The 72089-nt window shown below is 33.3% G+C and overlaps 1 protein-coding gene, 1 long non-coding RNA gene and 1 pseudogene across 2 annotated transcripts; 2 read left to right on the top strand and 1 right to left on the bottom strand.

Moving 5' to 3' along the window:
• Window positions 1–28248: 28248 nt before the first annotated feature.
• Window positions 28249–29616, top strand: LOC132915921 (locomotion-related protein Hikaru genki-like). Its single transcript, XM_060975687.1, has 2 exons — window positions 28249–28298; window positions 29205–29616. The coding sequence occupies exons 1-2, from the start codon at window positions 28292–28294 to the stop codon at window positions 29495–29497; spliced, it is 300 nt and encodes a 99-aa protein (XP_060831670.1). The 5' UTR covers window positions 28249–28291; the 3' UTR covers window positions 29498–29616.
• A 3305-nt stretch (window positions 29617–32921) lies between these two features.
• Window positions 32922–39794, top strand: LOC132915923 (uncharacterized). The gene is made up of 2 exons (XR_009659985.1): window positions 32922–33773; window positions 37359–39794. It is a non-coding gene; the product is annotated as an uncharacterized LOC132915923 (long non-coding RNA).
• On the bottom strand, window positions 39764–42519 carry LOC132915922 (putative serine protease K12H4.7; annotated as a pseudogene).
• Window positions 42520–72089: the final 29570 nt, after the last annotated feature.

The following is a 72089-nucleotide window of genomic DNA, read 5'->3' as shown; positions in this document are numbered from 1 at the left end:
GGCCAGATACACAATTTTATACGTTCTTGTACATGCTAAGTTTCAAAATAGAACAAAACCCTAATTTCGTAGGTTCATGCATATGCTAAGCTTCAACCAAATAGGACAATCCTTAATTGTAATGATTCTTGTATATACTAAATTCAACCAAATAGAACAGATCCATAATTTTTAGTTTCTTGTACATGCTGAGTTTCAAAATAGAACAGGACCCTAATTTCGTATGTTCTTGTACACGCTAAGCTTCAACCAAATACTACAATCCTTAACTTTAGTGGTTCTTGTGTATACTAAATTCAACCAATTAGAACAGATCCATAATTTTATAGATTTCCTATATGCTAAGTTTCAACCAAATAGGAGTATTCTTAACTTTACTGGTCCTTGTATATAATGAATTTCAACCAAATGGAACACATAAACAAATTTATAGGCTCTTGTACATGCCAAGTTTCAATATAGAACAGAACACAAATTTCGTAGGTTCTTATATATGCTAAGCTTCAACCAAATAGGAGAATTCTTAATTTTATTGGTTCGTGCATAGAATGAGTTTCCACCCAATAGGCCAGATCCACAATTTTATAGGTTCTTGTACATGCTAAGTTTCAGAATAGAACAATACCCTAATTTCGTATGTTCTTGTATATGCTAAGCTTCAACCAAATACTACAATTCTAAACTTTAGTGGTTCTTGTTTATACTAAATTCAACCAATTAGAACAGATCCATAATTTTATAGATTTTTCTATATGCTAAGTTTCAACCAAATAGGAGAATTCTTAATTTTATTGGTTCGTGCATAAAATGATTTTCCACCAAATAGGCCAGATCCACAACTTTATAGGTTCTTGTACATGCCAAGTTTCACTATAGAACAGAACACAAATTTCGTAGGTTTTTATATATGCGAAGCTTCAACCAAATAGGACAATCCTTAATTGTAGTGATTCTTGTATATACTAAATGCAGCCAAAGAGAACAGATACATAATTTTTAGGTTCTTGTACATGCTAAGTTTCAAAAACGAACAGAACCCTAATTTTGTATGATCTTGTACATGCTAAGTTTCAAAATAGTATAGGACCCTAATTTCGTAGGTACTTGTACATGCTAAGTTTCAAAGTAGAACAGAACCCTAAATTCGTAATTTCTTGTATATGCTAAGCTTCAACCAAATAGGACAATCCTTAATTGTAATGATTCTTGTATATAATAAATTCAACCAAATAAAACAGATACATAATTTTTAGGTTCTTGTACATGCTGAGTTTCAAAATAGAACAGAACCCTAATTTCGTATGTTCTTGTACACGCTAAGCTTCAACCAAATACTACAATCCTTAACTTTAGTGGTTCTTGTGTATACTAAATTCAACCAATTACAACAGATCCATAATTTTATAGATTTTTCTATATGCAAAGTTTCAACCAAATAGCTGTATTCTTAATTTTACTGGTCCTTGTATATAATGAATTTCAACCAAATGGAACACATAAACAAATTTATAGGCTCTTGTACATGCTAAGTTTTAAAATAGAACAGAACCCTAATTTCGTAGGTTCTTGTACATGCTAAGTTTCAAAATAGAACAGAACCCTAATTTCGTATGTTCTTGTATATGCTAAGCTTCAACCAAATACTACAATCCTTAACTTTAGTGGTTCTTGTGTATACTAAATTCAACCAATTAGAACAGATCCATAATTTTATAGATTTTTCTATATGCTAAGTTTCAACCAAATAGGAGAATTCTTAATTGTAGTGATTCTTGTATATACTAAATCCAACCAAATAGAACAGGTCCAAAATTATATAAGTTCTTGTACATGCTAAGTTTCAAAATAGAACGAAACCCTAATTTCGTAGGTTCTTGTATATGCTAAGTTTCAACCAAATAGGACAATCCTTAATTGTAGTGATTCTTGTATATACTAAATGCAACCAGATAGAACAGATCCATAATTTTATAGATTTTCCTATATGTTAAGTTTCAACCAAACAGGACAATCCTTAATTGTAGTCATTCTTGTATATACTAAATGCAACAAAAAAGAACAGATCCATAAATTTTAGGTTCTTGTACATACTAAGTTTCAAAGTAGAACAGAACCCTAATTTCGTAGGTTCTTGTACATGCTAAGTTTCAAAATAGTTCAACACCTTAATTCGTAGGTTCTTGTATATCCTAAGCGTCAACCAAATACTACAATACTTACCTTTAGTGGTTCTTGCGTATACTAAATTCAACCAATTAGAACAGATCCACAATTTTATTGATTTTTCTATATGCTAAGTTTCAACCAAATAGGAGAATTCTTACTTTTACTGGTCCTTGTATATAATGAGATTCCACCAAAAAGGACAGATCCACAATTTTATAGGTTCTTGTACATGCAATGTTTCAAAATAGAACAGAACATAAATTTCGTAGGTTCATGCATATGCTAAGCTTCATCCAAATAGGACAATCCTTAATTGTAGTGATTCTTGTATATACTAAATGCAAGCAAATAGAACGGATCCACAATTTTATAGGACCTTGTACTGGCAATGTGTCAAAATAGAACAGAACCCTAATTTCGTATGTTCTTGTATATGCTAAGCTTCAACCAAATACTACAACCCTTAACTTTAGTGGTTCTTGTGTATACTAAATTCAACCAATTAGAACAGATCCATAATTTTATAGATTTTTCTATATGCTAAGTTTCAACCAAATAGGAGCATTCTTAATTTTATTGGTTCGTGCATAAAATGAGTTTCCACCAAATAGGCCAGATCCACAACTTTTCAGGTTCTTGTACATGCTAAGTTTCAAAAAAAGAACAGAACTCTAATTTCGTAGGTTCTTGTATATGCTAAGCTTCAACCAAAAGGACAATCCTTAATTGTAGTGATTCTTGTATATACTAAATGCAACAAAATAGAACAGAACCATAATTTTACAGATTTTCCTATATGTAAAGTTTCAACCAAATAGGACAATCATTAATTGTAGTGATTCCTGTATACACTAAACGCAAGCAAATAGAACGAATCCACAATTTTATCGGATCTTGTACAGGCAATGTGTCAAAATAGAACAGAACCCTAATTTCGTATGTTCTTGTATATGTTAAGCTTCAACCAAATACTACAATCCTTAACTTTAGTGGTTCTTGTGTATACTAAATTCAACCAATTAGAACGGATCCATAATTTTATAGATTTTTCTATATGCTAAGTTTCAACCAAATAGGAGCATTCTTAATTTTATTGGTTCGTGTATAGAATGAGTTTCCACCCAATAGGCCAGATCCACAATTTTATAGGTTCTTGTACATGCTAAGTTTCAGAATAGAACAATACCCTAATTTCGTATGTTCTTGTATATGCTAAGTTTCAACCAAATACTACAATCCTTAACTTTAGTGGTTCTTGTGTATACTAAATTCAACCAATTAGAACAGATCCACAATTTTATTGAATTTTCTATATGCTATGTTTCAACCAAATAGGAGAATTCTTAATTTTACTGGTCCTTGCATATAATGAGATTCCACCAAAAAGGACAGATCCACAATTTTATAGGTTCTTGTACATGCAATGTTTCTAAATAGAACAGAACATAAATTTCGTAGGTTCATGCATATGCTAAGCTTCATCCAAATAGGACAATCCTTAATTGTAGTGATTCTTGTATATACTAAACGCAACCAAATAGAACAGATCCATAATTTTATAGATTTTTCTATATGCTAAGTTTCAACCAAATAGGAGCATTCTTAATTTTATTGGTTCGTGCATAAAATGAGTTTCCACCAAATAGGCCAGATACACAACTTTATAGGGTCTTGTACATGCTAAGTTTCAAAATAGCACAAAACCCTAATTTCGTAGGTTCATGCATATGCTAAGCTTCAACCAAATAGGACAATCCTTAATTGTAATGATTCTTGTATATACTAAATTCAACCAAATAGAACAGATACATAATTTTTAGTTTCTTGTACATGCTGAGTTTCAAAATAGAGCAGAACCCTAATTTCGTATGTTCTTGTACACGCTAAGCTTCAACCAAATACTACAATCCTTAACTTTAGTGGTTCTTGTGTATACTAAATTCAACCAATTAGAACAGATCCATAATTTTATAGATTACCTATATGCTAAGTTTCAACCAAATAGGAGTATTCTTAATTTTACTGGTCCTTGTATATAATGAATTTCAACCAAATGGAACACATAAACAAATTTATAGGCTCTTGTACATGCCAAGTTTCAATATAGAACAGAACACAAATTTCGTAGGTTCTTATATAGGCTAAGCTTCAACCAAACAGGACAATCCTTAGTTGTAGTGATTCTTGTATATACTAAATGCAGCCAAATAGAACAGATACATAATTTTTAGGTTCTTGTACATGCTATGTTTCAAAAACGAACAGAACCCTAATTTTGTATGATCTTGTACATGCTAAGTTTCAAAATAGAATAGGACCCTAATTTCGTAGGTACTTGTACATGCTAAGTTTCAAAGTAGAACAGAATCCTAAATTCGTAGTTTCTTGTATATGCTAAGCTTCAACCAAATAGGACAATCCTTAATTGTAATGATTCTTCTATATACTAAATTCAACCAAATAGAACAGATACATAATTTTTAGGTTCTTGTACATGCTGAGTTTCAAAATAGAACAGAACCCTAATTTTGTATGTTCTTGTACACGCTAAGCTTCAACCAAATACTACAATCCTTAATTTTAGTGGTTCTTGTGTATATTAAATTCAAACAATTAGAACAGATCCATAATTTTATAGATTTTCGTATATGCTAAGTTTCAACCAAATAGGAGAATTCTTAATTTTACTGGTCCTTGTATATAATGAATTTCAACCAAATAGAACACATAAACAACTTTATAGGCTCTTGTACATGCCAAGTTTCAATATAGAACAGAACACAAATTTCGTAGGTTCTTGTATATGCTAAGCTTCAACCAAATAGGACAATCCTTAATTTTTGTGGTTATTGTGTATACTAAATTCACCCAAATAGAACAGATCCATAATTACATAGGTTCTTGTACATGCTAAGTTTTGAAATAGAACAGAACCCTAATTTCGTAGGTTCTTGCACATGCTAAATTTCAAAATAGAACAGAACCCTAATTTCGTATGTTCTTGTACACGCTAAGCTTCAACCAAATACTACAATCCTTAACTTTAGTGGTTCTTGTGTATACTAAAAACAACCAATTGGAACAGATCCATAATTTTATAGATTTTTCTATATGCTAAGTTTCAACCAAATAGGAGAATTCTTAATTTTATTGGTTCGTGCATAAAATGAGTTTCCACCAAATAGGCCAGATCCACAACTTTATAGGTTCTTGTACATTCCAAGTTTCACAAAAAGAACAGAACTCTAATTTCGTAGGTTCTTGAACATGCTAAGTTTCAAACAAATAGGACAATCCTTAATTGTAGTGATTCATATATATACTATATGCAACCAAATAGAACAGATCCATAATTTTACAGATCTTCCTATATGTAAAGTTTCAACCAAATAGGACAATCATTAATTGTAGTGATTCCTGTATACACTAAATGCAAGCAAATAGAACGAATCCACAATTTTATCGGATCTTGTACAGGCAATGTGTCAAAATAGAACAGAACCCTAATTTCGTATGTTCTTGTATATGTTAAGATTCAACCAAATACTACAATCCTTAACTTTAGTGGTTCTTGTGTATACTAAATTCAACCAATTAGAACGGATCCATAATTTTATAGATTTTTCTATATGCTAAGTTTCAACCAAATAGGAGCATTCTTAATTTTATTGGTTCGTGTATAGAATGAGTTTCCACCCAATAGGCCAGATCCACAATTTTATAGGTTCTTGTACATGCAATGTTTCTAAATAGAACAGAACATAAATTTCGTAGGTTCATGCATATGCTAAGCTTCATCCAAATAGGACAATCCTTAATTGTAGTGATTCTTGTATATACTAAATGCAACCAAATAGAACAGATCCATAATTTTATAGATTTTTCTATATGCTAAGCTTCAACCAAATACTACAATCCTTAATTTTAGTGGTTCTTGTGTATATTAAATTCAAACAATTAGAACAGATCCATAATTTTATAGATTTTCGTATATGCTAAGTTTCAACCAAATAGGAGAATTCTTAATTTTACTGGTCCTTGTATATAATGAATTTCAACCAAATAGAACACATAAACAACTTTATAGGCTCTTGTACATGCCAAGTTTCAATATAGAACAGAACACAAATTTCGTAGGTTCTTGTATATGCTAAGCTTCAACCAAATAGGACAATCCTTAATTTTTGTGGTTATTGTGTATACTAAATTCACCCAAATAGAACAGCTCCATAATTACATAGGTTCTTGTACATGCTAAGTTTTGAAATAGAACAGAACCCTAATTTCGTAGGTTCTTGCACATGCTAAGTTTCAAAATAGAACAGAACCCTAATTTCGTATGTTCTTGTACACGCTAAGCTTCAACCAGATACTACAATCCTTAACTTTAGTGGTTCTTGTGTATACTAAATTCAACCAATTAGAACAGATCCATAATTTTATAGATTTTTCTATATGCTAAGTTTCAACCAAATAGGAGAATTCTTAATTTTATTGGTTCGTGTATAGAATGAGTTTCCACCCAATAGGCCAGATCCACAATTTTATAGGTTCTTGCACATGCTAAGTTTCAAAATAGAACAGAAAACTAATTTCGTAGATTCTTGTACATGCTAAGGATCAACCAAATAGGACAATCCTTAATTGTAGTGATTCTTGTATATACTAAATGCAACCAAATAGAACAGATCCATAATTTTATAGATTTTGCTATATGTTACGTTTCAACCAAATAGGAGAATTCTTAATTTTAATGGTTCGTGTATAGAATGAGTTTCCACCCAGTAGGCCAGATCCACAATTTTATAGGTTCTTGTACATGCTAAGTTTCAAAATAGAACAAAACCCTAATTTCGTTGGTTCTTGAACATGCTAACTTTCAAACAAATAGGACAATCCTTAATTGTAGTGATTCTTGTATATACTAAATGCAACCAAATAGAACAGATCCATAATTTTATAGATTTTTCTATATGCTAAGGTTCAACCAAATAGGGGGATTCTTAATATTATTGGATCGTGTATAGAATGAGTTTCCACCCAATAGGCCAGATTCACAATTTTATAGGTTCTTGTACATGCTAAGTTTCAAAATAGAACAATACCCTAATTTCGTATGTTCTTGTATATGCTAAGATTCAACCAAATACTCCATTCCTTCACTTTAGTGGTTCTTGTGTATACTAAATTCAACCAATTAGAACAGATCCATAATTTTATAGATTTTTCTATATGCTAAGTTTCAACCAAATAGGAGCATTCTTAATTTTATTGGTTCGTGTATTGAATGAGTTTCCACCCAATAGGACAGATCCACAATTTTATAGGTTCTTGTACATGCTAAGTTTCGCAAAAAGAACAGACCATAAATTTCGTAGGTTCATGCATATGCTAAGCTTCATCCAAATAGGACAATCCTTAATTGTAATGATTCTTGTATATACTAAATGCAACCAAATAGAACAGATCCATAATTTTATAGATTTTTCTATATGTTAAGTTTCAACCAAATAGGACAATCCTTAATTGTAGTGATTCTTGTATATACTAAATGCAAGCAAATAGAACGGATCCACAATTTTATAGGATCTTGTACAGGCTATGTTTCAAAATAGAACAGAACCCTAATTTCGTATGTTCCTGTATATGCTAAGCTTCAACCAAATAATACAATCCTTAACTTTAGTGATTCTTGTGTATACTAAATTGAACCAATTAGAGCAGTTCCATAATTTTATAGATTTTTCTATATGCTAAGTTTCAACCAAATAGGAGAATTCTTAACTTTACTGGTTCTGGTATGTAATGAATTTCAACGAAATAGGACAATCGTTAATTTCACTGGATACTGTATAAGTTAAATTTCAAACTAATAGGGTATTCCTTAATTTTACTGTTTCTTGTACATACTAAATTTCAACCAAATTGAACAGATTCATAATTATATGGGTTCTTTTGCATGCTAAGTTTCAAAATAGAACAAAATCCTAATTTCGTAGGTCCTTGCATATGCTAAGCTTCAACCAAATAGGACAATCCTTAATTGTAGTGATTCTTGTATATACTAAATGCAACCAAATAGAACAGATCCATAATTTTATAGATTTTTCTATATGCTAAGTTTCAACCAAATAGGAGAATTCTTAATTTTATTGGTTCGTGTATAGAATGAGTTTCCACCCAATAGGCCAGATCCACAATTTTATAGGTTCTTGTACATGCTAAGTTTCAAAATAGAACAATACCCTAATTTCGTATGTTCTTGTATATGCTAAGATTCAACCAAATACTACATTCCTTAACTTTAATGGTTCTTGTGTATACTAAATTCAACCAATTAGAACAGATCCATAATTTTATAGATTTTTCTATATGCTAAGTTTCAACCAAATAGGAGAATTCTTAATTTTATTGGTTCGTGTATAGAATGAGTTTCCACCCAATAGGCCAGATCCACAATTTTATAGGTTCTTGCACATGCTAAGTTTCAAAATAGAACAGAAAACTAATTTCGTAGATTCTTGTACATGCTAAGGTTCAACCAAATAGGACAATCCTTAATTGTAGTGATTCTTGTATATACTAAATGCAACCAAATAGAACAGATCCATAATTTTATAGATTTTTCTATATGCTAAGTTTCAACCAAATAGGAGCATTCTTAATTTTATTGGTTCGTGTATTGAATGAGTTTCCACCCAATAGGACAGATCTACAATTTTATAGGTTCTTGTACATGCTAAGTTTCGCAAAAAGAACAGAACTCTAATTTCGTTGGTTCTTGAACATGCTAAGTTTCAAACAAATAGGACAATCCTTAATTGTAGTGATTCTTGTATATACTAAATGCAACCAAATAGAACAGATCCATAATTTTATAGATTTTGCTATATGTTACGTTTCAACCAAATAGGAGAATTCTTAATTTTAATGGTTCGTGTATAGAATGAGTTTCCACCCAGTAGGCCAGATCCACAATTTTATAGGTTCTTGTACATGCTAAGTTTCAAAATAGAACAAAACCCTAATTTCGTTGGTTCTTGAACATGCTAAGTTTCAAACAAATAGGACAATCCTTAATTGTAGTGATTCTTGTATATACTAAATGCAACCAAATAGAACAGATCCATAATTTTATAGATTTTTCTATATGCTAAGGTTCAACCAAATAGGAGAATTCTTAATTTTTTTAGTTCGTGTATAGAATGAGTTTCCACCCAATAATTCCACCCAGAACCCTAATTTCATAGATTCTTGTACATGCTAAGTTTCAAAATAGTTCAACACCTTAATTCGTAGGTTCTTGTATATCCTAAGCGTCAACCAAATACTACAATCCTTACCTTTAGTGGTTCTTGTGTATACTAAATTTAACCAATTAGAACAGATCCATAATTTTATAGATTTTTCTATATGCTAAGTTTCAACCAAATAGGAGAGTTCATAATTTTATTGGTTCGTGCATAGTATCAGTTTCCACCCAATAGGCCAGATCCACAATTTTATAGGTTCTTGTACATGCTAAGCTTCAACCAAATAGGACAATCCTTAATTGTAGTGATTCTTGTATATACTAAATGAAACCAAAAAGAACAGGTCCATAATTATATAGGTTCTTGTACATGCTAAGTTTCAAAATAGATCGAAACCCTAATTTCGTAGGTTCTTGTATATGCTAAGCTTCAACCAAATAGGACAACCCTTAATTGTAGTGATTATTGTATATACTATTTGGAACCAAATAGAACAGATCCTTAATTTTTAGGTTCCTGTACATGCTAAGTTTCAAAATAGAACGAAACCCTAATATCGTAGGTTCATGCATATGCTAAGCTTCATCCAAATAGTACAATCCTCAACTTTAGTGGTTCTTGTGTATACTAAATTCAACCAATTAGAACAGTTCCATAATTTTATAGATTTTTCTATATGCTAAGTTTCAACCAAATAGGAGAATTCTTAATTTTATTAGTTCGTGCATAGAATGAGTTTCCACCAAATAGGCCAGATCCACAATTTTATAGGTTCTTGTACATGCTATGTTTCAAAATAGACCAGAACATAAATTTCGTAGGTTCTTGTATATGCTAAGATTCAAAATAGAACAAAATCCTAATTCCGTAGGTTCCTGTATATTCTAAGCTTCAACCAAATAGTATAATCCTTAACTTTAGCGGTTCTTGTGTATACTAAATTCAACCAATTAGAACAGATCCATAATTTTGTAGATTTTTCTATATGCTAAGTATCAACCAAATAGGCGAATTCTTAATTTTACTGGTCCTAGGATATAATGAATTTCAACCAAATAGAACTGATCCACAATTTAATAGGTTCTTGTACATGCTAAGTTTCAAAATAAAACAAAACCCTAATTTCGTAGGTCCTTGCATATGCTAAGCTTCAACCAAATAGGACAATCTTTAATTGTAGTGATTCTTGTATATACTAAATGCAACCAAATCGAAAATGTCCATAATTGTATACGTTCTTGTACATGCTAAGTTTCAAAATAGAACGAAACCCTAATTTCTTAGGTTCTTGCATATGCTAAGCTTCAACCAAATAGGACAATCCTTAATTGTAGTCATTCTTGTATATACTAAATGCAACAAAATAGAACAGATCCATCAATTTTAGGTTCTTGTACATGCTAAGTTTCAAAATAGAACGAAACCCTAATTTAGTAGGTTCTTGTATGTGCTAAGCTTCAACCAAATAGGACAATCCTTAATTTTAGTGGTTCTTGTGTATACTAAATTCAACCAATTAGAACAGATCCATAACTTTGTAGATTTTTCTATATGCTAAGTTTCAACCAAATAGGAGAATTCTTAATTTTACTGGTTCTTGTATATAATGAGTTTCCACCAAATTGGACAGATCCACAATTTTATAGGTTCTTGTATATGCTATGTTTCGACCAAGTAGTACTATCCTTTATTTTACTGGTTCTTGTATAAGTTAAGTTAGAATCAAATAGGATATTTCTTAATTTGACTGATTCTTGTACATACTAAATTTCAACCAAATTAAACAGATTCTAATTCTATTGGTTCTTGTATATGCAAAATCTCTAACTACCGTCTATTAGGTTACTGTCAATTCTGGAAACAAATATCGAATTTCTTTTCTCTCATAATGCTTCTCGAATTCCCAAACATTAATGAATCGTGAGTGTAACGTCGGCCGACTCTCTACCTGAGCCGGACCTCACCTCGCGGACGTATGGCAGCCAGATGCCCGCACATCTTTATTGCGTACCCCTGAAGACACTCGCGGGCTAACCATAAATCTCAGAAAACTCTGGCGAAAGTCTTTCATCTCAAACAAGGGTTTTTTCACGAAAGCGTTTTCTAAGGTTTCTGGTTCGCGTCTGGAAAACACGTGAACGCTAAGTGTGCACACGTGCGATGCTTCCTACTCACAACTCTCTATCGAGGGTGGCTAATACCCTTCCTAGTCCATCGATGGTCTTGCTAACCAATAGAAACAATTTCTATTACCCTCACTTCTCCAGCCAAAAACAGTCATCAACAAATCAGATGATTCCGTGCGTTAGACACACCCTTCCTTAGCTCACCTCCGACACAGCATCGTCACGATCAAGTTAGTTCGTCTTCGTCTTCAAATCAGTCAACACGTCTACAACGATCGCTCAGTCCAGCGAACTCACTGAGAAGCATCGAAAAGTCGCAATCTAACATTCTAACCGATCAGTCGCAGTCGAAAACTCTCTGTACGGTCGCGTCCAAATCAGTCACATTGTACAAGATTTAACTCGAACATTCTAGTGGTAACTTCCGATACTATTTAAACCAACACCTTATATAAACTGTAAGTGTTACTCTGATACGAATATACATATTTATTCTACAACCGTAGAATAAGTTGCATTCATTGAATCACCCCGGTTATCCTAAACGAAACGCGGGGAGCGTCCATTTCGCGGCGTCGATTAGCCGAATCGTAGCGAGAATTTACGACTCTCGCTGACGCGTTTCCTCGCGACCGCGTCTCTCCGCGAACGGTCGCAACAGTGAGAATTCACGTTATTCATACTTTAGTCGAATCGAAGAAATTATAGGTGTTAAAAATGTGTATCAGATGTTTTTGTAAAATACTTTTTAACATCTTAGGTACGATGCGCCACTATAGTGGCTTCCGCAAATGTCATCTTATATTACAACGCGCCATTATAGTGGCGTACTCTACTGAATCATTCGCTCACCGTTCCAACTAAATGATCTTAATTTCTAAATAATAAAATAGATTCTAAATAATATAGTCTTCGATTTTGATACGCCAGTGTTAGGTATCAATTACTGATTTTCGTTAAAATAAATATATCATTATTAGATATTCCTTTTAACATGCCGATCCATATCCTTATAATTTTTTAGAATCTTCAACCTCAAAATATCGCTTCAAAATAGAATACTAAGAGCAATTTGACAATCACTATCGCGCTATAAATGTGAAAATTGTGACGTGGGTCTATATATCGTATCGTGCTTTAAAATATATCACACTTAATTGTATTATTAATTATTAAAGTTAAAGTATAAGCATCGTATTTTTAGGAAAAATTATACTTCAGTTATCATAAACTTCATTTCAATGTGCTTGCATAGAGATCAGCATTATGTTTGGTATTGTATTTCATGTACTTCCATCTTTTCGGTTACGATACCATGATATGATTTATATTATATATATATGTCGGGTTGGCGTTAGGGGCGTTTAATGAATCTTCACCAGTGTTGTTCATGGTTGTCGCACAGATGTTTATTACACAAGTATGGCTGATACAAGATTGACAAGCGGACGCGGTAACTGGACGCTAATGACAATGGCCCTAGGTTCGATATAGCGAATCCACGGTCCACGGGATAACGAATATACTTTGCTTCAAAGTCTAAGTCGGACTCGACTTACTACTCGTGATACAAGGATCGTTTGATTGACTCTTAGCTAATGAGATTGCCAGAAAGGGAATGACTTTCCGTCACGACGACGCTGCAGAGGAAAACTATGATGGGGTGTGCCTAAGGGCACGAGATCATCGGATTCGTCAAAGAAAGCCTCCACTCGGAGGGTGAGGGAAATAGACGCTGCTGTTAATTGGTCAATTTCTATGTTGGCGGTTAGAAAAGGATGCTAGCCGCCCTAGAGAGAGAGTTCCTAGCAGGCAACGTCGTACGTGACCAAATCAGGTTTTCCCATAACTTCCCGCAATAGGTGACAGATTTACAGGCTAATAGAATAAAGACTGTTTGTCAGTCTGAAGGACTTTAGTTAACTAAGTCCTAAGATTTGTAACGGTTCCTCAGGCTATCTGAACATAAACTGTAAACGATGCATCGGCATCTGGCGATCATCTTGCCCAAAGAATGGGGTCTGTGTGTGGCGAGCTGCGGGGCTGTTGGAATGTCTTATTGTCAAGTGTCTGTACTGCCAATTCTTTAAAGGAAAGCTATGTTACTTTATATCTCTGTTAGGTGGAACGTTCATCCCGTGACCGTGGCTACGCTCGGCGACCGGTTGTCGCCTCGAGCCTAAACTCATTGTCTCAAGTTTCGAATGACTGTGTCTGGATTATTTTGTAAATGCTACAGTATTGAGGTTTTTCCAAATAATTCCAGCGTGGAGGGGCCCGGTGTCCTTTCATCTCCGACATATATATATTGTGGCATGCTTGTAAAATCTGGACATGATTCTTTTGTTAGGTTTTTATAATTATATCTCAATTTTAAGATTAATTAAACGAATATTTAATGATGATTTTAATATCGAAAATAACGATTATTATACTACGAATTTTTATATGAATACAATATGTTAGAATATGTGAAACATAAGGTCCGTTCAAATAACATCAACAAATGAAAAACTGTTTTGTACGAAGAAAAACAAGAAAGATATAAAGAATACTAGGCTTTGTTTTCGAGAAAATTGATCTTGGAAATCTGTTTCAAACATGTAAATTTGGTTAGTTACCAACTAAGCAGACGGAAGTTATTCTACGTGGAAAAATAAGAGAGAAATGTGAAATAAAATCTTTTCGTATAAAGCTTAATTTTCAAGAAAATCGAATTTCTTCGTGCTCGGTTCATAACACTCTTCGACATGTATCTAATTTTGCAACCTTCAATAAGCGATTCTTGTAGACATTTGCGAGCTACATTCGAATTTGCAAACCGTCTTTTTCCTATAACTCACAATTTTTTAAAATATCAATTTTGAAGAGAATTGCATATTTTCAACTTTAGAAATATTTTGTGTTCTTATAATAGCAGCTATTGAGTTGCGATAGAGACGAAAAAATTCTGTGGACTCTCCCGAATAAAATGATATGTATCATTATTGCATTATGAACATTTAAACATATCTAAATAATGATTAGAGCGAAAAAGCATCTCAAACGCAACATTCCTTCTTACATTTCTCAGTTTATTGAAAAAACTAAAGGTCTAGAAGAAAACCTAACTACAATACGCGATACAACAAACATTTCTGCTAAAGCAATCATCATCTATCGTATTTCATTTGAAATATAGAAGCACAACTCGCGATGTTTTTTCCGCCATTTGGTAGAACGGAACCGATAAACACACGCAGTTTTACTTACATCGAAAGTATTAGCATTACCGAGATTTTTAGATTTCTTATATCGCTGCTTGGCATTGATAGTGGCACAAGTAAAAAGAATTTCGAATTTGCTTTTATTGAACATCAAATCTACATTATGCTTTTCTTTCTATCATATAAAACGGTAAATTTAAAATTCCGTCAGTTTTGCGCCACAGGACAAAATTATTACGTATCGCTCTGACCTTATTTTTACAACAATATTTTCATATCTTCTGTTGTTTGCGACACTATAAGTAGAAGGTCATACTGCTTTCGAGAATAATGGTATATCTTGTGTTTAGTCAGTTTTATAATGTTATTGAAATGACCCGTTCAAAATCTCTTCGTAAATTTTAAAAAACCTCTCCTCTAAAATTTATCTGTTTGCGAATTGTACCACTATCAACGACAAGCAGCAATATACGGTTTGAATACCTTTCTGTTTCTGCTTTATCGATTCAAAAGTATTTACTAAAAAATATTCCATCAATTTCGGAAGTTTACTTTCAATCTCTTTTTTCTCATTAATTTAAAAATTCCCTTTTTCGAGCTCTGCATTCAAATTTCTCCGACGCTCTCCGAAATTTCTCAAATAATAATTTTTGAATCATACACTTGTAAATAATAATTCATCACGATATTCGTAGTTTTCTGACCGTTCTGAGGTATGTACGGAGGATCATAATCCTTTTACCAGAAGGTTCATCGTCTTCTTTGCTTTGTGGCTTTAAGCCAATTTGAGGTGACATTTGCTCTCGACAGTGCTCTGAAATTGTCTATCTATTTGAGAGTTTAGGTTAGAAAAATTTACCAAATGTCCTGCTGCATAAATTGTAAAGTACAAATTAAATCATAAAAAAAAATTTGAGAGCAGTTTGAAAGTTTGCTATCACACAGCACTCTCAGAACTGTCCATTTGAGATTCGCTCGTGCGTTTGTTCGTCTGTTCTGCAGTTTGTTTCAAAATACAAGTGAGGTGAAATAGCGAGTGAACGAAAGGCTTTGTGCTCTTATTGTTGCGTACAATTGCATACAATTGAGTGTAGAGATAAAGTAAGGATAAAGTTTTTTTTTTTTTTTTTTTTTATTTTATTTTGGTTATTTTACAATTTGTCCTTGCGGACATTTGGTAAAGTGTTATATCTTGTTGGTGAAGAAAAAAAATATAAATAAAAAATAATATAGCATGTGGGCGATTACCCCCAGCGGGGTACCAGCTTCGTTTTTTTTTCTAAGTTATATCTTTTATGAGGTCTATGGGTGTTTCCTTTTTAGTCTTCTTGCGATGTTTGTTGTGTTGCACGTTTCAACTGCCAGCTGGTTCGGGTGCGTTTCTATTCTTGTTCTGTATCTTGTTGCGAATCTGGTAATCTCCTCCTTGACCGTTGGTATTCCGAGGTCTTTCCTTATGTCCTCGTTTCTAACGTACCACGGTGCGTTTACCATTGTTCTAAGGATTTTGGCTTGGATTGTTTCTATTTTGTTTATGTGGCTCATTGCTGCTGTTCCCCATAGTGGAATTCCGTATGTCCAGATTGGCTTTATGATTATTTTGTATATTTTCAGTTTGTTTTCTGTGCTTAGTTTGGATTTTCGGCTTGTTAGCCAGTGCATTTGTCTCCTTGCTATCTGTATCTTGTCTATTATTGATTTGATGTGCTGTTTCCATGTGAAGTGTGTATCTATGTGAAGTCCAAGGTATTTGACTTGCCTTGTTTGTGTTATTTGCGTGCCGTTCAGGAAGATGTTTGGTGTTATCTGTTTTCTCAATGTGAATGTGATGTGGTTGCATTTGTTAGGGTTAGCTTTGATTTGTTTGTCCTGTAGCCACTTTTCTATTTTTGTGATGTGTTCTTGTAGTATTGTGGCTGCTGTTACAGGGTCAGTGTGCCTGACTAGCACGGCTGTGTCGTCCGCGAATGTCAGTATTTTGCTATTGGTAGTTGTTGGAATGTTGGCCGTGTATAGTGTGTATAGTATGGGTCCTAGGACGCTTCCTTGTGAAACACCTGCTTTGATGTCTTTGGCTTCGGAGTGTGCGTCCTTGATTTTTACTGTGAAGGTTCTGTTGCTTATGTATGATTTTATTATTTGGTATATTTTTTCCGGGAATTGTTTCTTGATTGTTTGTATTAGGCTTTCGTGGTTTATTTTGTCGAAAGCTTTCTCTATGTCCATGAATAGAGCTGTACAATATTGTTTGTTTTCTATTGTGTGTATTATTTCGTTGACAAGCCTGTGCATTTGTTCTATGGTGGAGTGTTTATTTCTGAATCCAAATTGATGGTCTGGTATTAGTTTTTCCTTCTCTATTATTGGTTTTAGTCGGGCGTATATTACTTTTTCTAGTATTTTGGAGAGCACGGGGAGTAGTGATATTGGTCCGTAGGATGTTGCTTCATGTGGGTCTTTGCCTGGTTTGGGTAACATTATGATTTGTGCCTGTTTCCATAATGTAGGAAAATATTGTATTCTTAGTATTGCATTGAATATTATTGTAATTAGCCGTATCGCTTTTGGAGGGAGGTTTTTCAATATTTTGCCATTGATTAGATCGATTCCTGGTGCTTTGTTGTTTTTTGTTTTTTCGATTATATTTCTAATTTCTTGTGCTGTTGTTTTGGGTATGGTGTATTGCTTGTCGATTGCAGTGCTAGTGGCTAGCGCATCGTCGTCCGTATGGCTACTGTGGTTGGTCTAGTCCAAATGAAGATTCCTTACAGGCAGCTAATCATAATGTTAACCAGACACATATATATCTGCTTTCTAAACAAGAAAAATATATCTGTGTGAGGTACATTTATTTAGAGTATAATCATAAATCATGCTATATAAATATTTAATATAATAATGTAATGTAATGACATTACATATCCCTACAATTATTTTATTCTTCTAATAAAATGTTTTTTAGGTTTAATTATTTTTTGTTTTTTATGTTACAAATATTTCAATTTATATTTTGTAGACTTACCATCTTTTCCAGTTGGCAACCAACTCCCTTGATTTGTAAGGAACGATGGATTTTAAGTCGGTATTATTGCCAAGAACTAGTATTGGTTCGTGTTGACTTTCGTTTGCTATAAATAAGGAAACAACTGTGCCCAAAATAGATCTTCTATTTCTTGAAATGTCTTAGATCCGAAAAATTCGTGAGTCCAACCTGGACCAAAAAGCGCAACAGAAAATTCCTTCGTGTCGTATTTTTTGTAAAGCCTGTAGATTATAATGGTTTAATGAAATATTAAATGACTATACGCTACAATAAAATAAGTAATATTGTAATTACATATGTTGAATTAAATCCACCACCACCAGGACAACATCTTCCCCAAATATCAAGTCCTACATAAATATCATGAATATCTCTGCTGTGATTTTTTGCAAGTGCCAAACCGTTTCCCAATTTTGATTTCGTCCAGTTATAATTCAAGTAAATGCCATCGCAGTTTAAAAAGAAATCTCTGAAACATTGTATTCAGAACATTAAATAAAATTTACAAACAGAAACAATTGTAATTAAGCTCATTTTGCCAATTTAATTTTCCTTCATTGGTTACGCCGTCGTACCATATAATTTCAGAATTTCTAATTGCTTCATGAATATTTTCTGTTAGATATTTTACAAAATAAATTAAATTATTAACTTGCTCACTTTTAATGGTATTTTCAATATTTAATAACCAGCCATCGAACTTATAAAATTTTGCAACAAGTATTAGTGCATCTGCAAGTCTTCTTACTTCTTCCTGAGATTCAAGTATTACATCCCAGGTACCTTCTCTTTCCGTAATTACAGTACCAAGAACTTTTACACCATGATTATGTGCTACATTAATCCATCCAAAAGGTGGCGCAGTTATGAAATGATGACTAAAATACACAAACGTGTCAATAACACTCCAGTGATAAAATAGGTAAGAATCATAAGATTCTGATCCATATATAAATCTGAAAAATCACGGGTATATTATGCATAATATATGAATTAATAAATATAGCGATTTCTATTACCTGTCTTCTAGGCAGCCACCTTTCATATCATGACGAAGCAACGTTTTAGGATGTACTTCTCTATCCAATTTTTCTAACTGCGTTCTTTCTGCGCTTATTTCTAAACCACTGTACACATAATCAGTTGAATCTCCTAGTTATTCAATTTCGGGCCATGGTTTCAAATTACCCACGTTATCGAATAATTCTTTTAAGTTTTCGAAAGGTTGTGACTATGTAACTTCGGTCCTCATCTCTCTGATTTATACTGTTCTACAGACCACTTTCAAATAGTTTTTAATTCATTAACTCAAACAAAGGTTTTCTCTTCTTATTTGCTTCACTGGAAAGTTGTATACATGCATGATAGTGTTCCCATCTAAGGGAACTAGCATATCAAATTACGTCACATGATTTAACATCATTATCTACCAACTGCTAATGAGCAAAAAAATGTTCATTTCTCTATCTGAAACAAAGTATATAAAATAAAATTATGAATTTATAATGCACGTACATCAATGTTTATATGATTGTTTCGACTTTGAAAGTAATATTCTTATTTACATAAGTATATATTCTTTAATATTTTGCAAAAATTATATCGAAACAAACAATTTGGAATAAACATAACTAAGTAAATACTTTAACTTTTTTTTATATTTAATTAAATATTTTATTTGATTTGAGTAGAATTTAACACCTAACCTTCACGTTTAAAATATTACTCTTTCTCATTCTATCTTTCAGTTTTATTTCTTCTGCTTCCGTTTTATGATATTTATGACATTTCTTAGTTCAGATATAAGTAACTTTTTCGTAATTTATAAAAAATGACACTCTTTTTAATTATCGTACACTATTAATCCATTACATGTCTTGTTGTAATTTAACTTTCAGCAACTTAAGATATGTGCATGTACAGAGTAATTTTCTTCCTAAGAATAATCATTTAATATTACGATAATACTAGAAACCTAAATTAATTACTGTTGTTAATTAACTTGCAAATAACGTAATGCACAGCCATACACAAGTCATACAAGTTATACTTATGTCCTTTAAGTCACCAGAAATAAATTTTAAATTTTATATTATATATTAATATATATTATAGGGAGAAGCACTATACAAAATAATAATGTTAAAGGCATACATGTAATTTATTAGTATAGATCCTTACTATATACAAAGCATTCTCTTCAAAGATAATATGTCGGCTACCAAACGATCGACGGCAACCGAACGCATTTCTGGTACTGATAATAATAGTATAGTCACAAGATAGTTGTGTATCTATGTCCAACTATAAAATTTGAAAATCGGTGCTTGGTCTCGCGGCATGTCGCATGTCTCATGGGACATACAATGTATCGCCTACGGTCTATTATGTGAATATATTAATAAACTTAACAAATTTGTTATTATTTTCTCTAGGTAATTTTTCTCCCTCAAGATTCTGAGGAAAGTACTGAACTGTTAACTCGTTATCAGTGTTGTCAAAAGTTCATCATTTATCACCTTTCCCACTTTATAGATAGGTTTTTCAAACTAAGAGCGGCATATGGTACATTTGTATTGTACGTGCGAGAGGCAGGTAACGTATAGCACAACCACACACAAGTATGTATCCCATTCGTAGTATGTATGCGAGCGTTGTACGATGGCCTAGGACTCCGTTGAGAGAAAAGAGAGAAGCGCAGTGTGAAAATCTTATGCCCTAGATCTCTGGCGAGTATCACACGTGGCGAGCAATTACGTGAATATTAGAATAAAGTTCCTTATAATACCTCTCCAAGTCCTCTCCATATTTTAATAGCCGTAAATTGGCGCAGCAGCGCCAAAATTTGAAAGAATAAGGAAACACATATGTACATATCTTTCTTTTGTGAGACAGAAGAGCTTTATTTTTCGGGTCTTCCAACGTTGCCGTCTGAAGCGTGCTTTCCATTTGCGACTAGCCACGCGATTATAAAATCCATTGTCGAATATGGCACAATTTTTATTCGTACTACCGCGATTAAGGATCGCGCGCGACTCTAAAGTTGCGACTTACCTCGGCAAGTCAGTCGCCTGCAACTACAAAGTATACGGAACATGTACGTGCTATTATATCCATCGTCAGAAGAATCGCGCGGGACCGAACGTCATTTTGCTGCTAGAAGTGTGGGCACTCCTCACTAAGGACGTCTTAATATATAACACTATTAACTTAAAGCACTATATAATATTATGTAGTTATAAATTATAATATTATATACTATTATAGTATATACTATTATAATTTATAATACCGTCAATATAAATAATTAATATTATAGTGATAAAAATGACAAAAACCTAAAATTCAATTATTTTATTTATATTATTCAGCTTTTCCAAAGGTTTTTCGTTCAGTACTAATGGTTTCTCGACATAAAAGTTTACTATCCTTTTATGAGAAATGCGGATTGATTAACAGATTGATTAACGTGTTAAGAAATGGATGGTTCTATTAAAAAGAATATAGCTGATCTTCATTGGGTGTCGCGCGTGATACTAGCCAGAAATGAAAAGAAGCTGAAAGACGTCCTTATTCCTTATCATTCTACATGCGTCGTGCAGCATCATCAAGTCGAGTTATCGTCACACGTGCGTGTTTCCTAAGAATCAATAAGAAGAATATCGGGATCCTTATCGCGAACCGAAACTATAACATACAGCCAAATTTACACCTTTTCACTTTGGATAATCTGTAAGTAATATACGTTTTACAACGGTTTGTAATATTTCTCAATTATACAATTTGAATTGCATTTGCTCCTAAGATGCTCAGCTGGTCTCTGACTCGATACAAAACGAGAGGAACGACCCTCCTACGAATACTCTGTTTGAAATAAACTGGTATGTATTCTGATTGTATAATATAATCGAATATAATCTGATTGTATTAGAAACAAATTCCTAATAGAAACGTTTTTGTATCATATGACTCGGAACGATTCAGATTAGATCATATTACTATATAATCTGTATAATCTAATCTACAAGACAAGCAACTTTATAACTTTATAAACGTCATATCGATTAAATAAAAAAAAACGGGATTTTTTCTTACATTTCCTCTGTATCTTAAAAATTATTTATCATACGTGAAAAAGTGTCAATAGAAGATTGTTGTTAATTCGTGCATTCGCGGGGATACGTGTCTCGGTTAGGCGCGTCAACGGGAGTCGTAAATTCCCGTTAGGATATAGGAATCGACACAGCGAGCAAGGCGATCCCCTGATTTCTGTTAGGATAATAGGAGTGGTTGTGGTAAAATAACTGTCGTCTACAGTCATCTAATATAAGGAATTTATTGCCGTTTACAACACGTGGAACGTATACAGATAAGATTGGATTTCGTCGGACCTTACACTGTTTAACTCGAGAGTTGATGTTGTTAGCGCGTCGACTGTCGGTACCGTGTTAGAATAGTAGACTTGACTACCCGATGAGTGTTGTAGCACTGACTTGATTCTCCGATGTGTAGAATAAACGTGATTTGACTCTACGTGGCGTCGTAGAGCAATGTTTGACCGAATGAGCGTAATGACTTGACTCTTCCGCGTTGTTGAAGAGTAGTGTACTTGACTGTCTGCGGAGTATAAGAACAGAGACTGACCCATCTCTTACTATTTAGGAGGAAAGCTCGGTGTGGGTGTACCCTTGCTGAACTAAGGACGCGGATTCGTTGTTCACACTTTTCGGTAGAATAATGAGGGTAACGATTCGCGATGCCCATTGGTTATAGCCGAAGTTAATAAACAAATCCGCGGAGAGAGGCTCCTGCAGATATGACTCATGGGTGTCCTTGGTCTTGGGAAAAATCAGCTGTTTAGCAGGGCACACCTGCTTTCCCCGTAATTAGCAAGAGGTGAAATAAACCTAATGACTGTTCAAATGACCATCCATAAACTGAAAATATTTGTATGAATCGAAGTTAAGCTGAAAAGATTCGGTTTATGCTGGTTCCTTGGGTTTCTTGCAGATCAGTGTAACGAGGGGTAGGCCTTGGCGGCCAGACCGAAAGGGACGTCGCACGGACCGTCTCGCGCGACGTAACAATTGTAGATAATAAAATTATCTATAAAATGAGACTCGTTACGTAACGATAAGCTCAATTTTTATGCTATACATTAGTAAATGGTGCAAAGACTTTTTTCTTAAATCGTTTATGACGTTAGTTAAAATTGTCATACAATATTGAGGTTTTATGGTATCAGTCATATCAAAATAGGATACCAAATTTCAAATCGATTCGTTTGTTAGTTTTTGTAAAATTAATTAATTAATTTACGAAACGGGAAATTTTTAATTTGTAAGAAAATTATGTGAGTTTACCTTAGTTTATGCTCCGATCTTCTACGCTATGTAGAAGACTTACTCCTCTATTACTAACATTCAACAGATATAAGTATAGTTCAGTGATTCTTTCAGTCTATTAATGAATGTAACTATAATGAATGTAATCATAACATTGCGTACAAATTTTTCTGGAAACGGAATAAAATTAGTATTAACGTCGAATGTGTTATAAGATACTAGGAGGAATTTATACGACAAACAATTAATTTAATATATTTTTACAAATAATTAATTTATTTATATAGGTTATGTTGTTTTCAAACGTGCAACAAAAAGTGAATCAACTTCAAAACAATAGTTAAAATGTACTATATACTGAAATAAGACACATTTGTATTAACGATATGCTGATGTTACATTTTTCACATAAAAAATATATTATTTATATTTTATAAATGTTAAAAAGTTGATTAATTTGAATATATATAATTTTGAAATTAAATGGAACCGCCTTTATTACAAACCGAAATAGCTCAGTTGGGAGAGCTAGACGAAAAAAATTACCTCCAAGACCAAAACAATATCCCGATAATTTTCCACATAAAAAGAAAAATAGGGATAAAAACAATACTCTACGAGGAAAACCTAAACGGACTGACTGCAGACACCAGGTGGAGGTACAACATGGCCCTCTCCCAAAAAGACACTAAAGACACGCGCAGAAGAAACACAAAAAAATATTGGTGGATTCCAAACCCATAAGAAAATATAAGTGAAAACTACCAATTCGACAAAAAAAAAAAAAAAAAAAAACCATTCCTACCACCGTATAACCTAGATGTAAGTACTGTAAATATGTAAATACTATAATCATTGTAAATAATATAATTTAACACCCCCCTCCCCTTCCCACTCATCCCCCCCATTTATTAATTATTAATTAATTAAAATTATCCCATTTCTATTAAAACATATATTAGATATAAGACTAATACTGCCAAATGAATAAGTTTTTAAATTTATCCAACGATTATAATAATATTGTCTTGTACTACATCATTACACGTTAGAATGAACTAATACTGTTAACTTAAACTTGTTAAACTTAAATTTCTGAGTTCAAGATCATCTCAAAATGATCTCAGAATCATAATCAATCATGACGATCTCAACTTTTTATCGGAAAAAAATTTGTAATTTACAAACATGTAGTTGATCGAAAATTATCTAACTTTTGTGCAAAACATTCCTTCCAGAAATTGTAGGAAATGCCGCTCAGAAATACTTGAGTATCAGAAATATTTGAAAATTGGCGGTTAAACTTACAGGATATACCCTGTATATATTATTTGAAACATACGTTTGAGATTGAAATAATACTGCAGTAAGTAATACTAAATGAATATACATATATAAATAATAATAAAATTATTGAAAGAACTAAAAACATTTATTATATATATTTTATTATGTATTTACATATATATTAAGATCTATGTATTTTTGAATGAAATAAGTATGTATAGTAAAAATTACATTAGAGATCCTGTTTACCATTTAATAAATAAGATTTCAATAACTTTCTAGCTATTTTAGGTAGTATAACAATTTTTCAGAAGATTATATGCATTCATCTATTACAGATTATCTATGCTAGCATGAACATGAAAACTTATAGCTTTTTGCAAAATATTTAATGTTTGATTACATATTTTTTTTGTTTTTTTTTTGTTTTTATGTGATTAGTTTTTTATTTTATTTTGGTTATTTTACAATTTGTCCTTGTGGACATTTGGTAAAGTGTTACATCTCGTTGGTGAAGAAAAAAAAATAAAATAAAATAAAAAATAAATATAGCATGTGGGTGGCTACCCCCAGCGGGGTGCCAGCTTCGTTTTTTCTAAGTTATATCTTTTATGTTTTGATTACATATGTAGATAAAAATATAAGCAACAATTTTTCAATAGTAACGGTAACAGGAAAAAAATGAATTAATATATATATTAATTAATATAATTAAATTAATCATTGGTAGAAATTGGTATCAACAAAAATCTATTATATTTACATTTATTGTTTCTAGCCAATATACTAACAATATAACTTTTATATAATATAACTATAATAATTTATTATAATATAACTTTTGGAATATTTAGAATTGGATTTTATTCCAGTTGTTAGTGAGTAATATCCATTTTCCATGTCGTTATTTCGTATAATGTTCTTTTTTAAGTATTTATGACAGTGAAAAGATTTTTCTATGATAGTATTTGCGTTAATACGTGATCATGTTTATGGTTGAAATAATAACGTTCTTTGAAACCGATGGGCTACATATCTGGCTAATGCGTCTGACAGCGACGAATACTCTCATGCGAGTAAACACTAAACGACCCGGTTTTCGGACGAAAAACAATACAGATTGGAATTACTTTGCGTACATAATACACGAAAAAACTGAATCATGGTTGAACGAGAATTTTCAGATAATATATTATCGTTTTCGAATCGGTAAAAAAATTGATGGAAAGCCAATTTGTCTTTTAAACTTATATCGGTATATACACTTACATATGTGGAACGCATAATAATAATATTTTTTAGTGAGTGTTACTGGTGTGCACTTTTCACTCACGAATGAATCCGGCTCGAAGGACCAAATGTTACAACCGTTCGTGGAGAGACGCCGTCGCGAGGGAAACGCGTCCGACGGGAGGCGTAAATTCTCGCTACGATTCGGTTAATCGATGCCGCGAAATAGTCGTTCCCCTTGTTTCGGTTAACGTAACAGGGGTGGTTTCATGAATGAAACCTGTTAACACTGTGTTAACAGGTTGATATATCGTCTATATTCAACAATCACTTATACAATAATACCACGTAAGCCTAATACAAACAATCAAGAAACAATTCCCGGAAAAAATATACCAAATAATAAAATCATACATAAGCAACAGAACCTTCACAGTAAAAATCAAGGACGCACACTCCGAAGCAAAAGACATCAAAGCAGGTGTTCCACAAGGAAGCGTCCTAGGACCCATACTATACACATTATACACGGCCAACATTCCAACAACTACCAATAGCAAAATACTGACATTCGCGGACGACACAGCCGTGCTAGTCAGGCACACTAACCCTGTAACAACAGCCACAATACTACAAGAGCACATCACAAAAATAGAAAAGTGGCTACAGGACAAACAAATCAAAGCTAACCCTGACAAATGCAACCACATTACATTCACATTGAGAAAACAGATAACACCAAACATCTTCCTGAACGGCACGCAAATAACACAAACAAGGCAAGTCAAATACCTTGGACTTCACATAGATACACACTTCACATGGAAACAGCACATCAAATCAATAATAGACAAGATACAGATAGCAAGGAGACAAATGTACTGGCTAACAAGCCGAAAATCCAAACTAAGCACAGAAAACAAACTGAAAATATATAAAATAATCATAAAGCCAATCTGGACATACGGAATTCCACTATGGGGAACAGCAGCAATGAGCCATATAAACAAAATAGAAACAATCCAAGCCAAAATCCTTAGAACAATGGTAAACGCCCCGTGGTACGTTAGAAACGAGGACATAAGGAAAGACCTCGGAATACCAACGGTCAAGGAGGAGATTACCAGATTCGCAACAAGATACAGAACAAGAATAGAAACACACCCGAATCATCTGGCAGCTGAAACGTGCAACACAACAAACATCGTAAGAAGACTAAAAAGGAAACACCCAATAGACCTCATAAAAGATATAACTTAGAAAAAACGAAGCTGGCACCCCGCTGGGGGTAGCCGCCCACATGCTATATTATTTTTTATTTATATTTTTTTTTCTTCATCAACAAGATATAACACTTTACCAAATGTCCGCAAGGACAAATTGTAAAATAACCAAAATAAAATAAAAAAAAAAAAAAAAAAAAAAAAATTTATACAATAATATAAGCGTCACAAAGTATTTGGCGATACGTACAATTAATGTGTTACAGAGAAATTCTACCCGACTTTACGATGTCTCTCGATGAATTCGTTGGATTAAGCGACTTTATTCGTCAGTATGCAGCTCTCGATGTATGCGGTTATACCTTAGAAACTGATTGATTTACGGGTAGAGTGGTTGTTCTACTTGTTGATTGCTTGGACGATCAGAACGAACTGAGTTGAAAGTGATGATGCTGTGTCGGAGGAGAGTTAAGGAAGAGTGTGTCTAACGCACACAATCAGCGGATTTGTTAATGACATGTTTTTGCCGGAAAAGTGAGGTTAATAGATGTTATTTCCATTGGCTACTAAAATCGTCGATGGACTAGGAAGGGTCTTAACTACCCCTTGAAGGGAAGCTGAGAGTAGGTGGCATTGCCCGTGTGCAAAATTAACTTTAAGCGAAATTTTAATTAAGAAGCTACTTTGCTTATAAAATTTTTAAAAAATTACATACCCAAGTATCAAACTCTCGACCAATACGTTCGTCATGTGCACAATGTCCGCGCTATTTTTCTCCGTCAGAGTATCGCGAGAGAAGTTATTGGAAAAATAAACGGTGCCAAGTGAGGCAGTGAGAGAGCCTCATGACGTTTCACAGATAAGTCACCTGTCAGATTCGATTCGTACAATTTATTTATCGGATTTTTACAAATGTCTCTATTCTATATTAGATAGATACTATTCCATACTTGGTCAAACAATGTGAGACAACAAGTAAAACCAAGGAATTCTTTGTTTGCTCTTAGAACCACGAGCGTGTGGTCGACCAGAACAGCCTCCGAATTCCACGATGACGGTGACCACAACAACAGATCGGAATTCCGGAAGCGCATATGAAGTTGGCGCGACGGTGGATTACACTTGTAACGCCGGCAGCCTTCTTATAGGACCGTCGACTCGTACATGCCTCGATACTGGCTTCTACAACGAGTTTCCACCGGTGTGCAAAAGTAAGAGAGCAAGAATTAGACACAGAGGCCACTCGGTGAACCATACACGATCGTCCTATCGATGTTAAATTCAACATTCTGCTCGTTTCAGGCATCGAGTGCGGTTATCCAGCGAACATAAAACACGGAGGTTACACACTTATCAACAATAACGTTAGTTATCTCAGTCAGGTGCTTTATTCCTGCGATGAAGGATACGAGATGACTGGTAAGAATTTATCGTGGCGTTAGCCATTATTTCTCATTGATAAATGGCTATCGTTTGTGGGTAATATCGTTTGATACCTGTGTTGAAACGCTTCGCCAACGAGCATTTTGAAGGAAATTGGTAAGAATATTAGTTGGTGTTGGATCCTGATGACATCATCTTTCTGATTGTTTATTGATCCTCTCGTTGCGGCTTGATTTTGTTCCTGATTCTAGAATCGTTTAAATTGGTTTATCATTTTTAGAGATTTATGGTAGAGATTGAAATTAATCTGATTGAAGATAAGCTTTGAATGCGTGCATGATTTTAATATGAGAATTTTTATGTTGCACAACTGACAAATTCCTGTGTCAGTTGCACTGTGTAGTGTTTATTCATGAAAATGAATAAATAGTGTAATAACGTAATGCAATGAATCTTTTCCTTTTTTTCTCCCCATGTTGCGAATCATCTACACAAGCGTTTCATGCGACCGTAAGCGATAAAAGTAAAAAGAAAATCATGGAGTACATTCAGTTTAAGCAGATATAAATATAAATATGTACGCATGTACATTTTCCAAGATACTCATCGATACATTATAATAATATATTATGATCAGATTTTTATACTTTCTCTCTAAGATTTCTAATTTGAGATTAAAACAAAATATTTTCGATTTTTATGAGACATTAAATGCTACAATATTTATTAATGAAACACCGATATAGTAGTAATAAAGCCAAAATGTTGTATAAAACAATTTTATAAAACGGTTTTATAAAAAATAATATAGAAGGATATGTATAACTTATATAAATAGACTTTTCATTTTTAGTTTAACGCTACATAGACATTGTTTACAGCTTATTAATAAATTATAATGGATTAGTAATTTGCAGAAGAAACAATTTGTTCCGATTACAGGTCGTGCAAGACTGACATGCGATATCGATGAGCGCTGGAACGGACCGCCACCACGTTGCGAGCCAATTCTGTGCGATCCTCCTGCTCCTGTTCCACATAGTTATATTCAAATCGATGAAGTCGACGAGACCGAGACAGTACCATCGAAAACGAACTTCAGTCGAAGTCTTCTCGTAGGCAGTATCGTTACATACACTTGCGAGAAGGGTTATAGACTTTCTGGCTTCCGACAAATATTATGCTTGCCTACTGGCTTATATGATCATGTCGCACCCACTTGTACGGGTATGTGATTTAATTATTTTTATGGAATAAATACAAATTTAATTATTTCTTTAGAAAGAGAAGCAAGTCATTTTTCGTGATAGTGTTTGCAATCTTCAAATACGAGGATAATTTAATTTCATAATTAATTATTGAATCTTTATTAATGTAAATGATATAATATGAGAATATTCAAAGGTTATTTTTCAATCCAATTCATGAGATATTTATTTTATACTTGGAACTTAAATTCATTTATGCATATAACTGTTATGCGCGTAGCAACTCAAAGAATTAATAAGTAATTCATAATTGTTTTAATATATACATATATAAATTTCAAAATGAATTCTGATTTACAACAGTATTGTTTTCAACCAAATTCTACTTAACTATTGTGTACCTTCTGTACCTGACTGTTATATGTGTGTGTCCGTGCGTGTGTGTGTATAAAAATAGTATAATACATATACTATTAATATAATATAAATGCTTATATATTAAAATATTATTTTAAACTAAATCACATATAATACGTATGAAATCTGTATTATAATATATCTGCAATAACTGTAGTTGCAATAATTGCAATAATTAATTTCAGTAATTTCAATAACGATATATGTAGATTATCATTTACATTTAATTTTTTGTTGAAATCGCAAACAATAATCTTTTGTCGTATTGACCTCTTAAGGACTCTTGACCTCTTACTCTACAAAATTCAATCAAAAATGTACTCAATTTTTTCGTTATCAATTTAAAACTATATTAATACGCTAATATATCATAATTAGAATTACAAAAAGGCTCTTTTCACTTAAACCAATACAGGAGGTCTAAGATAACTTGGGATAAAAGAAATTTTACATATGATTGGAAACTGGGAATTTATATATTCCTAAGGGATTATGTGAATACATAATAATAATAATCATTAAATTTTCTTTAACAGAACCTATGTGAATGATTAGAATTACAAGAGAATCAACGTCTCCAAAATTTCTTTATTACAGAAGAACCACGTACCACCGTGACTGTGTCTTCGATGGCAACCTACTTATTTAAAAGACTGATTTTCTCGTCCTTACCATTGACTGACTATCAATTACCGTAAATATTCAAATATACGTAGCGTAGATGCATGTTACATTGTTCCCATTTTGACTTTTAGATTCTTGTGTCATGAAACATGTTATATTGGTAATCATCTGATTCTCTTGTTATCTGCAATTTAAAAATTGTATTGCCTTCGACTTCTCTAACAGGCATTATTTCTTGGACAGACTATGCATAACTGTAGCTTCTATATACATACAATACATTCGCTCTTTGACCCTACGTGTATATATTGTATCGCTTACTCTACATTTGTTTAAACTTTCTTTATTCTTTCATCTGTCTTCTTGCCTATTTTCTTCTTATCTAAACTCGCGTTTCGTAGCTCCCTCGAAATATTGTAATTTGTAATTCATTCCGGGTGTTGTAATTAGTGTAACAAAGAGTTGTTACGTAAACAGTCTTTGCAGAAGAAAACGTGTAAGAATCAATAACCTCCGAGCCCTCTTAATTTCGATTATATTTTTGTTTTTAATATTGTCGACTGGTAATATTATAAATGTTGTTTCTATGCAGCATGCTGTAAAACATTACATTTTAAGTGAAAAAATACAACGTTACTAGACCAAGATATCTTCTGGAAAATTTCCATCTATATCTAAAATACGCTTTTACGATGTGCATTGTGAATTATTTTGGATGCATATTAAAAGTTTACAACGAACTACGCTCCAGGTTTTGGTTGATAAAAGAAATATTGTAGAATCTTTGTTATTCGAAAGATTGGAAATTTTTGAATTCATGGAAACGCAATATATTTGTCCTCTTAGTTTCATACATTTTAGAAACATAGGAATCGCAGTTTCTTTTTGAATGGAGTTTTAATGCAAACGTTAGTTTTTATAGACATTGAAATCATTGAAATTTCGAATCTGCACAACATTATAATATAGAACATTATATTACCATTGAATTCGTATAAAGTAATCTGGTTTTGAAAAAAAAAAAGGAAAGAAAAAGAGCAAAAAATGCGTTATAAAAAAATTACGTACCTTATAGAATGATTTAACACGAATTCTTAACAGAAATTCAAATGAGAGGTTCTATTGCATCTTTTATCAAAACATGAATTATTTTGTTTGATTAAAAAATTGACATAAGACGTACATATGATTTTTGCGTTAGAAAATGTAGAACAAGATTTTTGTAAATTTTTGTTATAAGAGAATACAATTATAAGAAACGGCAAAATGATCGACCCTTTCGAAGGTGATTAACACTTTCTAAATTGAAAGTCCATGTTTGTTAATCAAACCATATATGTTCCTAATTATATTCATTACAATTCTTTAAAATTGATATTACTAACATGATCTATTCTTTTCAAAAAGCATAATAATTTAAAAAGTTCTCTGCATCTTTCATTACGTCAAAGATAATTTATTAATGAGATCGCGTACGATATTCTTTTTTTCTCAAGAGAACAAATTATTGTAGATTATTTTCCGTGACGAAAGGGTTAGAAATTTAAAATTAGACAAACTTGTCTACATGGGACATTCAAACTAATCCTTTCATTGCTGTTAATTACCTATTTACCTACACGATATACATATAAAAAAATTATAATTAACTATAACATCGAAAATTACAAATTTTAAAGTATAATATAACATTTACCTCAATATTTACATTGTATAATTTAAAAAGTTAACAAATCCATTTATACACCACTGCGTTTCATAATTATAAAACCATCCAAAAACTTTCAATTTTTATGTGTCATATTATAATTTTTATATTTCGTCATAATGTCATATTTCAATAAGCTTAATTGTTCGATTTTGAACTTTCGAATATAATTCTAATTTATTTGTATAAGAATTGAAGAGTTTAGAATGGTTTTATAGTTATGGGACGCAGTGTATATAGTGTCTAAAATACTCACTTTTCTTTAACAATATATTTGCCATGAAGATTCAATTATTACATACATTAACAGATGAAGATTTACATTTAAAAATTATCTCAGCAACGAAAGGGTTAATCCAAACAATCATAATAAAACAATCATTCAAGGGAAGAGAAAAAATATCAACATTAACCCTTTGTGGTCGTATGTTTATTCTCAGCTACCAAAAAGAAAAAGAACCGTTCTAATTGTATAATAATATTAACTTTTCATATTGACAACATATTTCATTTCGAAGATACACCCTAATAGGATTCTGCAAATTAATACAATTAAATATTTTCTTATCTTGAATTATTTGATAAAGGATGCTCCAAAATGCTCCAAATGCAAAAAGAAAACTGAATGATATAATACATATATATATATATATATATATATATATATATATATATATATATATATACAGTAAACTGCGAATTTTTATGCAAATGCATATTTTGCATATATTTTTTACATATATCAATATAATTAAAAAGAAATAAAATCAAGACATATTTGTTTCATCTATTAAGTGTTATAATGAGCACAGTATTTGGATTATTTTTTATATATTTTCGCACATTATTTCGCACATTCTATAAATTTTTACGCCCTCGAATTTGCAATTTAATTACCAGTATCTGTTCAATGAAAATTAATTCCAACTAGCACGGTGCCCATATCTCGGCTGAATAAGATCGCAAAGGGTTAAAAAAGAAATAGTAACGTCCGCAAAAAAAGAAATAATTTTAAAAAGTGGAAAAAATAAAAGAAAAAAAAAAAGAAAAAAAAAGGAAAAGATTGATCGGAGGAAACTAGGTAACGATCAAGAAATAACAATTAACACTGAGCCCATTTGCGTTGCGGTGGCTAGCGGCAGTGGCAGCGTCAGAGGAAGGCGTCGCAGGGGGCTTGGCGGGATTGGTGCGTTGAGGGGTGGCGGTAGTGGTGGCCTTGGAAGGGGTGACACCGGGATGCCCTCGCGTTGGTATACGCTACTGGCGCTGCCCTTCCCCGACCAGCACCTGGGGCGCCGCGACTTGACGGCTCGCCGCGGCACCGATCATCCTTATTCCTTCGGCCTCTCGGCGGCCCATCGCGCTGGATACCTTTCCAACCCTGTCCTTTAAGATTATCAAACAATTACTTCCTATATAGTCTATATATATACATATATAGTCCACCATTATCGCCTTCACCCTCCACGCAACCACCGCCCACCACTACATCAACCATCACCACGTACCACTACAACCGCCATGCGCCACCCTCGCGAGTGATTACTAGTCAAGGTAAACGAGCAACGTTTATAATGAGCACCCATATATAGCGATAGCTCGTTCACCACCGCTCACCACGATTACCACGTATTTTTAAAGCTTCTCCTCTTCTTCCGGACGCACACAGGTCAATGCAGCGTTCACGCACTTTCTTCCCCCCAAGTAGCTTCATCTATGTGTACTGTTCTCTTAGCACATCGTTTAAATAGGATTGGGCACTATCCTTTTCGTTAATGGAAGAGATTCGATTTAAGGGAAGAATATACGTATAGTGAGAAGTTTAGAGTTTGATGGGATGAAGTGTTCTATGAAAAAATTTGCTCAGTTTCTGAAAATTATTTGTCTCTGAATTAAGATAACTTGCCCATCGATTAATAATGGTTCGTGATTTAAATAAATAAAGGAAAAGTAATTGCTAGATAGCTTAATAAGACGAAGTAATCGCAAATAAACGAGTAATTAGCGGAAGAAATATAATAATATTTTGTTGACTGTTAAACATAACTCAATTCGCATGAAAAGTTGTTCTAAACTGATATTCGCACTGATTTTTTATTAACTCTTTAACGTTCAAATCTTGTTGTCGAGGGACGTTATACACCATCGCTCAAAAGTCATAAAACAGTTATTATATTAGCTCAAAATTGGAAAAAATTAAATATATAATAAAGACATCAAGAAATAGTATTTGTACAGTGAAGAAATTATACACTACTAATATACATAATGATTTTATTAAAACAGGCTTGTAATTGAAAATTCATGATCTATAACAAATACCAACATTTTATTAAAAATACGAGATGTCCTAACACTTTTGAACAAGGGCGTTCAAGAGATAGTTTCGATTCGATAATATCAATGTTTAAATCAAATAAACCGGCACGTGATCAACCTATTGACTCCATTCGTCAATTATACGGACTTGAGCAAACTGGATGTTTCTACTTGTTTGCTGGTTTATGTTATAGGTTTGCACAAACTAGATATTTCCACTATATGTCAATTTATGCAATATAGAAATATATATCTTTTGTTTCCTTTTTTGTTTTTAATTTAATTTTAAATAGAATTTGTCGTTACATTTAAGTTAGATTATATATTTTGTTAGTGTATTAATACCTAATTCTAAGGTTTTAACTTTTCAACTTGAAATGTCGCTGTAATTCCATATTTTATTTCCCACTATGTTCCCTCTGTTCAATACATGTGAATTGTTTCAACAATTTAGTACTAATGCACATATTCAACTGTTTTCGAACTTTCATTTAATTATTTGTATTTCGATATTTCATTGGTCGTAAAAATACTTCCTGTTGTTATATTTGTTATAACTCTTCTATTACTTCGGGTTAAAAACGTGGAGCATCATTAAATTGTCAGATAACTTTAATTAACTGATATTTATAGGCTTAAATAATAAGAAATAATAGCATGATATAATTATGACTGAATACGATAAAACTGAATGTATAAAATTCCAGCGACATTCAAAATTACCATACCCATTGAGACTGAATAACCTTTTTAAAATTGGACCAAATGATTTGGATTTTTTTTAAAAATTAGGAAGATTATTTTACTAGATCAAGTATAAAAAAATTTTTTGAAAAAACTACAACTGGTCGGAATCGCCAAGAAAGAAAGTAAACATTATATTTTCCGCAACTTCTTTGTCTGAGCTTGTAATGAAAATTTAAACGATACATTTTAGACATTTATATCAGTTACATACATGCTGAAAATTTCATCGAAATCGGTTAACGTTGCTATGAGCTGCAAACGTTTAAAGATGGTGAAAAATGGCCTAAAATTTACGTCTTTCGGTGCCTGTCGCTTGTTTTCGCGACAACCAATTTTAATAAAATTTTCGGCATATATGTACATGTATAACTGATAGAAATGTTCGAAATGTTGTTTAAAGTTTCATTACAATTCCAAGAAAAAATTTTAGGAAATGCGATCCTTACTTTTTTTCTTGACGATTCCAACCAATTGCAATTTTTTTAGAACTTTTTTTATACGTCATCTAGTAAACTAATCCTCCTAACTTATCAAAAATATTCAAACCGTGCGGTCCTATTTTTAAGCAGTTATTCAGTTTTAAAGAGTGTTACAACAATTTTGGAAGTTACTGTAAATATAGAACTTTAAATTGACAACTAAACATATTTGTATAATCTCAACAAATTAAAATTTACTATCTCTGTATTCACAATTATATCTGTGTATATTAAAATTTATTTAATAGCATAGTTTGATAATGTTTCATAAAGTTTCTGGTTGTACAATAAGCTATGCTGAAGGAAAAATGCGATGATTACTAGAAAATGGCTCACTATATATAGTAAAATAATTTTAATAAAAATCACAAGAGATTTAAATTATAATAAACTCCTAATATATCTATATCTAACTATTTGGTGCTCCTTCCATCTTCAAATTGGTGATGGTATTGCTAATGATTTCACTACAAATTGCTTCAATTACACTTCGCTAAATTATGTTTCCCAAACAAACATACATAATACAAAATGAAACAATCGATTTGGCTTCAGTTTCTCAACTAAAGTGTTATAATAAAAACCAGAAATATTTGAATAAGAATTTTCTATAAAGAACAATCTAAATATCTGAAAGCCAAATCGACAATACAACAAACCGCATATATATCTTGCTTACTGTATATGTTCCTAAGAAGAAAGAAGGAAGATCATAAATTATTAATTAGAAATACACTATGGGTCTAAAGCGAATGAAATCAGCGAGATTCTAAATTCAAAATAAAAATAACAAAATTACATCGAAGCATTTATTTTCGAAAAAATGTATATGTGTTACTTTTCAAGTACATATATATTTGCTTCATTCCCAGCTATACAGGAATAAATAATCGACAAGAGACTATTTTACGTATAAAAATGTAAAATACAAATTTTTCGTTTGAAGCTTCCTTTTGAAGAAAATAAAGTTTGATCCTATTCGGTCAAAAAATCGCATATTCAACAAACTTTCAAATTTTATTTTCTTGAAAATTAAACTCTAAGCGAATAAATCTTATTCTATATTTTCGGGTCGAAAAAATTTAATTTATTTTCGTATGTAGAATAACATCCTGTCAATTCCTTACTCCTACCCAGTCGAAAATCAATCAAATACATGAATACCTATGTGATAAGTTTCCAAACACGATTTTCTATAAAATGAAATCTTCGACGCAATTTCGATTTAACGACGACGATTTTCTGATTTAACAAAATTTTTCTACCGATAAATTTCTAGTTTCGCAATTCACTAAAAAAATAAATATGATATTTATAACCGAAAAAACTTCGTGCCTGTTGAAATTAACATTTCACACGATGATGATTATCTGATTTAACAAAACATTTCTACCGATAAGACATTAGTTTTCTAGAAAACTACTTCTGTACATCAATTTAACAAATTACCATTCAATAGTCTTATTCGACTAATGTTCTATATAAAATAGAAAAATTGTACAACTTATCATTTTGTCAACCTACAGATATTACCAGTAAATCATTATGCATAAAGTTGAAATAATAATAAATATTTGTTAAACTATTCACACAGAAATCGCGGTAGAAGCAGCAAGCATTACCGACACCGTGCATCTCCAGATTGCAATACCGTGGCCAGCTTTGGAAGCAGTTCCTCTGAGAGTCGAGGAGGACTGAATCGATATTACCGTCAAGCTTGGGAAAATCTGCATGAGACGGCCGGTCATAAGACCAATCATCCTCCTCTTCGTCGCAAGGAGACCCTGGATGAACCAGGATACCGAGAAAATTACCGTGGCAACAACACCGAGAGAGATGGTTCAGAATTAGTTGTGAGCGATGTAGCCACGTACCCGTCTAACAAGCACGCCAGCATTTCTGACAAGAAACGCCATCATCATCATCATCATCATCACCACGGTAACTCTACGCCCGAGTGGAGGCAGTCTCAGTCTCATCACAGATACTAAACATAAAATCGGTTACCTAGAACCGCTTATTTTTTTGAGATTTTCGGTGAATCGATTATTGTGACGAGTCGCGATTAGATCACGAGCAAGTTGTATTTTTTATGCTGTATGCATATTTTATAAATGGTGACGCACTGGAAGATGGTGACTTTATGTTAGGAAATACGTACAAAATGTAAGGTAAATTTCTTTCAATATAGAGTTTTAATTTCAGCAAATGTATTTTTGATTATTTGTTGAATGTGAAAGATATAATTAATTGAATGTTTATTTGGTAATATTTGGATTTAAAAATATTTGTACAGACAAATTTGTTTACATAAATGAAATACTTCTTGTGTATGTGTATTTTTATATATAAGAACATCTCTTTTTTATTTCTTCAATACAGTAATATGTGAATTTTATATATTGATCTGATTCTTTAAGAAAAAAATTGATGAATTCATACATTGCTTTAATTTCAATTTTAATTTCTAAATAACTTTATTTTTTATAGAAAAGCACATCTATCTCAAAATCTTTTGAGGTGGATCGTTGACATTTTCTATAATATTCTAGATCTAAATTACACATATACATTTTGAAACATGTATAAAATCTTGTGTTTAAAATTCAACTAACTGTTTCTAGTAATTCAGCTAATTCTAAGTTAGAATATCAAAAATGTATATTGTTTTCCATTTACAATTCAAAGTTTACTTAGAAGAATGTATATTTAACATGAATTATAAATCTTTGTCCCAAATTTTTTCAAGAAATATGTATATGTATATCTAATATTCTTAGAACAATATTTTGTAGTCATTTGACGAAGAAATTAGTAAAATAAAATATTACCAAATGCATATATATCATAACAAACGTTTGACAAATATTTAAAATCATTTTTTTTAGAAATAAAGTTTCATGTGAATAAATTTTCTTATATTTCATCTTCTTTTTAGCATTAAATCACCATCCATCCATGTATTCTGCTATATCATTTATGAAATAATTTGTAACTCCATTTAAAATGGAAACTTAAAAGAACATGGTGAACAATTCAAACGTTGCGTAGGAGAATTTTTAAGCGTGATTCATAGATAGAAAAACTAATTCATCCTACATTTATTGTTCTGTTATACAGTAAATTATTTACGACTACCTTGTTACGTAATGTAAATACCGTATACTGCAGTAGCGTAAGTCAAAGATGAAAGTTGTGAATGTAGGAGGATCACGAGTTGATCGAAGGATATGCCAAAAAAATGAGAGAGTAATATATGTATATGTATAATTACTGATCAAACGAATTCTAATAATTTTTAAACGAATTCTATACAAACTATTATAAGAATGTTCGATTATAATAGGATTGACAATATTTTATGAAAATCATACGCATACTCGGTTGATCAATATCTGTAATGGGCACCTTGGCCTCGCCTTAAAGGAATCGAACAAACTCATAACGAAACGATATTCGAAGATGGTACCGTTAAGGAAAGGCCGACGCTATACATATCAGAATCAAAATTCATTTAGTTATGGTGCTCATTTTAAGACACTTTGCACTTATTCAAATTCATGTCGGATCTGTTTTTGCAGATTTTAAAACACCTTAATTAATTATTTGTGTTTAGTATTATTTTAACCAGTTGAACATCTTTTCTCATGCTTGTCAAGAATAGAACATATATAATTAATAGATATGTATTTAATCATTGACTGACGTAAGATATTCGTAGTAAGTTTGTACATGTATTTATTTAATACTTCAGTAATCTACAAAAAATTGTAATAGTGCCATTATAGGCAAACTTGTTTAATTGTATCTATACATGCATTCTAGTTGTTTAAACATAAACACAGAATGGTGAACACTCGTGTATCTTCAGTAACTTGTTATGTACGTACATAGTTAGTTTTAGTCTTAGTTATGCACGAATTGTTTCAACTAAAAATATTTATGTATCATAATTGTTTCACAGAAGTTCATAAAGGAAAATACAAATTGTTCAAAAAGTTAATAAGATAAATTTAATTCTTTTAATACATCATTTTTGTTTAAAAAAATAAAAAACTACTTATCATAAAGTAGTTAAATGTAGCACACACAGCGTTAAAAATATCATATTTAATTATGCAGCCATTCATCTATTAAGTGTCCAACCTCAACTCTGGCAGCTTTCAACTGAAGTGGATCATTTTTGGAAGGAGGATACATGTTGGCACAATGAGCAATACCTATGGTCATAATAATAAATAAATTTTTTGTATTACACGAAAAATGAAAAATTTCAATTAATATGTACACACCATCAATATAAATGACAGGTATTTGCGGATTTGCTGATTTTGTAATTCCCGAAACATGCCAAGGATCAATTGATCCATGTACAAATACTACATTTGTAGTCTTTAAATCTAATCCTCCATACAGAATATTTGTTCTATTCACTGCCGAATTCAGCAAATGAATATTGTACCTGTTAGAATACGGAAATGTTATAATTTTATAGCTAATGATTTATCATAATTGAGAAATGTATTTATCGTAATTTTAAATAAACCTTGGGCCAAATATATCAATGCATTGTTGCACAAAGAAATCTACTGGGAAAGTTTCACTAAATAATTTTGGGCGTGCTGTCGAAGTTTGAAAGAATCCAAATTCTGTACACGTTTGGTACGTCCATTGACGTCCTACAAGAAATATATTTTAAAATACAATAAATAAAAATTAAAACAGCAATAGTATAAGTAAAAAAATACATTATCCCCTTCTGCTTCTTCGCTAGCCCATGTTATGTTCCGAAGTTTATGAATCATTTTATTATACATATAATCCAAACACTTTTTTTCTGATGCTTGTAATATTTTAGTGCTCAAAATTGCAAGTCTGTCAATAGCAATACCCAATGTTTCGTTCGTTAATATGTCGCAGGCACTATCGATAGTTAAATTAGCCATTGCGGAATTATTACGATTGTCTTTATTGTACTGTACAATACCAGCAAAGATGCTTGCTATTGTTTCATACAAATTCGAAATATCATTACGTTTGGTATGTTCGTTGATTGGATCACATAAACTATAAGTAAAAATAATTTTTCAATAATGATATAGTTGATTTGTAAATGAAGAATTTTACTTTTACTTACATAAATTTTTTAGCTATTCCTTGTTGACCGATAGGACGATGTAACATTATATGAAATTGTTTGTTTGCTTCTAGTATTGCATTTACACATGCTTCAGAATATTCTTTGAGGGCATTTTCAACAACAACAAAGTATTCTATAAAGTATAATTATTAATATAAAACACTTCTGTTTTAAATAAAATATTTTTTATATTTAAGTGTATCTTATATTTACCCTGAAAATCAATTTCTGCTAATAAAGGACCACTAGCAGAAACAGCCCCGTGTACTAAATGAGGATATTTATTACGCAATCAAGCAGCTAATGATCCAGCATATGATCCTCCAAATGCAATCCATTTAGTACCAGCTGGTAACTTGTAATTAATATTCATGGATTCTATAAAGTAAGCCAAATCTGCAAGTGCCTGTTGCGATGAAAGATACATTAAATTTTTCACGCCGAGATCCCTGCAGATAACAAAAACGTAACATTATAACTTAAAATGTATCAATTATATATTTTATAAACAATGTTACATACGAAGTAGGATGACTTTGTCCATAAAAGCGGTGTTCCACTTGAAAACATAGCGCCCCAAATTGCTTAGCATATTCGATCCATTGACCTTCTGCCATCCATTTAGCATTTGCTGCAGCTTCACCACTTATCATCAAAAATACTGGACCACCTTTCTTATAGTGCTCTCCAACCTAACCCCAACCTAACGTTTACGAAATATCTCTGAAAAAATAATAAAAAGATTTATATTATAAAATAAAAATTAAGAAATATTTAATATATTCTTATTACCTGTTGCCAAACACGCGCATCAGTTGGATCAAAGTGATCTAGAAACTGTGTAAACCATTCAGCACTTGGAAGTTCATGATCTTCAGATAAAATTGGAGCACCTAGATTACCATATTTGCTTCGACCCCTCATAAAAGTCTCCCATGATATACTATTATTTATAAAATTAACGAAGAATAATAATAGTAGTAAACGGTTCATAGTATCCTAGGTTTGGATAAACTATAAAATATGCATTCTGAAAAAATAAAAACTAAATTTATTATTTATATTACACATAAAAAATTAATATATTACGAATATTATTTTATCAATTTTATTCTCTAATAAATTAAAACATAACGATAACATAGTTAATACTACCTTTTTAAAATACAAGTTGTCTTACATTTATTATTTACAGAAATGATATTTTTAAAATTAGTTCTTATAATATAGGCACTAATATTATTCTTGTACAAATTTACACGTGTTTTTTATATATGAGTACTACAATTTATTAACTTGAAACCATGCTTGGAACAAAATTCCAATCTTTCCAACATGATAAAACTAAAAGAATATAAATATAAAAAGCAGAGGAATGTACTTACAAATTTTATAGTAATGATAAGTTGTTCTTTCCTGTTTAGAGCTTCTTTTTCTTTATAGTACTTATTGAATAATTTACTTAGTTCGTTTTAATATATACAATATTTAGAGAAAACATTATAATTTGTAACCTTGATGTAATGAACAATTTTGCTGCTTTGCAAAGGCACTATATGTGTATTGTTAACTTGACTTGTAGCAGCTTGTAGTACGTGCAGTCTAATATATATATATATATTATATGTATAGCTGATATAGTATGTGCATTTTTTGTATAGCGCCCCCTATAAAACGGTTTATTACAATAAATATATATATATGTATATCATATACACGAGTGTAAGTTAGCAAATAAAAGTGCATAAATCATTTTACGAAAATAGTTCGTGAAAAAAAGACAGATACAAAAGTTCCAGATAACATTACCAAAAATGGCTCTAAATATATGAAAACATTTTAGATTTTAAATAAATGATACATGTAGTTAAAATACATATTATCAATGTAAACTTTGTAGTGTTAATTGTTAACGTAACTCGTAAGTACACTTATTTGTCTTGTATTACTTTTTGTTGTACTGGATATTAATTAGATTAAATATGTTATAATGAATAAAATCCAATTTTTTTTTTCATTTGAAAAGAGTTACATTAAGAATCTTCTTCTATTATTGATTATACATACACATAATTACTTCTTAAAAGATAATTATCATACAATCTACTAAAACTATATTTTTAATGTTTTATACATTTTTCTACGCATTATACTATTTATCTTATGATATTATAATATTTTATTTTTTATATATTTAATAGTTCCGTTTATATATATTTAAGTATATATTTGTGCATGTTGCAATCTTTTACAAAGTAGAAGATTGAATTCACATATATATTTAATAAAATTTTATTATTGTTATAACATTTAAAAATGCTTGACAAGATCGAAAAAATGTTTTATTTATATCAAAAATTAAATTCAAAGTAAATGTTAATTGAGAGAATATTCTGAGGGTAATAATATAATAAAAGATTGTCTCAATATCTGATAAAAAATACAAAAATCCACATAGCCAACTTCAAATAAAAATGTTCGTAATTATTTGTGTGCTATAGTTCTACTTTCTTCTATATAATCAACTATTTGATGGATATAATTCGGTTAAAAAAAATAAAAATAAAACGTTTGTACAAAAACAATATACATATATATATATATATATGAGGATATATTTTTTACATTCAATATGCATGTATACATATGTACGTAAACATATAAACAAAATCTTTTTTTGTAAAGTAAGAATCGAAATATGAATGCTTAACATTATAAACTGCATATAACTATTATAGATTATATACATATCACATATAAGCATTTTATCTAACTGAAATAAATCTTCGAGCGATTACATTATCAAAGGTATATAATCGGAAAATTCTCGTCGATCCTTACTATACAGATGGACACTAGAAGCTATCTATATTTGCGAAAAACGTTCTAAATTAAGTAATAAAAAGACTTGTAGCCGTCTAATGAATATCGCCTGTGCGTATGAAGAAACAATGGTGCTTTGTGTCGTGTAAAGCTCGACAGTTAAACATAAGAAGTAAGAATAAAGACATCCATATATATGCGTCAGGAAGATGATACAGTTCCACTGTATATGCGAATGCGTGTGTTCAAGCGTCAGGGCGTGTCCAGGCCTGAGTTGAGGCAAAGGACGATTGGCAGTCGTTTAGAGGCATCTGGAAGAGTCGGTTGACAAGAAGCGTGCGTGCGAGTGGATTTACGAGGTCTTCGGAGTATAATACATGTGTATAACTGTTGTGTGTGAAATAAAGTGAATTATTTGAATTTCCGAATCCCTCCTATATCTTTACAATATGTAAGTAATAATAATTTATCATGAAGTAAACGAATTCAGAAAATATTGATTTAGTACTGCCGACAAAGGTTTTAAGTGCATTATATGTGTATGTGACCTCTTTCGTGGTTTAATTCCTTAAAGACGAGCGTGAAACGAAACATTTGGTTAAATTGTTCATCTTTTCATTTTCTACTTTGCAATTATATTATCATAATATTTCACTTTGCTCATTTTATTATATTGTTATTTTTTTGGTATACGCTGTTCGTAATAATAAATTAATACATCGAGTAAATGTTGTTTATGAAGATATATAGACTATAGAAATAAAAAAGTTTCTTCAATTATAATGTATGATTTTCTCACTTTGTACTTCACTTATATATCTCATTCTTTTATGTATGCTTTATTATATACATAATTATTTTATGGAAATTTTTAATATTATACATTTATATCGCTTTAGCAATAATTTAAACGAATTTGTTTATTGCAGATTATTGCATTAATTGAAGCAAGATGAAGTTTGCAGAACATCTGTCTGCTCACATTACGCCTGAATGGCGTAAGCAATACATAAGCTACGAGGTAAAATAAAATAGCCTTGGAAATTAAAATATTTATATTTTAATTGTCTTTGTTAAAAATTTATTTCTATGCTAATGGAGATATACAGGGTGTTTGAGAATAAGTAGGAAATATTATAGGAGTAGCTTCTGCATATATAAACAATAGAAAGACTTTATATAAATATATGTTACTTGAGTTTGTTTTCGAGTTATAGTGGATTTAATTTTTATTCTTTTATTTTGTATACTACAGTATATACTGCTTTTCATAAAAGGTATTTGGGATGGTATTTTTATATTCCAATGCAAGCTTGCAGATATCTTACCAATGACTGTCTTACTATGTTTAAATATCCAGATGTAATCTGTATTTGCTGGAAACTTGAGAAACACAATACTTGTCTACGGAAAGAAATATGAATTGCAAAAGAAAAACCGTTATAATTTGAAAAGAAAGTCAAATAGGACATATCCTCATATGAACTTTTTATGGTTTAGGTATACAGAAGCCACTCCCAAAATATTTTCTACTTATTCTGAGACACTCTGTACAATGAAAGATCAGAACACTATTAATTAAAATGACCTCTTTGGGTTAATAGGAAATGAAGGCAATGCTCTATACTGCTGTAGAAGAAGCACCGTCAGCTGAAAGTGTTGTTCGTGATATTTCGATCGCACCGATAGAAAGTTCTGATCAAACGCAAATTTTGCGTATGATGGGTGAAGAAGAAAATGGTGTACTCAATAGAGGTAAACGTAAAGTTGGTGGTAAACGACAAGCTACTAGTAAAGAAGACAAACGGGCATTGCTGAAAGAAGAAACAGTTGATATAGATATATCAAATGCCAGTTAAAAATAGTTCAATTGTTTTATTATCAGAACCTACGCAAAGCAATATTATTCCAAATTTAATGTAATTTTTATATAGGCAATAGTTTGCCAGAAAGAGTGCAGGTCGTACTTTATGAACAATTAATATTTCCTTTGTTCAAAATTGAAGATTGTGAGGCTGAACTGAACAAGTGCCTTGTATATATCCTGTTTATTAAACTATGAATTTAATAACTTAGTGTAAAGATATAGAAGGGATTCGGAAATTCAAATAGTTCACTTTATTCAACACACAACAGTTATACACATATGTTATACTCTAAAGACCTCGTAAACCTACTCGCTCGCTCGCTTGTTGTCAACCGACTCTTCCAGATGCTTCTTAACGACTGCTTGTCGGATTTACATGATTTGTCGAATTACTTAATAGAACCTTTAAACCTTATTACTTTATTTACATTCCTCTTAGTTTACATTCATCCATGACCTAAACCTTTCAAATTTCTTTCTACACAGTGCCTTTGTAAAAATATCCGCAGTATTTTTGCCTGTACTTACTTCAATTATATTTATCTTGTTTTGTTGTTGACGAGTGTGCTGTATTTCGCATCCTTTATTTGTTGATAATATATACGTTCCAAGCAATGCGGTTGAATACCCGGCATCTCGCTGTATTCTGTAAAAAGACAATAGTTCGTAGTCATTTATCAATTTATCATTTATCAATTTGTCATTTATCAATTTTGATGTAGCTTACTCTATCGGAGCCTCTTCCATTTCAATGTCTCCTTCTTCCTCCTCACCAGTCGTGATAACATGAATGGGGGCCTGGTGGTCCACCCCCATAGCGAGTAGAGTTGTAGTTCTCGTGTGCAGATAGTGACTCTATGAACTTTGTGAATTCGTTGTTGTTGTGCTCTTTTATTTCGTTTTTTATTTCCTTTGCGAGTTTGTTTAGGTGTTTTTTGTTTTCTTTTGTTCTATGTTTTTGCCATTTTGCTTTCGCTTTTCTTTTATCTCTAATTTTTTCGAAGATGTCTGATGGGATTTGTTTTGTTTGTCTAGTGGTAGTTGCTGGTTTTGTGGTTGCCCGTGCTGCCTCTTGTATAGTTTTTGTAAGTGTTGTTACAGCTTGTTCGATGTGTTGGGGCGTTTTCAGTGGGATGTTGCAGTTGATTTTGCTTTCAATTATTTCTTTGAAGGTTTGCCAATTAGTGGATTTGTTGCATAGCGTCTCTGAGTTGTTGTAGAGTATTGGCTTGTTTCTGTATGTTATTATTATGGGTGTATGGTCGGAGCTAAGCTCGAGGCTGGATGCTATATCTATTTTATTTCCGTTTAATCCCTTTGTGACTGCAAAGTCGAGTAGGTCAGGGATTTTGCTCAGGTCTGTCGGCCAGTATGTCGGTCTTCCTGTGGATAATATATTGAGATTGTTTTTCCTGATGTGTTTTTCCAGGGTTCTGCCTCGAGGTGTAGTGATTCTTGATCCCCATGTTGTGTGCTTTGAGTTGTAGTCACCTGCTGCGATAAACTTGTCGCCTAGTTGTTGGAAGTATTCTTCCCACATTTGTGCTGTAATTTTGTGTCGCGGTGGTGCATATACTGCTGACAGCTGTAGACGGTTGCTGCTAGCTTGTACGGTAACGGTAGTTGCTTGTATGTGTTCTTTACTAACTTGGCTGTGTAGGTGGTGTTTAATGTCGTTTCTTATTATCACTGCGGTCCCTCCGTGTGCTTTTCCTGAGGGGTGCTTGGTATCGTATATGGTATAGTGCGGTATTTCTGTGTAGCTTTTTATTGTGAAATGCGTTTCTGATACGAGTAGTATGTCTATGTTGTTGTGGTATAGGAATGCTTTGGTTTCAATGGCCCTTTGTTGTAGGCCGTTAGAGTTCCAGGCAGCTATTTTTAGTATGTCCGTTTTTACTTTTTGCTTAGCATGGTTGTTATCAGTTGTATCATAGCTGTGATTTGTAATGATTGCTGTTTGAATGCTTCGTTTAGTTCGCTTATCGTTCTTGTTAACATGTCGGTGCTTTTGATGGATTGTTTTAATAGTTCTTTTATTTCTGTAGCGTCGTTGGTGTTATTGTTGTGGTTTTGGTTGGCTACGGGTGTTATTTCCTTGGTTGCTTGCGCGTAGCTTCGACTGCCAGTGGTGTTGGTATTGTTGTGGTTGTTGTTCATTACGTGCTGTACTTTTATTGGTGTCTCAGCTTCTGCCCTGTCTTGTTGTGTGTGGTGGTAGTTATATGTCCTGCTTCTAAGCGGCGGAAACAATTTACGTTGGAGTATTTTTCTGGCTGGGCAGCCTTTGTAGCTGGCTGGGTGGTTTCCGTTGCAGTTGTAGCACTTTACCTCGTTTATTTTTCCCGTATATGGGCAGTAAGTTGTCAGGTGCTTTTCTGCGCATTTGACGCACACCGGGTTTCTGTTGCAGTAATTTTTTGTGTGCCCATATTGTTGGCACCGCATGCATTGAGGTATGTCTTTTTTTTGTCTGGGTGGTTCAACTGTGATTATTGTGTTTAAGATTTGTTTAATGTCATAGATTTCCTTGTTGTTTTTGTTCGGTTCTAGTTCTATTAGGAACAGCGGTAGTGGTTGTTTGGTATCAAATCTTGTTATGTTATTTATTACCCTTACCTGGTGTCCGATTTTGGCTAGTTCGTCACTTATGTTGCTGGTGTTTGTCTTTGGGTATAGTCCTCTGATAACTGCTTTATAGCTTTTGTCAGTTTTGAGTTGGTAGGTATGGTACCCGGCGTTTTTTTCTTTTAGCACTTTTACCACTTTTCTGTAGGTTTCTGGGGCGTTGGTTAGCACTTTTACCTGGTCCAGTTTTAATTGTTTTATTGAGTAGTTTTCTTTGCCTGCCGTATTGTTTAGCAGTTCGAGGAGGGGGTCTATTACTTGCGCATCGATGTATATTGGTGGTGGTTTGGCGTTGTGTTTTGGTTTTTCCGTTGTTTCTGGTTCCTTCTCTTGTGGTAGTATGCTGAAGGGGTTTTGTAGTGGGATTTCTTGGAGCCACTGCTTACTTTCTGTTTCTGCAGCCCTCCTAGTATTTGCGTTTGTTGTAATTTTTCTTCTTTTGCTGGGTTAGATCGGGTAAGATCTAAAAATAATTTCTGTAAGTCCCACGTGTTGTTAATGGTGATAAATAAATATATACTAGATAACTGTAGACTACAGTTATTCCAACACAATCACCCCTATTATCGTAACTGAAATCAGGGGATCGCCCTGCTCGCGGTGTCGATTCGTACATCGTAACGGGAATTTACGACTCCTGTTGACGCGTCTCAAAGCGAACGCGTCTCCCCGCGACTGGACGAAAATACAATTTCCTTAAGTTAACTTATGCTGTTTATGATATTGCAAAGAAATAAATCATAATATATTCATTAATTAAACAAAGAAATGCTATTACTTGTAAGAACCTATAGTGACAGGCGAGAAATATCACAATTATAGTTTATATTTGGAATTTATTTCACAACAAATACACAGAGCTACATGATAAACAACAGAAAAAATATATAAATTTACTAACTTTTAAATCTTACTTATTAAATATAATCATATCTATACATCGAGTAACACGACATGTATCTATATATCTATTCTATGTATCTATGTGTAACAACAACAATTGTCTAACAAATTTTCAAAGCGTTGATAAATGAAATGATAAAAACTTTCTACTTTTAATACTAGATCAACCAAATTTAGATACGTTAATGAAAGAAGAATTTTGAAAATCAATTAAGGGATATGATACATAACAATAGATACAATAGAGAACAATTGCAACACGATAAAAATTGATACAGTGTTTAACAATGTTTAACAATGTTTAACAATGGGTTAGTTTTCGGGCTCCTGCCACCGGGCACTTGACCCACGCAGTCCCGAAACCGCTTCTGGTTGTGCCGATCTCCCCGACCTGCACCTCCGCGTTTCCGCATCCAGCTGCCGATGCCAGCGCTCGCCGCAATTCTTCCTTCCTCATCGAAATGTCAATTCCTGCCAGCCTCAGCTCCGCCGTCTTTATTGGAGCTGCTATTTTCACCACTGTTGGGTCCAACACCTCGTTGAGTTTTGCCGCTAGACGCGACGCCTTCCCTCTGTCTTTATCGCCGGGGACTCTGATTACTATTGCCCCGGTCATTGCTTTCCGCATTTCTACGGCCTCTACGCCGATCTCCTTCAACGGGATCTTCTCCCTCGCCGTTGCGAGCACGTCGGCGTACGACATGTTCGCTCCCTCCCTTATCGTTATAGTCACCGCCGACGTTCGCGGTGTGCGGGGTAGCTTAGTCGTCCTTTGTGTTTTGGCCGCTTCCTTCCTGGTAGCGGTCGTGGTGTTGGTGCTCTGTTTCGGTGCACCTGTGTTCCTGACCTGCGTAGCCGAGGTCGCCCCTTTCTTTGTTTCATCGCCGGCAGAGGCGGGCGTTTTCTTCTCCTTCCTTTTCTTCCGCGACTCCACCACCTTCCATTCATCGTTCCCCTGTTCTTTCGGGGGTGCCGACTTCTGGATGGTCTTGGGGGTGGCAGAGTGGTCTGCCTTTCTTCTGGGTTCTGGGGTGCGCGGTCGTCCGCCCCCATTTCTTTCCTCGATGGCCTCTCGTATTCTTGGGCCGAGTTCCTTGAGCTCCTTCTCGAGTGCGTCTATGCGCGCGCTCTCGCTCTTGCTTTCCCGCGAGGTGGGGTCCGGCGCGGGCCTTCGTGCTAGTTCTTGACGAAGGGCCGCATTTTCCTCCTCCAAAGCTAGCAGTCTCTCTTCCACTGTCCTCATGGTCGCGGTGCCGCCATTTGGTGCTGGACCAGTCTCCTTCATTCCCCGGTCCTTCCATGCGATGGCGATATATGCCGCTGCATCCCTGAGGACTTTTACGTACGTCCCCTTGAGGTTAGACGACGTGTTTGCCACCCTCATTATTTCCGCTATCCGCCGAGTGACCTCGGCGCTAACGTCCGCCGCTGAACTTGTTCTAACCTCCAATGTTAGTTCAAAGGCGGTTGAATACCCGGCATCTCGCTGTGCTGGACCACGTCATGCATCTCGATTTCGTCATTGTTTACTACGTCGTCGATTGTCTCCATTTGGAAACAGCTGTGCATCCTCCGATGCAAAGTTACATAAAAGTGGCAGCTAAACAGTACCAGGATGAAGTCTGCCAATACCTCACTGATGCTAAGGATTAACACGAACCAGCTATAGCTTCCAGAGTCTGTATTCTGTAAAAAGACAATGGTTCGTAGTCATTTATCAATTTATCATTTATCAATTTGTCATTTATCAATTTTGATAAATAACAAGAGATGTAAAAGACATGTAAACTGCGTAAAATTCTCGGAAGAATTAGAAAGAAGATATTAGTGTTAGAGAACAAAGATATATCACGATTATTCTTAAATAGATTGAAAAAGGAGAAAAAGGAGAAAAAGAAGATTCATTGGACAATCATAAACAAAAACAAAAAATTATAACATACTAGAAGTATATTATAAATGATGGTCTTTGCAATTTGTAATGGCATACGGTACTTTCATTTTATTAATGATTGATGTTACTTTAATTACGAGGTCATTAGCGACAATTACATTTGATTATTTACATTAATCTGGGTTATTAATCACCTTAGACTTTCTATAAATTTTGGCATTTTATGAACCTTTTTCGACTTTAAATATGGTAATTATCTTCAACAAGGAATTTTAGTGCATATTATATTGTAAAATATATATTTACGATTTATAGATATATAATCTTTATTATCACTAGAATATAAAATATGGAATAATTTATTGTAATAATTAATATAGAATAATTTTTATTATATGGTATAATAAAATTATATATTTATTACTCAATATGTTTACGTTTATTATATATTTTTCAACAGATAAATAATAAATAGTTTTATTACACGTACGATTACATTTGTTTATGGAATATGTAATTTAACTAATGTATTAGTATTTAAAAACACATTAGTATAAATGTCTATCTTCATAAAAGATATAACTTGGAAAACACGAGGCTGGCACCCCGCTGGGGGTGGCCACCCACATGCTATATTTATTTTATTTTATTGTGCTATCGTCTATGGAGATGACATATTAAAATTTATAGATTTATTTTATATAGATTATTAAATAATGAAGAATTTAACTGAAGGAAAAGAAAACAAAAGTAACGTAGAAAAATATGTAGTAATTAACATTTGAGTAGTGCAACATAGTGTTCAGCAGAGAAAAAGAAATAGGAAAGGACAGTACCGGTGAAAGTACAGACAATACGTACGTTTGTGTAAATGTGAACGACGATCACACATAAAGATGTTAGCGAAAGGACAAAGCTAACGAGGTCGAATACCAGGAAAGCAATGGTAAATCCGGAAAATTTGTTGCGCGGCGTCCACAACGCATCAAAAATACCAGCAAGTCCTGTGAAACTGGCAACTACGCCTACGCACATCTGCAAACCTTGGCCGAGAGACTTGTAGGGCGACAGTAGAAGGACGAATACCAAGGTAATCAAACCTGAGAAACATTAAAATCGATTTATATTATAATGTGTTTTAGCATGATAACAATTAAAATATGATTCAATTAAGTTTTAATATATAAAAGTAAATCGTATATAGAGTTATATAAGTATAATAAGATTACAATCACATAAGTTTAAAATACCAATTAAAAAGCACGAAGTATATGAGATACTCTGATTTGAAAATTTTCTTTAATTTTTTAAATGTGTAAAATGTTAAAAAATATCATTTAATTGCCATACATATATATCCTAGATTTGTTTCAAATTTTACAAATATAATCATGATAAGCGAGTTTGCCATTTATAGCCAATACTAATTAAAAATCCAAAATGTTTCGTATAGCACATATAATTACAGTAACACACATATATTCTTAAACGTGTCTATAGGTGTGCGAATATTTTTTTGAGCCTGTGTACTTCAACCTGATCATATATGAAATATGAAATAGTTTTTCAAATGATTATCCATAAATGTGTCAAAAATAGACTTACCAATAAAGCTTTCGAGCATCAATGAAAGGAGGTAGCGCCTATTAGCAGACCACCACTGGGATCTTGGTTGTTGTTGTTCCATCGAACTATTATGTTCACAACAGGTGTCCACAAGTTTCGAATGCTTTCTGCACAAAGGATTGGGATTATATATAATATATGTGTGGCAGCTTTTTTTTTTTTTTTTTAGTATAACATTAGATTGATATAAATTATTTTTGCAACGATTTCCGTCAGTAATTTTTATATTTCATATAATAACAGCTAAACTAAACCTTCTTATAGTAGTTCACTTAAACAAGAATTTGTCAATTATTAACAACAACTTCATTAACTTCTCAAACGTGTCAATTTCTAGTTTCACAATTCACTAAAAAAATAAATATGATATTTATAACCGAAAAAACTTCGTGCCTGTTGAAATTAACATTTCACAGGACGACGATTATCTGATTTAACAAAATCTTTCTACCGATAAACCTTTTTTTCAATATAATTCACTAGATTATAATAAGCCAACATCTTTTTCTTTCTTATTCAACAGTGTACATAGTTGTTAAAATCAAAATTATAAAAGAAAATCTCTTATCGTTAAACAACCTACAAGTTAGAAGCAAAATTCGACGTGATTTAATTTTTTGGCTTAAAACGTTCCCAACGATCAGAAATCTCTTCTACTTAAAAAATTTTCTCTTTCAAAACGAGCGACCATTCTACTTGATTTTCTCTGTCAGAACGATCATCCGCCAATCAAATATCATTCGTCGGCAAATTAACTATCGCACGATTCCGTCACCTTCGAACTCAGCCTCGAATAAAATCGCCCGATCTTCACAAACGAATCATTTCTTCGTCAGAAAAATCTCTCACTATCTGAACGACTCGTCGAACGATTCATCGAAAGATGGCAGCGTCAGAAACATTGAAACTGTCGCGGCGCTTGGAAGTTTCGGATTGTCAACTGATAGAAAAAAATCTTTCTTTTTCGAATGTTGGAAAATTGGAAAATTGAATTTTAGCAACGAAATATCGCATATTAAAACATCGCGCGCTTGTAGGTTGCAGATAAAGTTGCGGAAGGCTCGTGAATATACGTACCAGATAGATGTAGCTGTTCGAAGTTGCTGGTTGATAGGGCCGCAAGGAATCGTAACACGCCTCACTGGTCGAAAGTCACGCATATAATTGCATATAAATGCAAATAAATGCGTATAGATGCGTATAGATGTTGCGGATGCGCCTGGTCCAGATCGCAGTCAGATGCTGAGACCGCGAAGCCAAGGGATGCTTGTGCAAAGTGAGAGCTCGACTGGTGGTGATGATGTTCTTCTATGACCGCCTTCTTCAACACCCAATCGCTGACTGAAGTCGGAGCGTTGTTGGCTCGAAGAGGACAACTCGCAACTGCTGTCTTCTCGCTCGGGATAGCTCGTGACTACAACACTCCACGCACCTTTCTGCGCCCTTTTATACTTTTCCATCAAGGTATAACCCCTGGTGATTGCCCCCCACTATTCCGATCCCCTCTCCGTACAATAGCCGTCGTTCTTTCCACCATGGAACACCCCTAAAATTGCTCAACGACCGATCAGAAATCCTTGCGCGATACGTGGTTCGCTGGCAGCGTGCGCGCGTGTCGAGGGCGGAAACTAAAGGTTTGCGCCTGCTTGCTTTCCATTTTAATTACGCTTGCAAATTAGGCTAAGCATGTCTGTGAGTTCTTTATGTAACTTAAAAACGGAACGCCCTACGCATAACATATATAAATATGTAAAATATTTTTCGTAGAGTACTTGAGATATTTAAACGAAATAAATCCCTATTTTCGTTTCATTTTTTTAATCGAGTACACAAAGATAGGAAATTGCACAAAAATCCGTTTATCCTAATTATTATATATCAAAGCGTGTAGTTTGAGATTAAACGGACATTATTCGGCTCGTTCGATGCGAAACTGATTGATTTGATTCTGTGCTGAAAATTCGCGGCAATTCCTTGGTTTTTAGCGATCTATAAGTAAAAATAGAGAAATTGCTTTTTTTTTAGTTTCTTTTTTAAAGTTTCTTAAAAGTTGCTTGCTCAGGTCAGAGGAGAACGCGTACAAATAATATTATAAATTCTACAATTTGAGGAAATTCTATAATGCGATAAAAATATTTGTACGTTCTAAAATATTAAACTTGCTGCGCTCTTTGAATTTTTGCATCTTTTGTTTAAATGCATAAAAACTTGAACGCACTCAATTTAATTAATCTGATATTAAACATATCAACAATGATTCTTCTATTTTATCTTCAGTCTTACAAACTGATAATGATTAAATGATAGGAAAATGCGACAGAATTGCTAATGATTTAAAAAAGTAGTAGGTAAAACAGATAAAACACGTTATTATACATATTTATAAAGAATTGGAAATCTATAATAAGATCTTCCAAACACAGTCGTTTTAATCAAATTTTGTATTTATCTTAGTTGTACAAAAAATTATATCCCGTCTTCATCGAAGCTATTGCGATTATCGTATTTAAAGATTTCAATATTTTCAATTTTCAATCTTTAATTTATGTTTTAGATCGACCAACTTTGTCGAAAACTTTATCGAGTTATGTAGAAATCTGAACTGCTACGAGAAAAGTAAACTAGAATTCAATGTTGATCTATAGTTATAGCTAAGAAACTTCATTTTTATTGGTACTGATTTTAACATTTACTTTCGCTAAAGGTGACTATAGTCTTTCATTATTCAACGCTAGCTGAATGCGAAGGGTGTAACTCATAGTAAGGAAAAGATTAAGGTCTTAACTCTATGTTCTGATGTATTATGGTTCTAGATGCTAGATGCAGTTGTTCAATGCCATGCATTATTTGTCATCGTGTTCTTTCGAATTAATATATATTATTTTTCTGAAAGCTTTTTCGTTCACGGATTTTTCTAAATTTTCTAAATTCTATATACGTTTCTATATTATTATAAATTTTACGAATCTAACAATCCATATTTATTCAATTGCTTTTAATTAATATGGAGAATCAGTTTCCTTAATAAACTGTATTGTCTGTACAATTTATTTTTGGAATTTAAGTCCGATGACCGATAAATTTTTTCAATTTTTAAATAAGTATTTCATATATTCTTGCATACGATTTGTATTTTCCATGTTTTTCTAAACGAAATTTCCCATAAATGCATAAACATCCATAATCTAGTAATTAATAAATAATATCCTTTAGTATATTAATAATTATATTAATTATCAATTTCCTAATTAAAATTAACTGACTAATCAAAATATAATTAACCTGGCTGAATACCCTGAGCTAATTTTGATTGTTTATTTATTATTTAGGTTAAGGGAATAAAATAAAAAGCTAAAAGTATAAAATAAAAATAGAAACGTTAATAAAATAAGATAAGAAATGGTGGTTTAGACGATGTGATATGCATGAGAGATACATTTTCTCATGAAAGAATATAGATGTAATATATTGTCAAATAAAATTATTATTACCTATATAAATTAATCGAAACTTGCTTCTCAATCTTTTCTTGTATAAATGTATGTATAAACATTTATTTATTTAGGAGAATCCTTTTTGCTGAGGATCAAGTATCAAATTCAAATAAATAATGATAGTAATAAGTAATGAAAACGGAATTTCAAATATCAAAATAAACAAATTGATCGCAGTACCACTAACAGCACAATTTCTTGAAATTTTATAAAATTGTACAATTTGAGCGAAAGGGGAAATAGCGACGGAAAAAATACTATGCAAATCCTTCAAATTTCCTTTCGTAATCACAATGTTGCGAAACGGAATTGAATGATATAAATATTAAAACAATTTTATATACCGCTCGATATTAACAATAAGTTTATTCCTTTGATAATCGAAAGTTTCTGAACTTTTTTCTAAGCTTTTTCTTAAATGTGATAACTTTTTACCTCTGATTTTGCCTTTATCTCTATCTGCAAGTATGAAACCGAAATTGGCCAATAGATGGCCCTAGCTGTTCGTCTCACGAACATTTTCCGCTTACACCAATTCAAGTTTCATAGAACAGCATAGTTCGTAATAGCGTTGAATATGTCGAATTTTATGCCTGGAAACTACGACTTGCGAACAGCATTGATTTTCTGTTCACATTTGAAGGAAACTGCTGCAAAATCGCATCGAATGCTTGTCGAAGCTTACCGGTCAGGTAAATTATCTTGGTAAATCACATTGCTGTGAGTGCTTTAAAAAATTCAAAAGTGACAATTTTGACGCTAGGAACGAATGACGTGGAAGATCACGGAAAAAGTTTTAAAGCAGCGAATTTCAAGCATCGTCGGACGAGGATAACGCTCAAACGCGACAACGACTCGCTGATCGATTGAACGTGACACGAGAAGCATACGTTTGAAAGCCAGCAGGAAAACGGAAGAACCACTTGCGAAATGCTGCTCGCTGGATACAGAAGAAAATCGTTTCTCCACCGAATTGTGACTGGCGATGAAAAGTCGATATATTTTGAGAATCCTAAGCGTGAAAGATGACGAGCAGCTGCAGAACACCAGAACCATCAACATCGACTACAAGACCAAATTCGTTTGGTGGGATAAGAAGGGTGTGATATATTACTAGCTTCTAAAACCTGACGAAACCGTTAATACCGAGCGCTGCCAGCAACAAACGATCGATTTGAATCAAGCTTTGCGCGAAAAACGAGCAGAATATGAAAAAAGGCAACACAATACTTCGAATAAAATATTTTTAATCATTTTCATACAATAAACGTGTATTTTCTATATAAAAATTCCGGTTTCATGTTTGCATACCTGGTAGAATACATTTTTTAAACTTTAAATGTGCGTTTTTAAACTGCGATATATGAAATCTTTTCAATTGAGAATCAGTTTTCTAAAACTGTTTTATTCAGACCGTTTTCTATCTTTTTAAACTGTTTCTATCCAATTATTTAAATTCCTATCTAATCGTCTAATTATTTACGATATCTAATTCTTTCACAAGACTTCTTTGACCAATGCAATTGTTTTTACCTTTCTTTTGTGGTTGAATGAGAAAGTTTTTAAAGCATAACTGATAATAGATACGACCTGTGCTTTCCAATTCAGATTAAAGTTGTTAATAGTATTAATTTTCTTATAAAGAAAATTTTTCTATCTTTAAATTTCTTATATAAATGAATATAAGCGTCTACAGTGTAGTTATCAAATTCCCATTGTTTAGCACACAATTTGTAATTTTGTTCTGATTGCCCTAAAGCAGTATCCATCCATAAGCACGTATTGATTTCTAGGGCTTGCCCTTCGTGCGCATGTGATATTTCAGGCAAATACACGTGCTTATCTTCATGATCGCGTTATTAGTGAGCAGTCGTATTATAATTTACCAGCCACGCATTATACATATTCCTTAATTTTGAAAAAAGTTTAAATCTACACGTTTATATCTCGATCGCTACAGCAAATATTTTTCTGTTATCGGTTCATTATCATTTACGCTTTCTAAGAAAATATATTTTCTTAGAAAATATATTTTCTTAGAAACGTTGTTTAACTTGCGTCATACGTCCTTCATTCGCACGATCCATTAGGAGCGTTTCAATAAGGATTATTCCTAAATTCCAAACATTCCCTCTACCTCTAGAATGTGCGCTCTTTTTGCGTGGAACACGCTATCTCTCATGTGTATCACGATATCATGCGCATCTTCCGCATTTGCCTGAGCGAACTCTCACAATTGATGGATCTGTTTTACGAACGTCAATCTGCCACACTGTATGAAACTAAAACCTCATAATTCTAACAGGTCAGATTATTGTTAACCTTTCACCTTACCGGTCTTCGTAAATTTATTTTGCAACTTTACCCTCTCTGCTGTTACATTTTACTATTTTACTGAACAGCAAAAAACTCTGACTAGGTAATAAAAAACTGAAAAAGGTAATACAAATACTAGGGTTATAATATCAGTATGAAATATATTTCTCTACTGCTTTTTAAAACATCAATCTGATCTATAATATATGCAGACCTCATAACGTAAACTTTCCTTAATATCGTATTATACCTAATATACCTGTTGTGTCATTTCAAGTTTCTACAGTAGCGATTTGTAATTTCATCTATTTATGTTTGAAAAACAATAACTTTACAAGTTGAGAGAACAATGTATCCGTAATTGTAACGAAAAGCGTTCAAAGTAATGTGCGAAATAATTTCATCATGAAATCAAAGGAAAGTTCTTTGTGCAGCTCAACTCTGTGTTATTTAATTAAATTAAAATAACATACATCGTGGAATAATATCTATAAAAGCTGTAGTATACTTGCTAATATCTTCAAAACAGCATTCAATCAGCTGTTCCTGTTTCATTTCATATATTTAAGTAAATCTGTATTTCAATTAACACGATAAAAGAACCAAATACTAAAAAAAAAAAAAAAAAAAATATTATACCTCGTATCTTTTATACTATTTTTGCATACGTTGCTAAAGGTGTATTCTTTACATTTTTGTATGTTTAGCTTTTTCATAAACGTATAAAAACCAACCAACGTTATTGTTTTATTCGCGGAATAGAACAATGCTACGCAGTTCTCGCTTACGATACGTCTAGCAACAAAAAATTTCACTTCAATATTTTACGCGCACGAAACATTTTTGGAATCAGACAATCGAGATCGCTCATTCACAATAAAGCCCTTCCTCCTGACAGGAGATCGTTACGTTACGTGTTGCACGCTCATCTTATGGTATTAAACTCGGCTCGCTTATGCCTCCCTTCATGTTTATGTATCAAAGTGATCCGTAGGCAGTTTACGCACGAATGTATAATTCATTCTATGTGTATACATTGCTTGGAGTTAGCCGTTCTCTTGCGAAACCTTCTTCCGAGACAATCTCGAGGGCGTGAACATTGGCCAAAATCGCTCCGTAAACGCGATGGGCCAATCAAAAATCAATTTTGCTCGAGAAACATGCCCGAACGATTTGCAATAAATCTAATTTTTCGTGTTTTACGCGATCGTCGAAGACATTTTTTTTTATATTTAGTTTTATTTTATATTGTTTATTACCAATGAGATATAACACCAAATTACCAAATGTCCTTCGGGACAAATTGTAAAAACCAAAATAAACAAAAAAAAAAAAAAAAAAAAAAAAAAAAAGAAAAGAAAAGAAAAGAAAAGAAGATATCAGATAATTCGCAATCTTCGGTACAGCTTTAATATGCGTAGGAATTGCGTGGGGGATTTATTAGGCTTTCCTTTGAATTCAATAGGCAGCTTATAAGCTTGTTTGACAGACTTCCCCTTTGTTGAGTTACTGGATACTGATACATTTAGCGAATGCCTATAAATTTTGTATAAATATCCACGGTGTAGGTGTTTACGATGATGATATCAATGAATGATAATATGATAATATGATATTGTTTTGTTTGATTCTGGGAACTGTAAGTGGGGAAAATATTGGGCAAACTGAGAACATTATCGTAGCAGTTCAAAGGAAATTTTATTTCTGTTTTAAAAATTAACGATGGCGATAGAAGTTTATATGAATTAATATTGGAGAAATACTGGCAATACCGGTTTATAGTGAATATTGTATGTTGATGTTTATATTAAAAATATGAACGTTCACATAATGGTATTTAAATATAATATAAATATAAGTATTGAATACAAGCATCGTTAGAAATTAATTAACGGAGGAATGTTAAATATTATGTTCCGTTAAAATTAAATTAATTGTAATTCGGGATTTAAAATAAAATAAAATGAATTAATTCATTTACTGTTTATAAATTTCATTTTTCTTCTACATAGAAAAGAATATACTTCTATAGTTATGTACTAACATTTTAAGAGGCACGATATCTATATGCGTTTCAATCTCATTTCCGTAATATCATGGAATATATCATATCGGAAATGAAAGAGCACCCGGGCTTCTCCTTTGGAACTCTTTAGAAAATTCTCAATACTTTAATCTCTATAAGTTAACCCGATTATAATTATCTGAGATCTGTGCTAATGAGGTTGGGGGCTCGAGGCGACAACTAGTCGTCCAATGTAGCCGCGGAGGACTCGCTATAAATCTTAGGGACTTAGTTAACTAAGGTCCTTTAAACGGGCAAACAGTCTTTATTCTAACAGTCCTTAAATCCACCACCCACTACAAGAAGGTACGGGAAATCTGCTTGTCTTATTAATGAAGCTTCCCGCCAGTAATTTTCTCTCGAGGGTGACTAGCATCTTTCTCTAACCACCAACTAGAAATTAACCAATTAATATAGGAACGTCCATTTCCCTGACTTTCCGAGCGAAGGTTTTCCTCGACGAATCTGATAATCTCGCGCTCTTAAACACACCCCATTATAATTTTCCTTTGCAGTATCACCGCGACGGAACACGATCTCTCTCTTGCAATCTCATCAGCAAAAAAAACGGCGTCTTTACGATCAGTGAATATCGTCACACGTTTTATTTTAACCAAGACTCAGACTCAGACTTTGGAGAACCGTATCTTTACTATCCCGTTGACCGCAGGTTCGTTATCGAACACCTAAGACCATTAGGCGTCTATATAATCACCTCGGTTGCTTGTCGATGTTGGGATACACTTGTGTTAGGTTAATCAATACCACCTCGATTTGTATAACACGATGACTACCTCCAGTGAAGATTCATTATACACGCCCCTTTTTTTTTTTATTTTTTTTATTTGCGTGTGGAGGGGAAAATGTTGTTACGTTACGCATGCCTAGTGACCCATATCACTTGGTTGGTTATGCCGAGGATTCGGGCGGATGTTGTTGCCATAACCACCGCTAAAAACCCCACCACCTCCTTCTTCCACTACTTTGAGGGCGGACAAATCACCCCCCCCACCCCCAGGTAATACCTGTCGGCAGTCGTCAGGGTTGTCCCCCTTTCATGCCCCGTTGTATTATCTTTTCTTCGAGCAGTTACTGCTCTGCTCTCGTCGTCTTCTCAGCCAGTTCAAATACTGGGCTGATCTCCTTGCGAAAAAAAATCAAAAAACACCACACGGAGTTTACCAAGTGTGGTCAGCACCCATCTCGGTATTATCCGTGCCTAGGCGTTGCTTAATTAAATTTTCACGATCGGACGGGTACGAGTGCACTTAACGCGATTTGAGCGTCGGCCCCGTTACACACCCCTGCCCCTTAATCATAATTTCGACCCAATATGTAGAAAAATTAGTCTCTATACTGTATGCATACGTATCAGTAATGAAATTTTTGACACTGCCGCAAAATTCATTTTCATGTATGTACCTAGTATGCATGTAGAAAGAATGCGTAATAATTAATAATATGTATACCAATAGTAAGGAATTTAAAATGATATACGATTGCACGAAGCTGTGAACGTTCGACTTTCCTGCAACGATAAGCTATTGACATAATAGCAAATTGACGGTAATAAGCAAATGATAATCGTGACTTGAATGAAAATCGACGATCTCTCTACGATTAACGGATACACGATTATTCGAATGATCGCGTATTCAACGAACCGTTTGATTAATTAGAACGTAACTAGCGCGAGGAAATTTCTTTCGCTTCTTATCACTTCCGATATTTACGATCAGATTTCTTTTTATGATACTTCACTTGCATATTATATTTTTATTCCATTTATTAATTAACCGTGATAATATGTTTACTAATGAATTACAGTAATGTTTACTAATATTATTACATTATTATATTTTAATCAAGAAACCAATTAATTAATAGTAAATTACTTCATTTGATTGTTTCTTCTCATATTGTACGTATCGATCTTAATTAAACGTTTTTATCCTACAATATAGAAAAAGAAATAAATGTGTTTTTGATTAATTACATTTAATTCATATATTCCCGAGTCTTTTGTCATATTTTTGAAAATAATGTCACATTTTTATTACTTGGTATCCGATTACAATTTATTATCCAAGTCCTTTTATTATATTTACAAGAATCACTTAGTTTACAAGAATATACGAATCATTTGAGAAGACGTTGAGCTGTGTCAATAGTGCTGCAGGAATCCTCCAGGAATCGAAATAAATTTACGAAAATAAACAAAATAAATAAACAAAATTATCCTTTCGAAGAAACGATGTTGCATTCCTGGGGTAACAGTTATAATGCTTCTCTTATCGCGTCTTTCTAAATAATCGATATTTATTAGCAAAGTTTCCTCAAAACTGAAAGAATTGGAAATTTCTATTCCTTTGGTGAATTTAATTGTTAATTTCTTCGATTTATTCTTTTACATAGTGATAGTTTTATTCTTTCATCGTTATAAATTTATAAACTTTTAGGCCACCACCAAACTACAGATTTTTATGCATCATTATAAGAAATTTGAAGCAAATAACGTTTTAAAATATACGTAGATGTGTGTTCAAATCACGACGGTGTCACTAATTGTGGAGAATCGTTGGTCCTGTTCAACTCACCACTGGGTTACCAGTGTAGGATTGTAAGCGATCGATAGAATAGCGAGAGCTTGCTGTTGCAACCCGTCAAATATATTTAAAATAATTAAATAAATAAATATAAATGGTGTCGTCGAGACGCTCGTACAGCGTATAAGTCGCAAAATAAGATCGCTGATAAATACTCGATAAATGCTCGATAGATACTGCTCGATAGCTCTAGATAATTAACTCGCTCGTAATCGCATCCGTCGGGGGAAAGACGATTGCACGTAACGGCGACGTTGTTTTGCCCGGAGTTTATTTATTATTATGCTGCGTGTTTCCTAACGATATTAATACTTCGAGGCAAAACAATATGACTTGAATTGTCCTCTGATTCATGTGCTGCTACATATATTAGGTATTTCATATTTTTTAATTTATAGATATAAAAATATGAATTTGCATAGATATCGGTAGTCTAACGAATAAAATTTCAGAGATTTTTGATATTTTTACATTATGCCAGTTATATTAAAAAACGAGTATTCTCCTATTGGAAAATGCTGCGTTTATGGTACAAGAACACATTTGCTAACATTTTCATAATAAGTGAAATCCAATGAAATGTAAACGTTGAGCTGGAAAACAGACGAAAACACTTTAAAACGGATATAAAATTACGATCAGATTACAGTCTGATGAACTTTAATTAAATTACGTTGATGCGATTGTTTGTTTCTTTCCCCTTATTCAGGGTTCGAGGGTTGGATTACGGAACATTCCACAGGATTAATCATCGACTGATTAATATCGGCTGAAATAACAGTGAGGTCCGTTGCAATGAAAAATGGTAATTAAGTGTTCGCTCTTACAGGAAGAATCTAGTTGAACGATATACATACGTGTGTAGGTATGTGTATGTATCTTTAATGAAACGGTATAAAACAGCAAGATGTTTCCGCGGCCTGGGAAAATCACAAGCGCATATCACTCGTAATTAAGAAATCTAACTTCCGGGTGTATAAATGCAGTATTTAAGTAAAACCTCGTTGTATACGATATTTTACTACAAGACTTTAATTTAATTTACTTCTAAACACTGCATAATTACAACACTTGATAAGCGAAATACGAATCGTAAAAACAGAATCGATCTGTTAGGATCTTTTTAATAGTTATTTCCTACCACCGAAATTCATATAGATAGAATACATATAGACGATCAATCAATATTTCAGAAAAATCTCGCCGACAGCTTTAATACAGCATGAAAAGTAAAAAAATATACGTACTGACATAACGTTGTGATTCCTGCACTCAAAATCAAACGGATACGATCGTTCGATAGAACTTTTAAAACTCTGAACTTATTTGGCCTGCAACATTTTTGGCAAAAATGTTTGAAACAGTTTTAACATTCTGTGTAATAATACGATACATAATACATAAGAATAATTGATTTGGGAACACGTAAAATCACGTAATTAGTTATTCGATCGTCATTTGCGGTCTTATCAAAAATTATTCGATTCACTCGGAGTGCCAGTAGGAAATGAGATGAGACGAATCACAGATAACGTCGCGTTTCGCACGAAAAGTTCGACAATCCTGACGCTGGCTGGCCAAACTTATTTACGATATTTTTCTAATTGACATTCAAGACAGTTTCTTTTAAGAAAAATATTTCCTTAATGTTTCATAATATTTTGTTAATACCTTTTAATGCTTATCTAAACAAAACTCAATAAATCGTTGAATTTAACAAAAAAAGTACTTTAGAAGATTTTTAACGTTTAGAAACCAGAATCCGAAATAGAATGCGAAAACTGTTCTGAATCAGATGATTTCTTATCTTCATCGTGGCTTACGGTTCCATCGTAATGAGTTTCTGATGGCACAGGTATTTCTATGATTTCTTTTAAAAACGGTTTACTTTCTTTCGTCGGTATCTGTCTCACGCCAATCAAAAGTGGATCTGATGTAAAAAATTATCCGTCAATGACGTCCAGGTCACATGTTTCTGTGGAAAAGTTCGTGCAATAATTTTGCCAGCGCGATCAAAAACGCTTACTCTACGGCTTCAACCGCTTCTTTCGCTAACTGACTGATAGGAAATAAAACGTTCTGTATTTCAATGGAATTTTCTACGTGATTGATACAAATCTATCGATATAATTTGCCAGTGGCCAATGTCCGTTTTGCAAATTTCTACGTATTTATTTTATGGCCAGCACCAGAGATTACTTAGATCCATGTCCATTATTTTTACTTTTGTAAAATTGTTGTAAAATTGGAACATTTTCTTGTAAAATGAAGCGATAGTATTATATATTTTATTATCAACGATAATTAATATCGGAGATGTGCTAGTTAGGATTTCGATTGGCAGCTGATCATCCGATCAAGAAGCCGTCTCCGCCGAAGATTTTCAAACACCATCAACGAACAAGACGCGTCAAATTTAAAGTTATTTAATATTACAAACTCAAAAAGAAAATTCGTTAGCATCGTTCGCCATGTTTACTTTTTTCATTGCATCTTATTTCTTTTAAAGACATTTCTCTTTTGGAAAGTTTCTTGTTATGGTCAAATTAAGAAATAATTACGGATATAATTTTACGGATTCTAATAAACTTATTGTACGTAACGAAAAAGATATTGAAAAATTGGAATTCAATTTCATAAACGCGCTGTAAATTTAATAAAATGGAATAATATTAATCGACTAAAAAGAAATTACGAGTTATATGTTGTTATTAAATCAATATTAGATCCGTGCAGTTTCTACAGTCGAATATTCAGCAAATACGTTCAGCAAATACGTTGAACAAATAGTTGGAAAATTTTGCGCGAAAGTTCCGATTGAAAGTCCGAAAATATAGGAATCGTAGAAAGGTCTGGAAAGTCCAATAACTCCAAATTAACTCTGAAGTCCAAAGTCTGGACGATTTACTCTTGCAATTGTAGAACCTATTACATTTCTAATTCAAAGTGCCAATGTCCTAATTCTTTAAATGACGCGTTAACGTAACTTTAGTCCTTAACGAGTTAATATCGCGAACATTCGGCTGGAAATATTCGCCAGAAAATATTCGAGGTGAAATACTGAAAAATTACGCGAACGAAATCGACGTGCACCGGTAGCTCTGGAAAATCTTCAACGAACGAGTGTTCGTACACGGCCTTCCAGACGTTTTTCCCTCCGACCTTCCTCAAGCGACCTCGAGAGAAATGCACCACCGACGAGAAGCCGGAATCCTCCTTTTAATCCGACCAAGTCAGATCTTTTAATATTTTCACGATTTCTTCCCTCGACGTTTTAAACCATTGTTAGTTGATCTATAATACGTGAGCTTTTAATATGAACTCTTTCCAGAGGAGATTACAGGAGAAAAACATGACAAATACACGTTTGTTGATGTTTCCGATTTTATGATAGAATAGGATGTTCGTGATTAAATAAAAAGGATTTCAATACGAACAAACTTGCCAGAGAAGTAAATCTGAAAAATAATTTATAAGTTGGTAAAGTTTTGCGAAAGATAAATATTCAAATATACGTACGAGATAAGTATTTTTTGAATTTTTTTGTTTTATCGACACCGTTTCAATTATGCATGAATAGATTAAATTGCAGTGGCGATTTGTAACAACAGACCCTATTCATTTTTGGAGAACTGTGATAATCTTCGTTGATATTTAATACATATGATACGTAATGAAAAACAAAATGTGACTACGACGAATTAGAATAAAGTTTCGAAATTTGTTTGCTTTTCCATCTCCAATTCAGTCATACATGTTTCATAATGCATGACGTAAAAGAAAGATCTCGATATAAAATATAATGTCATACGATATTTCTGTTACAATGCATAATATTCTGTGACGTAGATGCGCGCGCTGCGTCGCTTTGATGAACAAATAAAACGTAGCGAAGAATCGAAAGCGAGGTCGGCACGTGCGGCGCAATTTATTGCGTATTTCGAAAGAGACTCGCGAAGCTTTTGTGCTTTTTTAAAATAAAATTGAAATAAAATGAAATTGTGCAGGTCTTACAGCGTTATTGAAATACTATTTATCAAAGTAAAATACTGCTCTATGAATATTACTAAAATATTAGTTATTAAATATAATATAGGAAATTTATAACATTTAAGAAAATATAATATAAAACACAATAAATTTGCATGAAAAAAAATGGTATAAAAACGTAGAATAAAGTAATACCAATCATTAAATTATAGTAAGTTAGTGAAGATAAAGATCGAGAGAAGAAAAAGAAACATCTTTCTTAAAGTCTTTTGTAGACGAGCATAATTTATTAATACATAATAATGCATGATTTTGATATTACTTTTTATATATATATATATATATATATATATATATATATATATATATATATATATTTAACATTACTTCGATAATGCTGATCGTTAGCAACGCAGGACAATTGACAGTCGCATAATTTCAGACACAATTTTGTAGATCTCAGAAATTAAAGAAGACTCGGCAGATTTTCACTAGAATCCAACAATTCGGTTATTTTGTTAAGCAGTTTAGCGATTTTTCTCTCGTGTCACCAATTCAGAGGGAACATTTTCATATAAATGTATCGTACGTATGGAAATTTCCACGCAATAAATGACAAAAATAAAGCTGCAGAAACGAGCGATGAATTTGTAAAACATGATAAAAGGACGTCATCACTAATTATGACAGTTAAACTCTCTGAAATGCAAGAGGAAAGTGGAAACATAAAATCAACGTAATTAAAACTTCTTTCGGAGAAATTCGAAATAAATATGAATATTTTACGCAGCCAGAGTAATTTAAAAAAATATTCAAATTAAAAACATAATATAATGTTTCATCGCTTCGTTTGAATTTTATTGTCTTCTACTTATATGGTTATCATTCTAGGAGTACGCTTCTAAAATAAATGAAAGTAGAGAAAGCATGTTTTGAGCAACGTTTTATACGTGAGCAAAATAACATATACGTATAACGATCAGAATTAGGCGAAGTTTTAAATATTTAATAGAAAGGTGAAAATCAAATAATATTATTTTATATTATAGACAACCGTTATATAGACACGTCACACATCAGGATCCGAAGAATGTCAAATTTTTTAAACAAATCTCAAATACTTCGGACAATGATCAGTATACCTAATTCAATTGGTATACTTAATTTTCAATAATAAATACTTTTCTTCGCTATATAATTCACTTAAATACTTTACCCCGAAGTAGAATAAACAAGACTAAAATGTAGATCTAACAGTTTAAACGTTTTAATTATTTCGCACCTCTACAATTAATTATAAAATATTTTTTATATTCTCATATATGGTGTGTCTACTCCTCTATGGCAAGTATCGAAATACTTTCGCAATTCGCTGTATACATAATATATTGTATTTTTCATTTAATATTATTTCATAATATTTCAATTAAATAATATCTCCAAAGATAAATTTAACGAATTCCCTCAGACGTCATTTTCACAATATCGTTTACGACGTTGCGTCCTATTATCCAACCGATATTAAATCGATACCTCTTTCCTTAACGAGCACTACCAGGAAAGTTTAAAATTATACTTCAGATTCTGGATCTATGTCGGCATAAGTTATTCATTAAAGGATGATTTATGCACAGATTACGAGGGCATGGGCGAAAATTCTACGCGTCTGACTTTTTTCCTTTTCTGTCGCGTCCATTTCTTGAAAATTCATCTTAGCTGAATACCGATGAAAGTTAAAAAACGCCGTTCGTGGAAAATCACGAGGACGTTTAACGTATAGAAATCGCAATAGAACACTACAGCGACTATGCATATAAAAGAGCAGATTATCTTTTCTATTACAAACATAACGATGTGCATTTTATATGCATATACGTGCGAAGAGCTCACAGGAAAAATGGGGAAATGTCAAGTTTTAGGATTTCTCAGGAAATAGAAATTTATTTTTCAATATACAGAGTGCCCCGATTTAACTTTGACAGCGAAATATCTCGAAAACTGAATTTTAACGAAAACAATGTTTTAAAGAAAAGCTGTAGAGTTCTGAGGGAACGTTCGATATCAATCTTGTCTCAAAAATCAAATAAAAGAATTAAATACTTTTTATTCTCATTGGCTTTTTTCAATTTGACTTTTCTGTTTTCTAGATACTTAATTTGAAGATTAACCTTCGCACGGCGAGTAAAGAATAGAAACTATGGAAATGACTGATAAAACTTATAACGTTTACGGTGCAGGGGAGGGATACCCCAGTACCGGCGCAGCCACGGGTTGTAAAGCGGGCCCCATTGCGTGGTCATTGAGCAACCGTGGCAGTCCGGGGGTGGACCACCAGGCCCCCGGACGCGCTCAAGCGTCTGGTGAAGAAGTCAAGCGACCAGTGAGGTCCCGAGGCCGAGGAAGCAGCGACCAGTGAGGTCCCGGGGCCCGGCAAGCGACGACCGAGGAGAGAGGTCCGACGACGGTATGGCGTCGTGCACCTCCTCTTCGACGATCAAGAGCGCGCCTGGTAGGCGTGCAAGTAGGAGAACTATTGGGCAGACAGACCGCGGAAGGATGATTGGGAGGGCGGTGCACCGTGGCGTCCCGCAGGTACTGGGCCCGTTGCTGTGGAACATCGCGTACGACACGGTACTTCGGACGCCGATGCCCCCGAACTCGGCGCTGACGTGCTACGCCGACGACACGTTGGTGCTAGTATGGGAATCGATATGGGGCAGGATCGTCCGTCTGGCGGAACTGGCGGTGGCCGGCGCGGTGGACGCGATCAAAGGGCTGGGGCTGGATGTATCCCCCGAGAAGTTCGAGGAGATGTGGTTTTGCCGGAGGGCCGATTACGGGACGCCTCCGGCGGACTATCGCCTGAGGTTGGCGGGGGCAGAGATCCGGGTCGGGACCAGTATGAGATACTTGGGCCTGACTCTCGACAGTCACTGGACGTTCGGCGCCCACTTCGAGCGTCTTATACCGTCTTATATCGAGGCGACGGCGAACGCCCTGGGACGTCTGCTATCTCGGCTGGGCCGGTCCGGTGTCGAAGTGCGTAGGCTGTACACCGGCGTGGTGCGAGCAAAGCTCCTCTACGGAGCTCCGATCTGGCCGGGGATCGGGAGGCTGCATAGGTGGGTGGTGCTTGCACCGTTTCAGCGGCGGCAGCTGCGACAGTGACCTTGCTCGTTGACCTTCCCCTGTTCGAGCTGCCGGGTTCTCCCGGGCAGAGTTGCAGCGAGCAACGCGGATGCGGAGGCGTGAGCTCGGCGAGTACTGCTCAACAGATAGGCACGCTGACCATGACACAAAAGCTGGCGCGCCAGGGGTTGAGAGGGGTTGAGAGGGGTTGAGAGCCCTCGGGCGCGCTCCCCTGACCTATAGAGTGACGCAAGTTCTCCCGGGGCATGGAAGCTAGGCGCTGAACTTTCCAGCGCCCGGGAGGCACCAAACAGCTCGGTTGGGGATCCGGACTCGTGTCGCCGCAACGGTTCCCGGGCTCCCCTCGACACAGTAGAGAGACAGTCTTCGTGGAGATTTTAGTCAGTTGGAATCCGACACTACCACACCGCCCTCCCCCCTAGAAGCGGCGGGTGACCGTGCCGATTTCCTCGAAAACATAAAAAAAAAAAAAAAAAAGAAACGTCCATCTACGTATCTACAGATCGTTCACGATCCAGGGCTAATCAGAACGATTATCTGTATTGGTAAAGTCTGAGAATTCGACTTTTCGATTTTCGAAGAATTCGATTTTTTTTTCTTTTTTTTTCTTTTTTTTTCTATTTTATTTTATTTTATTTTGGTTTTTACAATTTGTCCTGAAGGACATTTGATAAAATGTTATATCTCGTTGGTAAATAAAAAAAAATAAAATAAAATAAAAATAAATATAGCATGTGCCAGTTTCATGTTTTCTAAGTTATATCTTTTATGAGGTCTATTGGGTGTTTCCTTTTTAGTCTTCTTGCAATGTTCGTTGTGTTGCACGTTTCAGGGAAAAGAACGTGTATGAACGAAATAACGATACTCGACATAGTAGCATGTGGACTGCAGTAAGACGATGTAACTTAATACGACACGCTTGAAGCTCAAGCCAAGACTTTATTTCCAAGAATTGGTGGAGATATGGACGTAAGCTAGACTGGATAAAAATCCGGACGCTAAAGTGGACTGAACAGATACTTCCGTATCTCATCCTTTCAGCGCACAGACATTGTCTTATTGCTCTACGGTTGAAGCAGACATGTAGGAGCGAGATATCTGTCTTTCTTAGACATTTCTTTCTTAGACATACGACTAGTGAATATGACTGAAGAAATTTCTATTTAAATTAATACAACGTAGCCAAAGATAAAGAGCACAGACGGCAGCACATGAAAAAATGTTAAATTCAAAATTCGTTAAAATTTACATTCTCCGTCTTTTGCTGTAGGCCCTTCGTCCAATTATCCCATCAGTTAACGTAAAAATTTTACTTTTTTGCCGGCCGATTGTGGAATCGCGTCAGAGCCAGCCACTCGTAATATTCGTATCATAGCATTCGTAATTGTATTAGGAAAACTAATTAGGTTCATCATTTACAAATTCATATTTTTATAAACATAAATATAAGAAGTAAATTTTAAGAAACGATTCATCTACAGTATATATTGTATATGTTCAGACATTTTTTTTTATTCAATTTTAAGATTCTACAGAATGCAGATAATATGAAAAAATATATATAATATCGAAAGCAGAGTACTTATTATGATACTTTGTAGGTGAAACAAATTTTTATTCTCATGAAATGCTAGCAAATTTCGGGTGAATGAGAGTTTCATTTAATTTAATCAATCCTGGCCGACCGTGAAGTAACCACCTTTTAAAAAAAAAAGGCATCTATGGAAATCGATGCAAGCGGATACGTTCGGTCCGGTGCCATGCGCCTGTGCAAGAAGAAGCGCGGGTCAATGCAATTCAATACGAAAGCGATAAAAAGGCAA

The sequence above is a fragment of the Bombus pascuorum genome, unplaced genomic scaffold (genome assembly GCF_905332965.1).
Source record: "Bombus pascuorum unplaced genomic scaffold, iyBomPasc1.1, whole genome shotgun sequence".
NCBI classification, from domain to species: Eukaryota; Metazoa; Arthropoda; class Insecta; order Hymenoptera; family Apidae; genus Bombus; species Bombus pascuorum.
Note: the sequence above shows the minus strand (reverse complement) of the source record. Positions and strands in the feature narration are given on the sequence as shown.